Below are 72,089 nucleotides of genomic sequence, written 5' to 3'. Positions count from 1 at the left end.
AATCACAATCGCTTGGCGATCCCAGAGTGTTACCCAGGTGGTAGCATGTTCATGGAGCAGGCATGGTGGTGACAGTGATAGTTACTAAGAGACTCGCCCATAACAAAAAGAAATTTTGGAGAGAAGGGTTGGAACTACATGGTGTTGAATGATCCTTCCCTCACAGATGCTCTCTCCAGATGACCTTGAATTGTTATTAAAAAATGAAATTAAGGTTTTCCTACCTTTAAAGTGTTGGGATTTTGGTAACTGCATAGAAGGAAGGTAGATGGTTGTGACAAGATATGGTGATAAGGGGTGTAGTTCTCATATTCCCCACAGGAAAAAAATCAGAGTCAGTAGCAAAGTTCTAACATTGTTAGGAGGAACATAGAGAATGACAGAGGAGAAAATGTCCTTAAAAACTGTCTACCTTAATGATGGGAAAATCTATACAATTAAGAGTTATCCCTAATCAATTTCTCCTAAGTGCTTGACAGACTACCAATCTTCTTCTTGTGAAGAATATGGACTATACCATGGACTGCCAGAAGAATGAACAAATCTGTCTTGGAAGGAGTACAACCAGAGTGCTTCTTAGAAGCGAGGGTAGTGGGACTTTGTCTCAAGTATTTGGACATGTTATCAGAAGGGACCAGTCCTTGAAAAGGGCATCATGCTTTGTAAAGTAGATGGTCAGCGAAAAAGAGGAAGACACTCAACAAGATGGATTGGCACAGTGGCTACAACAATGGGCTCAAATGTAGTAACGATTGTCGGGATGGTGCAGGACCAGGCAGTGTTTTGTTCTTTTGTACATAGGGTTTCTATAAGTTGGAATGGACATGATGGCACCTAACAACAACAAATGATATTGCCTGGGTTTACATCCCAGATCTGCTGCTTACTAGCTGTCTAATTTTGGGGAATTTACCATATCTCTCAGTTTCAGTTTCATTATCTAAAATATGGGGATGATAATAGCTCCTACCTTATAGAAAGATTGATGGCTACTAGAATAACTATTTGTAAAGTGCTTACAACAATGCCTGACATGTGCAAAGTTCTATGCAAAAGCTTTTTGAATAAATAAAAATTTACTTCCTAGTAACATTTGAATTTTTAATTTTTTTTTCTTAGCTTGGCTAATCAAATACAAAGAATTCTCTGCAGCTTCTTGAAATACAGATCAAATTATAAATGAGTTTAAAACTTTTCAATGGGTTCCTTATCGTTCTTATAGTAGACCAAATTCTTTTATCTAGAAGAAGACTACACTCCGATTAGCCCTCTATATTCTCAGTTTATATCATTATTAATAGTGCTCTTTTTACTCTTAAATGTGTCCTGTGTGGGTGCCATATTACACCACCACCCTATTTCTATGGTCTACAAAGCTGGCCTGGCCTCAATATGACTGCCCAGCCTCAGTTTCAACTTTACTATTCTCTTTGATGCAGACACTCTGGCCTTCTTTTAGACCCTTTTATTTATTAGACTCCCTCCCAACATAAAGCTTGGGAATTTTTTGTGGGTGGGTGGTAATATCGTGTGTTGCTGTGGTGAGTGATGTTGAAGCTGAGCACAAAGAAATGCAGGACAGAATCCTTTTTATTCATTACCTTTGGTTGGCTTTGGAGACAAGATATACTGCTTGAGTTAAGGGCAAGTGGGGCAAGAGGGCAGAAGAGTCAGGCTACAATGGAAAGCAAAGGGCTACACACATTCCCTGAATAAAAAAACAGGCAAACAAAAAACCCTGTTGCCGTGGAGTAGATTCCCATTGATAGGAACCCTATAAGACAGAGTAGAACTGCCCCGTAGGGTTTCCAAAGAGCAACTAGTGGATTTGAACTGCCGACCTTCTGGTTAGCAGCCTGAACTCTTAACTCTTAACAATACAGGTATGAAAATTAGTACAGCATCACCAAGGGTTTTGTGTGTAGATATGTTAACAGGGACACATATGAATAAATTATGGTGAGGTCTTAGCAATTCAGGTAGTGGAAAGGAGTGGTAAGGAAGGAAAGAAGAAGCCAGAACTGTGGGAGGTAGAAAAACTGACCTTTTATCTAGGTAGGCTGGCTCTAATAAGCACAGCAGTGTGATCACTTGCACAGAGCACAATGCGTATGAGATTTCAGACATAGTTCAAGCTTCTGTGAATATACAAAATGATCAGTGGTGGTGCGGATAGTATACCATTTAGAAGGTAGAGTCATAGAGACAGTATGTTATGGTAATGGTGGAACTCTATCCATTCACAGAAACAGACACAGGATACAGAACCCAGCCTAGTGGGTAAGGACTAGAAACAATCTGGGCTCAAGGCAAGTCTTCAGCCCTTATGCGGAACAATCTTGCCAGGCAGGCATGTAAGGCAGGAGTTTGTGCCTGAGTCACAGATACCCAGAATCCTGAGAGCCAAGGATAGATTTGGTACCTAGAATTATGTGTCATGGTCAACAAGATCTAATTTCAAGAGCCATTAGAAATGAAGTGTGAGGCTCCTGATTCACTTAATTCCCCAGTTTGGAATAGATCTGGACTCGTAGAACTGGACCATAGATCCTACTGAGGGGATCTGGTTAAGAAAAATAAAGGAACAAAGGCAGGGACTGGCAACTAAGCAAAGTAAAAGGGGGCAGAGTCCCGGGAAGCTCTGAGTTAAGGGAAAGTATCTAACAGTGACTTCCTCTCACCTAAACTAGAAATTTATAACTTGTAGAAACTCAGCAACTGAAGGTGAACTACTTTTGATCCTATATTCCTTTGTTTTATTATTTAAATGAAAAATTATTTGCTATGAATGCAAAACAGAAAAGCTAAGTCTTTTTTTCCAGTATCATCACAATCGTTTTTAAGCACAATATTAAGAGATAGGATAAAATAAACAGTGCTTTTTGAACAGATGTTTTTGCTACTCTGCCTGGGAACAGCTGATATATGTGAAGGCCTAGTCTAAGACCCAGTTCAACAATAATATTTTAGTTGGACCAAATACTCATGTGATTTACACCTAACATTGCCCTTAACTCTGACTGAAAGCCAAATGTTAGCCAAAAGAAAAGAAAAGAAAAGAAACCTAACGTAATTTCCTGGTTCTGAGCAGCATAAAAAAACTTACAAAAACTAGAGACATAAAAAATCAAACCCATTGCAGTTGAGTCAATTCCAACCTGTAGCCAACCCTATAGAACAGACTAGAATTGCCCCATAGGGCTTCCAAGGCTGTAATCTTTATAGAAGTAGATGGCCACATCTTTCTCCCTCAGAGGTGTTGGTGAGTTTGAACTGCCAATCTTTCAATTAGCAGCTGAGTGCTTAACCCCTGTGCCACCAGGGCTCCTTTTGAAAAGCTTTCAAGAGACTAATTCAAGATCCACTAGAGCTTTCCCATGTTGTCATCAAATGTCTGTGAGTTGAGAAGCTCTGGGACTTAAATTTTATAAGCTTTGGTCAAGGCTTTCCAGGCCTATCACTAATCCATTTTATGATAAGTAACTGAGCTAAAAGAACTACTCATGTATCTCCCCTCATGAATCCCTTGTCTGTTTTCAACAATGTTCAAGATAAGTTGAGCAGGTTAGAATTTAAGAATATTAAACCATTCATAGGTGCCCTGGTGGTGCAGTGGTGAAATGCTCAGCGGTTGGCAGTTTGAACCCACCAGCCACTCCGAGGGAGAAAGATGTGGCAGCTTGCTTCTGTAAAGATTGTTGTTAGGTGCCGTCGAGTTGGTTCCAAATCATAGTGACCTTATGTACAAAAGAACGAAACACTGCCTGGTCCTGCACCATCCTCGCAATTGTCTCTACGTTTGAGCCCATTGTTGAACCCATTGTGTCAAACCACCTCACTGGGGGTCTTCCTCTTTTTTTGCTGACTCTCTACCAAGCATGATGTCTTTCTTCTTCCTGATAGCATGTCCAAAGTATGTGAGACGAGGTCTCACCATCCTTGCTTCTAAGAAACATTCTGGATGTACTTCTTCCAAGACGGATTTGTTTGTTCTTCTGGCAGTCCGTGGTATATTCAATACTCCTCACCAACACCCTAATTCAGAGGTATCAATTCTTCTTTGATCTTCCTTATTCATTGTCCAGCTTTCATGTACATACAAGGGGATTGAAAATACCACCGCTTAAGTCAGGCGCACCTTAGAACTCAAGGTGACATCTTTGCTTTTTAACACTTTAAACAGATCTTTTGCAGTAGATTTGCCCTATAATAGAAATTACAGCCTTGGAAACTCTATGGGGCCTTCTGCTGTGTCCTGTAGGGTCGTTATGAGTTGACATCAACTCAACAGGAATGGGTTTGGTTGTTTAGTTTTTAAACCATTTATAGCTTCTCTCCTGAGTCCCCTAATTTCTCATTCCTTGAGGTTTCATTTAGCCTCCTGAAATCCTGAACCCTGGTATCTATGCTTTCTAGGTTATAGCTTCTCTTTGGATTTTACTCTGAATACTTTTCCTGTTTCCAGGACTTGCTTTGTGACATTTTCTGCAACAACTACCCATTAAATTTTCACAGCCAACTCAGCTATGTGAAGTTACTCACTGGGTAGATCCTATTCAGGAAGCAACATTACTTTTACTTACTTGCACTAGCAAATAAGACATAAGAAGTTAACCCCTAAAAAAAAGGGGGAAAAAAAACCAATACCAAGCTCAACGTAAATTATTTTTGTACTACTCATTGATTGGATTAGCTATACTACACCTGACTTCTAATATGTGTATATTTCAAAATTAAACATATTCACCATAACTCTGCTTTGGCTTCAAATTAATGAAATACAAGATCCTCAATCTTCAAAAATGTGATATTCATCTTAAACATTTTACTAAATTTAATTTATTTGAAAACAATATTTCTTTGATTGAGAAGAATTCCTAATTTTATTTAGCTGGTGTTGAAATAGGAAGAAGTACTTCCTTCCCCCAATCACTTTCAAAATGCAGTTTCAGGAGACAGTATAAAGAAGTTAAGTCCATCAAAGAATAAAGAGATAGAAAAGAGAAAACCAAATCAAACCCATTGCCTTTGAGTCAATTTGGCTCATAACGACCCTACAGGGCAGAGTAGAACCACCCCATAGATTTCCAAGTAGTGGCTGGTGGATTAGAGCTGCTGGCTTTTTTGTTTAACAGCTGAGCATTTAACTACTGCACAACCAGGGCTCCATAGAAAAGCAAAATCATGAGGAAAATATTGAGAGCCAGTTGTAGTGTAAATTTTAATGTTCAAATAGTACATTGGTGATACCACCTATGTGTCTACATTAGTAGAAAATCAGTTTAAACCTAATGTAGTGCCCTTCTTCTCTCTTATAGTTCATTAAAGGTCTCTGGGTAGCACAAATGGAAACCCTGGTGGAGTAGTGGTTAAGTGCTATGGCTGCTAAACAGAGGGTTGACAGATCGGATCCACCAGGCTCTCTTTGGAAACTCTATGGGGCAGTTCTACCTTGTCCTATAGGGTCGCTATGAGTTGGAATCTACTCAACGGCACTGGGTTTGGTGTTTTGAGTTAGGTGGCACAAACGGTTTGCACTCAACTGCTAACCTAGAGGTTCGTGGTTCAAACCCACGCAGTGATACTGTGGAAGATTGATCTGGCAATCTGCTTCTGTTAAGATTGGAACCAAGAAAACCCTATGGAGCAGTTCTACTCTGTAACACATGGGGTCGCCATGAGTTGGAATCAACTGAATGGCAACTAACAACAATAACGGTATTTCATTAGGGTTTTCTGAAGAATTGTATTATCTACTTAATCAGGTACTTATTCAGGTATGAAAGTTTTTTTTTTTTTTAATATGGAAACATTTATTGGTCAATTATGTATTGTCCTATAGTCATGTGTTTGGTTTGGTTTTGGTTATAGTCATGTGGAAGCTCTGGTGGCATAGTGATTAAGAGCTGCAGCTGCTAACCAAAAGGTCAGCAGTTCAAATCCACCAGGCTTTCCTTGGAAACGCTATGGGGCAGTTCTACCCTGTCCTATAGGGTCACTATGAGTTGGAATCAACTCGATGGCAATGGGTTTGGTTTTTTTGCAGTCATGTACTGCATTACATTTCTATAAAACTCAATATGATTTTTTTAACTGAATTAACGGATTAAAAAAATGAGCAATAAATCAAACTCATTAATTTTTGACATGTCTAAACAACTGTGGTGAGCTTGACTACATCAATATCTTATTAGTGAACTTTTGAGGTAAGTTTAGTGGCCTGGTTCATAGCATTTGATTTTTGTACACTGACCTCATTACTCTTGTAGATTCTGTCAAATATGAAAATCTTCAATCCTTTAAAAAACTGAGAAAAAAACCTTGTTTCATTTAGACCATCTTGTAAAGTTATTGCATTTTTTCCTTGCAAATTATAAACATTTATCCTTAATATTTTATTTCTAAACCCCAGCAGAATTTATCTTCTGATGAGATTTTAGGTCTACGTTAATTACAAAATTTCCCAGAAATTCACAATTTATTTATATTTCTTGAAAGCTGGTAAAATTATTTTTCTAATAGATGACTGTCCTTTGACCAATACTTTTATCTGAGGGTAGCCAATATGCTAAGGCCCTGCCATTGTCTGGGCCTGTGATCACAAGCAAAGGGCTCAGTAGGGAAATGCAGTTTTCCGTAGCAAAGATTTAGGACTAGCAATGTGCAGAGTTCTAAAGATGGTTTGGAATGAATTAGCAGACAAGGTTCTGACACTTATCTAAAGTACATCAAAACAGTCTCTGTTTTTGGCTTTTAAAAAAGAGCTAGCCATCTCGAACATTTTCCACTTATTCCTTATCCAGCAAAGCATAGTCAGAAAAATTACTGGACTTAGAGTGAAAAGGGCTTGGCTGGAATTCCAGTTTCAAATTTATTAGCTTATTTAATCTTTTTAATTTACCTTTCAAAAACTAGTATACTAGAGTATAAATTTAGAGTAACAGTATGTACCTTAAAGGATGATTTTTAGAATGATCTTGGTAGAGGGCCAAGCACACATTGTTGTTGTTGAGTGCCATCAAGTCGATTCCAACTCATTGCAACCCCACATGACAGAGTAGAACTGCCCAATAGGGTTCTCGAGCTATAATCTTTACAGGAGCAGCTTACCAGGTCGTTCTCCCATGGAGTGGCTGGGTGGCTTCAAACCACCAACCTTTACAGTTAGTAGTTGTGCACTTAACCGTTGTAACACCAGAGTTCCTGAGCACATACTAAATACTCAATATATCGCAGTTCAATCTTAGTTCAACGCTAAATTGACATAATGGAAATATCCAATAAAATGGACAACTGGCAATCTTGTTTTTTTCTCTACTGTGATTCTTTACCTAGCCAGCCAGAATATTAAATTTACAAACATAAGCATATCCCAAATCATTTTTTATTCCAAAATTAACTTAACATTATTCATGCCTGGTTTGAAGAATTAGGAATAAAAAACAAAACAAAAAAACCCACTGCCATCGAGTCGATTCTGACTCATGGTGACTCTATAGGACAATTAGGAATAGTGAACACTTATTTTATCTTTGTCTAAATCCATGGCTTGTGGATAGATGAATAATTATCTCTATTGTTTTCAATCTTTCCATTAAACTTTCCAGAATTTTAGAAGCCATTAAGTAATTTTTGTTTCTTGCATCTATATTGTCAGTAGGAAAAATGGCCCAGTATTTTTAACAGGATAATCATATGATATCATAAAATAAAGAATCATGATTTGTCATATCACTAATACCAGATACCATCAGGACAATTTTATTTACTGAGAGACAAAAGAAGGAACACCCATTTTAAAGGGAAACCTTAGATCTGGGCCTGCAAAAGAAGGAAATGGGAAAATGTTACTGACTTAATGCCTATCCAAATTTTGAGTTTTCCTCTTCACACATTTTCCCCTCCCCTATTGCCTCTTCTCTTCCCTTCTGCTTTGCCTCCAAAATTTAATATCTCTCCTCTATACTAAAAGAAAGGAACACATTAAGGAAGGCAATGATTCATACCCAAACATTGCTCAATTTTATTCTTCTCTGCCCTACCCTCTTTTGCTAATTTCCTATTTCCTCTATTTTTTTTTTTTCATTAGCAAATACACAGAACTTTCCAGCTTGCATTGACTTTTACAGGATCTGCTTCTTCCATCTTTTCTTTATTTCCATTTACGTGGATATAGCCTTGCATCTGCCCAACATTCCAGTGAACATGACATTTGAAAAGTCATAAGCGACCTCTTTATTTCCTAATTAAATGTCTTTCTGAGATCTGCATACCTTGGAATCACTCAGCCCCATTGGTGGTATCCATCAGCTGAAACAAAATACATATACGTATACTTTTCCCTTTTTATTGAGTTGGTAATGAGAGTTTTCTGGGTTTGAATCTCAGCCTTGCCACTTACTGCTCTATAACTCCAGAAGAGTTACTTAACCTTCCGACTTCAGTTTTGTCACCATTAACTTGGAGATAGCAATAGTCCCTCCCCATAGGGTTGTTGTGAAGATCAGACAATAAACTGAATACAAAGCACACAGCACAGGGTCTGATACTCAGTAAAGTACCAGTAAAGTTGAAAGTACTCAGTAAAATTTAACTATTGATACTGCAAAAAAAAATTCTTTTGTACCACTATTTTATTCTTGATATTCTACACATTTTTCCTTGATCATTTTTATGACACATCTTTTTTCATTCTCTTCAGGTATTTTTTGAATTTCTATTTTTAGGCCTCCCACCTTGGTCCTAGACTCTCATTCTCTAGGCCTCACCCAGCTTTGGGTCTTCATCATTTTCACTCATTTTCCAAATCTGACTGGACCATTTTCTATTATTACTATACTAGGCAGTGTTAGGGGTAAAAAGACTAAGGATACGAAATCTTAGTCCTCAAAAAGTTTGCAGTCCATGGGGGAGATAAGACATATTATGCAAAGAACCATCATATAGAGTAGAATGAGTAGAGCTACCAGAGAGACAAGGGGTGCCATCCATGTTTTAGTTCTGGGTTAATGATGCTTGTCTTAGCTACCTAGTGCAGCTATAATACAAAAACCACAAGCGAGTAGTTTTAAAGAACAAAAAAATTATTTTTCTCACAATTCAGAAGGCTGAAATTCCAAATCTGCCTTGACTGTGTTGGCTCTTTCCTTGTTGGAAGCCCTGGATGTTCCTTGGCTTGCAGATGGTCCTCACATGGTGACTATCTTCCCCAGGGTGTGTGTCACTGTGTCTAATCTGCTCCGCTCTTTTTTATAACTCAGACATGATTAGACTGAAAACCCACCCTCCTTGAGTGTGATCTAATTAAGATAACAAAGAAAACCTGCTTCCAAAGACAATTACATTACAGATAACAGGGTGAGGATTTCAACACGTATCTTTGGAGAACACAATTTAATCCATAACATTGCTCAAATCAACCTCGGCTGCCTTGACCACTTACCTCTATTCCAATCTTATGTTCCACACTTCCTACAAAACATATCCATGTAGATAGCCCTTGTTCATTGAAAATTGGTTATGTTTAAAATTAAAACAAATATGCTGGAATTATATTTCAATCCCTATCCAGGTCTTGATTAATGACCTTATTAATATTTTCTTTTCCTGGCTTTACAAAATCTTCTGACATTTTTCACATTAATAATTTCATTATCCCAGCTGCTACCAAATGTTATTAAGTTTTACTTTTAAACATCTCTTAGATTTACTCACTTATTCCTACTCCCATGATACTAGGCTCCAGTTTTGTAATCTATGCCCGTGTTATTGCAACAGCATCCAGATTCAACTTCGTGTCACCAGTTCCTTTTTCTGTCAATCCATTTTGATTTCAGACCAGACTTCCTAAATCATAAAGTCTGTCTTGTGGTTTGTTAGCCCTAGAAAATACACGGGGCTCACTGCTGTCCAGAACATCATACTTAATCTGTTTGTTAACTTTTTTCTAAGTTTCTTAAGAATCAAGCCTTCGTCATTGTTCCATTCTTCCCTCTGTCCTCCCTAACTTAAGCCTTTTGATGTGGTCTGCAAAATTTTTCTCTTAGCTCCTTTTTTCTGCCCCAACTATGTAACTTTTCATTCATAGCTTTGCTCATGCTATTCCATGGCCATGTACTTTCTCTTTAATTGCAATCAAAATTGTATTCATCTTTTAAGGCCCACCTTTAAGGGCAGCCTCTCTCTGCCTCTATGAAACCTCTCTTTTGCCTATTTAAGTTCTCAGTCATCTCATTCCTCTTTGAATTTCTGTTGCATTTATAATCCATCCCACTTAGCATTTCCATGTATTACTGTATTCTTATTTCCTGTTTAATTCCTTTGATCCCCTGGACTACAGTATGGATGCATTATACTTAATAGTACATACAAACATGCAATAAAAGTCTTGAATAACTTGGATATGCTTTGTCTACATCTTCAATATAAAATATCATAGACTTTTCCAATAATAATTTCAGGCATTTAGACTGTGGCACTTGTGTTATCTTAAGCCTTTTAGTATTCTGCTCCCAAAATATAATACTTTAGCTGGAAATGACCTACAGTATCTGTGTATATAGCTCGTGAGCAAGAAAGACATGAGGTAATTTCCCAGTGGAGGGAGAGCAGGACTAAATATCCAAGTCTGGTATTTAGTTAGTAAATAAAAGAGAGAACTAGAAACAAAGACAAAAACCAGTGCCATCGAGTCTGTTCCGATTCATAGCCACCCTATAGGACAGAGTAGAACTGCCCCATAGGGTTTCCAAGGCTGTAGATCCTTACGGAAGCAGACTGCCACATCCTTCTTCCATGAAAAGAGAGAAGGAAGGTGGTAAAAACAACCATACTTTTTTTTCATACATTTACCTTCGTCTCCAGGTTGTCTGGATGAAACTGAACAGAACATCATATGCATATCCTTAACTAGAGGGACACATCCAAAGGGTGTATTCTATGTTTTATAATTTTTTCTAAATGAACAGTTTATGCAATGAATTAAAGAATAGGCAATGCAGAGAAAGATGATCATGAAACCCACTACTACCTCTGAAGACCTGTGGGATTTGACAGAGAATTTTCCGTTTACATTGAGGGAGATACTTAACAAGTGAGCTGTCAATTGCTCAGGTAATTATTGAACATCATGAAAACCACCTGGCTGACAGACTTGCTAAGAACTAAGAGTCTTAGCATTCCAGCAGTGACCTTTCTCCTACCCATGTGCACAAAATTCAAATATAACCTTTCTTTCTCTGCCGAACATGTGCTTGTGGTTTTCTTTTGTTTTTAGGATATTCATGTTTTGTGTTAATTAGAATTAGAGTTTTGGGCACCTCTTTTATTATTAATTTTCCAGTTAGATAATTAAATTACAGAAACATTGTTATTAGACACTCTTTAAGATTTATATGCATAAGGTTCCCTGATTCAATTAACAGATTATTCAGTGAGGTGGCACAAACAGCACTAGTAGTTCTCAGTTGCTAACCAAGATTTGGCCGTTCCAGTCCACTCAGAGGTACCTCCAAAGAAAGGCCTGCCATCTACTTAGCTCTTCTCTGACACACGTGGAGACACCATGGGTCAGGATCATCTAGACTGCAATTGTGTGTGTGTGTGTGTGTTTAATGAAGCAGAAATATACATTAGTTTAAAATATTAGTAGACTGTGCATTTCTATGAATATTTATTTTATAATCCGTCACTGTATTTATATAATGTGTATGTGTGAGTTGGTTAGACTACATCAGCACCTTTGCCAACAAGAAAATGAGGTAGACTTAGGCTTTAGTAGAGATCAGCTGTCAGAACTAAGTGGCCTGACCTATTCTATGTATCAAGAACTCTTCAAACTGCTTCCTTAATGGTCATTGTAAAATTCCTTGCACCTTTTGCACTTGTTTCAAAGTATGAATTGGTACAGTTGTCCTCCCACCAGGCCCAGCCTTTCCTGTAGAGCCTGGATAGTCACTTAGATTAATCTTTTTACCCCCAAATCACAAAAGGAAATCACTTAAAGTCTTTGACCTCTGCATGAAGTATGAATTCTTTCCTGTGGTTGCCTGAACCCTGGAAGCTTTGAGCATCATCTGCATTGAAATGAAGAGGGCAACAGTCAGGTCCACTGTAACACAGTGTCCTTGGGTTTCTGAATCGTTTTGACCAGCTTTGTCCCAACATGCCTGGAAACAAAACGCCCACTCATTTTTCAATCTTTATATTAAAATTTCAAACTTATTGTGTGGAATATTTGTATATCAAATTTATTAGTTACATATTTATTCTTAAGAGAATTCTTCCCAACTCCACTAACTCCAAGGAGAATTGTTTCAAAATGTGATGATTTGTCTACCGCTGTTTGTCACCAGATCTGCAACCTCAGAACCATATTGAATATTTCCTGTGTCCTTTATCCCTTCCTGTGAATCTGAGGTCCCATCTGGTATCACTTCCCTTTATCTTGAATAAATTCCTTTGGTATTTCTTATTGTGCAAGTCTGGTAGTGTTAGATTTTCTCAAATTTCTTTTTACCTGAAATAGTCTTTATTTTACCCATATTTTTAAAGGAAAATATTATTATATATTAATATATAATTTTAAATTAATTTATATATTATTATATAGAGAATTCTGTTTTGGTAAGTTTTTGCTTTTAGCATTTTAAAGATATCATCCCATTGTCTTTTGGTCTCCGTTATTTCCGATCATTTATTAGCCATCATTGTGGTCCTTTTCCCCTTTAAGTAACGCCATCTTTTTTTCTTTGGCTGCTTTTAAGATGTTTCTCTCTATCTGTTCTTTTTTCCCCCAAAATTTATAATTTGACTATGTGTGGTTCTCTTTGCATGTATCCTTCTTGGGGTTCTTTGAGTTTGGAGTTCTTTGGGCTTAAATTCTCAGCATTTCATTTATCTGGATAATCAGTAGGAAGCTGATAGTTAAAAAAAAAAAATGCTTCCTAGAATTGGTAACAAAACTCTAGCTTCACAACAACAATACCAATAAATTATAATAACAATGAAAATGATAGTAATAATTATAAGTGATTGAATAGACTGAAAGCAGAGAATACCAGAAAGATGTTTACTAGTGTTTTATTGACTATACGAAGGCATTTGACAGTGTAGGTCATAACAAATTATAGGTAACACTGGAAAGAACGCGAATTCCAAAACATTTAGTTGCGCTCATGAGGAACCTGTACATAAACGAAGAGGCAGTGGACAAACAGAACAAGGGAATACTGCATGGTTTAAAGTCAAGAAAGGTGTGTGTCAGGGTTACATCCTTTCACCATACTTGTACAATCTGTATGCTGAGCAAATAATCAGAAAAGCTAGAGTAAATGAAGAAGAACATGACATCAGGGTTGGAGGAAGACTCGTTAACAACCTGTGTTGTGCAGATGACACAACCTTGCTTGCTGAAAGTGAAGAGGACTTGAAGCACTTACTGATGAAGATCAAAGACCACAGCTTTCAGTATGGATTACACTTCAACATAAACCAAAGAAAAAAAAAACCAAATCCGTTGTTGTGCAGTCGATTCCAACTCATAGCAACCCTGTAGGACAGAATAGAGCTGCCCCATAGAGTTTCCAAGGAGCACCTGGTGGATTCGAACTGCTGACTTTTGGTTAGCAGCCATAGCTCTTAACCACTGTGCCACAGGAGTTTCCCTTCAACATAAAGAAACCAAAAATCCTCACAACTGGACCAATAAGCAACTTCATGATAAAGAGAGAAAAGATTGAACTTGTCAAGGATTTCATTTTACTTGGATCCCATGGAAGCAGCAATCAAGAGATCAAACAACGCATTGCTTTGGGAAAATCTGCTGCAAAAGACCTCTTTAAAGTGTTAAAAAGCAAAGATGTCACTTTGAGGACTAAGGTGTACCTGACCCAAGGTATGGTGTTTTCAATCACCTCATAATCATGTGAAAGCTGGACAATGAATAAGAAAGAATGGAGAAGAATTGACACCTTTGAATTATAGTGTTGGCAAAGAATATTGAATATACCATGGACCTTCAGAAGAATGAACAGATCTATTTTGGAAAAAGTACGGCCGGAATGTTCATTAGAGGATGGCGAGACTTCTTCTCACTTACTTTGGACATGTTATCAGGAGAGATCTGTACCTGAAGAAGGACATCATGCTTCATCAAGTAGAGGGTCAGCAAAAAAGAAGACCCTCAACAAGATGGACTGACAAAGTGGCTGAAACAATGGGCTCAAGCATAGCAATGACTGTGAGGAGTGTTCAGGACAAGGCGGTATTCATTCTGGTGTACATAAGGTCTCTACGAGTCAGAATTGACTCAGTGAGAGCTAACAACAACAGCAACATTGAGTAGGCAGAATTATGTATTTCTTAATCTGGACATAATGCTATTCCGAGTACAGTTCAAGATTATATTAGTTTTATTTTTCCAGCAACACTTTTGGGTCACATATTCTGAGGTTTTTATTACATGGACTATCATCACATAATGGGATATTGGAGTTTAAAATTTCTGAAGTTTAACAGTTCCTGGTGATGACAAGATCCAAAATGACTTCAGAGTGGGAGTTTGCAGATTATGTAATGAAGGTGTAAACTGATAATAATAAAGAGGTCAAGGAGTAAAGGTAGACTATTAGATGGATTTTCTATGAAGATGATAGATTATCCTATGCCAGAAATTTGAACAGAGAGAAAGACAATAAATCAAATATAATTTTCTCAGTGACTGAGGGTAAGTTACCAGCAGGTCATAACATGACACTGATGAGAAGGGAAAAAGCAAAGTATTCTGTGAGTAATCAAATAACTCATCACTAACCTTCAATAAAGGAGCCCTGGTGGCACAATGGTTAAGTTCTTGGCTGTTAAGTAAAAGTTTGGTGGTTCAAACCTACCACCTGTGCTCTGTGCTGTACAGAAGAAAGGCTTCTGTAAAGATTTACAGCCTTGGAAACCCTGTGGGGCTGTTATACTCTGTCCTATTGGGTCACTATGAGCTGGAATCAACTTGACAGCAATGGGAGCCTTTATTTATTTATTTATTTATTTATTTATTCCAAGTATTTATTGAATACCATCTAAGAGTGGTTTACTTTTCTGCTTTTACCTTCTTCTACAGACCATTTCCTTTTTTACTGTAATAATTTCCTTTGTAGTCTTCTATACTCAGCAGGTTTGCCTCTTCAACATGATTTTATATTAAGTAACATGGCTCTGCTGAAAATTTATGGATAACTTTCAAATCTAATTTTAATTTGATAATCTGCTAGTAACCATCAATATGTTGTTGTTTTGTGCCATGGCTTCCATTCTGAGTCATGCTGTTGTTGTTAGGTGCCCTGCAGTCAGTTCCTACTCACAGTGACCCTATTCACAACAGAATGAAACACTGTCCAGCCCTACGCCATCCTCACAATTGTTGCTATGCTTAAGCCCATTGTTGCAGCCACTATGTCAATCCATCTTGTTGAGAGTCTTCCTCTTTTTTGCTGACCCTCTATTTTAACAACCATTATGTCCTTCTCCAGGGAGCTTGTCCCTTCTAATAACATGTCCAAAGTATGTAAGACGTAGTCTTGCCATCCTTGCTTCTAAGAAGCTTTCTGGTTGTAGTTCTTCCAAGACAGATTTGTTTGTTCTTTTGACAGTCCATGGTATATTCAACATTCTTTGCCCACACTACAATTCAAAGGAGTCAATTCTTCTTCGGTCTTCCTTATTCATTGTTCAGGTTTCCCATGTATATGAGGTGATTAAAAACCCCAAGTCTTAGGTCAGGTGCACCTTAGTCCTCAAGGTGACATCTTTTGCTTTTTAACACTGAGTCATAGCGACCTTATGTGACAGGAGAGCTGCCCCATTGGATTTCCTAGGCTGTAATCTTTATGGGAGAGTGATGCTGTATTCCAGTTCTTTCTTTTCATCTGATAACAGCTCAGTACACTATCTAAGCTAAAACAAAGATTTACCTGTCAATCCTGACCTCACTTCACACTGTCTTGTCTGGAGCGGTCATTTCTTTGGAGTACATGGCTTAAGGATGTGTTTAAGGCTGTCTTCCACCTACTTATCATATAAAAATGTGTCTGAATGCCCTCATATCCCTCATATCCTATCTGTAGATAAATATGCAACAAACCTTCAGAAGCTTCTGTGTCATCAATTTTTTTTTCATTTATTCATACTTATTGATCCTGCATTGCATGCAGTTTTTTACATGATGAAGAAATTTTCATTGAGTTTGGTAGAGCTGTTTGCTTCAGTTTCCTTAAGTAAAATGAGATGGAGTTATTTCTAAGATTATTTCCAGCTCTTACATATAATCATTTAAGTTTAATGTAGATGAAAAGTGGATCTCCTTTCCTCTCTTCCTCTGAAAGTACAATAATATTTAGTTTTTAATTTCATGTAAACAAACTGAATAATATTGACTAACTAAATACTGCTCTGATGCCACTGACTTCCTAAAATCATAATTATCCAGACTAATTTTTCCTGTTATCTTTATTTTATCTAACCCCGTATCTTTTTTTTTTTTTGGACAGATGTATTTGCTAGCGACCTCACTCAAAATAATTCTCTTTAAGATAAAAGAATATCAGAAATATATTTGATAGGCAGGCCCAAGGATACATTACCAGCCCAGGTAGCTGTATATCTCTCCATACAGCTTCCAAAAGAAGCTTATATATGCTACTTTTATTTCCTTTTCTCTATACTGCTTGGATTTACTCTACCTGGGTTTTGGACCATCAATTCACTGATACTTTTTCCAGATGATTATCAAAGAAGTTATGATTTTTAAACACAGTTGTCTCTTCTCAGTCTTTATCCAACATGATTAAGACCAAATTCTGATCCCCTAGCTCTAATTGTTATGAGTCAGAATTGACTTGATGGCACTGGGGTTCTGGGAGCCCTAATTGGCTTCTCTTCCTGAATTTTCTTTAAGAAGTACAGTCTTTCCACTATACTGCTCCCTTATATATTCTTTGTCTTATTTTGTTCATTCATATACCTTTTTGTTCAATCAGCTTTATCTTCAACTAAGACTTTTTAGAGTTTGTCCCTTTTGACAGCCACACTTTTACTATCCTGGTTCAGTCATTTATGTCTGTCACCTGGACTATTTCAATGATCCTTTAAGCTGCCTACTTGCCTGTCTCGTCTCTATCCTTCTCAATTCACCCTTCAGGTTGACATAAAAGCTACCTTCCTTTAACACAATTGTCATTATGCCATTTCCTTGCTCAAAACCTTCAATGGTGTGCTCTTTTTTGGCAGCACATATACAAAAATTCAAACAATACAGAGAAGATTAGCATGGCCCCTGTGTAAGGATGACACAAAAATTGATGAAGTGTTCCATATTTTTCAACAACATATCAAAAAATAATTCACCATGACCAAGTGGGGTTTATACCAGGTAAGCAGAGATGGTTTAACATTAGAAAAACAAACAATGTAATCCATCATATAAATAAAACCAAAGACAAAAACCACATGATCTTATCAATTGATGCAGAAAGGTGTTTAACAAAGCCCAACACCCATTCGTGATAAAAACTCTAAGCAAAATAGGAATAGAAGGGAACTCCTCAACATAATAAAGGGCATTTATACAAAGCCAACAGCCAACATCATTCTAAATGGAGAGATTCTGAAAACATTCCCCTTAAGAACAGGAACCAGACAAGGTCGTCCTTTACACCACTCTTATTCAACATTGTGCTGGAGGTCCTAGCCAAAGAAATTAGGCTACTTAATGAAATAAGTCATCTAAATTGGCAAGGACAAAAAAATCCCAGTGCTCTTGAGTCGAAGAAGTAAAAATATCTCTATTTGCCGATGACATGATCTTATACACAGAAAAGCCTAAAGAATTCTCAAGAAAACTACTAAAACTAATAGAAGAGTTTAGCAGAGTATCAGGATACAAGACAAATGTACATAAATCAGTTGGATTTCCGCTACACCAACAAAGAGAACATCAAAGAGGAAATCACCAAATCAATACCGTTTACAATAGTCCCCAAGAAGATAAAATACTTACAAATAAATCCAACCAGAGATGTAACAGACCTATACAAAGAAAACTACAAGACACTACTGCAAGAAATCGAAAGAGACCTACATAAGTGGAAAAACATACCTAGCTCATGGATAGGAAAACTCAACATTGTGAAAATGTTTATTCTACCCAAAGCAATCTATAGATCCAATGCAATCCCAATCCAAATTCCAATGACATTTTTTGATGAGCTGGAGAAACAAATTATCAACTCCATATGGAAGGGGAAGAGGGCCTGGATAACTAAAGCATTACTGAAAAAGAAGAACAGAGTGGGAGGCCTCTCACTACCTGATTTTAGAAGCTATTATACTACCACAGTAGTCAAAACAGCCTGGTACTGGTGCAAGAAGAGATACATAGACCAATGGAACTGAATTGAGAATCCAGACATAAATCCATCCACATATGAGCAGCTGCTGTTTGACAAAGCCCCAAAGTCTGTTAAACTGGGAGAAGACAGTCTAACAAATGGTGCTGGCATAACTGGATATCCATTTGCAAAAAAATTAAACAAGACCCATACCTCACACCATACACAAAAACTAGCTCAAAATGGATCAAAGACCTAAACATAAAATCTAAAACAATACAGATCATGGAAGAAAACGTAGGGACAATGCTAGGAACCCTAATACATGGCATAAACAGTATATAAAACATTACTAATGGTGCACAAATACCAGAAAAGAAACTAGATAACTGGGAGCTCCTAAAAATCAAACACTTATGCTTATCAAAAGACTTCCCCAAAAGAGTAAAAAAACTACCTACAGACTGGGAGACAGTTTTTGCCTACGTCAAATCCAATCAGCATCTGATCTCTAAAATCTACACAACACTGCAAAAACTCAACAACAAAAAGACAAATACGCCAATCAAAAAATGGGCAAAGAATATGAACAGGCACTTCACCAAAGAAGACATTCAGGCCGCTAACAGATACATGAGGAAATGCTCACTATCATTAGAGAAATGCAAATCCAAACTATAACAAGATACCATCTCACCACAATAAGGCTGGCATTAATCCAAAAAACACAAAATACTAAGTTTTGGAGAGGCTGTGGAGACACTGGAACACTTATACACCACTGGTGGGAAGGTAAAATTGTACAACCACTTTGGAAATCCATTTGGTGCTTCCTTAAAAAGCTGAAAATATAACTACAATACGATCCAGCAATCTTACTCCTTGGAATATATCCTAGAGAAATAAGAGCCTTCACACAAATAGATACGTGCACACCGATGTTCATTGCAGCACTGTTTACAATAGCAAAAAGTTGGAAACAACCAAGGTTCCCCTCAATGGATAAAGGGATAAAAAAAATTGTGGTATATTCACACAATGGAATTCTATGCAAAGATAAAGAACAATGATGAATTCATGAAACATCTCATAACGTGGAGGAATCTGGAAGGCATTACGCTGAGTGTAATTACTCAGTTGCAGAAGGACAAATATTGTATGATACCACTATTATAAGAAAGCAAGAAAATGTTTAAACACATAAGAAAGTATTCTTTGATGGTTATGAGGGTGGGCAGGAAGGGAGGGGGTATTCACTAATTACGTAGTAGACAAGAACTATTTTAGGTGAAGGTAAAGACAACACACAATATAGGAGAAGTCAGCACATATGAAGTAAACCAAAAGCAAAGAAGTTTCCTGAATATAACCAAATGCTTCATAGGCCAGATTAGCAGGGATGGTGGTCTGGGGACCATAGTTTCAGGGGACATCTGGGTCAACTGGCATAACAAAATGTATTAAGAATACATTCTGAATCCCACTTTTGTGAGTGGCATCTGGGGTCTTAAATGCTAAGATGTGGCCACCTAAAATACATCAATTGGTCTCAAACCACCTGGAGCAAAGGAGAATGAAGAACACAAAAGACACAAGGTAGATATAAGCCCAGGAGACAGAAAGGGCCACATAACCCAGAGACTACATCGGCCTGAGACCAGAAGAACTAGATGGTGTCTGGCTACCACTGATGACTGCCCTGACAAGGAACACAACAGAGAATCCCTGATGGAGTGGGAGAACAGTAGGATCAGACCTCAAATTCTCTTAAGGCCAGATTTAATGGTCTGACTGAGACTGGAGGGACTCCAGAAGTCATGGCCCCCTGACCCTCTATTAGCCCAAGACTGGAACCATTCCTGAAACCAACTCTTCTAACAGGGATTGAACTGGCCTGTAAGACAGAAAATGATACTGATGAGGAGTGAACTTCTCGGCTCAAGTAGACACATGAGACTATGTGGGCAGCTCCTGTCTGGAAGCTAGATGAGAAGGCAGAAGGATTCAGGAGCTGGTTGAAAGGACACGGGAAATACAGGGTGGAGAGGAGGAGTGTGCTGTCTCATTAGGAGGAGAGCAGCTAGTGTTATGTGTTATGTTACATAGCAAGGTGTATATAAGTTTTTGTATGAGAGGCTGACTTGATTTGTAAACTTTCACTTAAAGCACAGTTGAAAAAACACCTTCAATGGGTCCTCATTTATTAAGATAATAAAGTTCAAATTTCTTAGCATAATATTTAAATTCTCTGTAATGTGGACCTGCTATAACTTTCCAGCCTCAATCCCCACCCTCTCCTTCACTATACACCTTAGTTTCTAATCAGGTCATTCTACCTTCTATTCTCTGAACACTCCAGCTCCTTTAAAGCTTCTTACCTTCATTTCTTCTGTTAATACACCCCACACCTGCTGAAATATTACTTTTCTCTCAAGATTCAGATAAAATTCCACTTTCCTTATTGTACTAGTGAGAAATTATCACTCATATCTTTGCTAATACTGTGTTGGCACTTTTATTATTTCATTCATTGAACTCTGCTTGTTCTGTGACTACTCTGTCCTTGTATCTTTTGTTTTACAAGACTCTGAATGGCTTTAAGGAAAGGACTGGGTCTTCCGTGTGTGAATCTTCAGTGGCCAGCACATAGTTCCAATTCATAGAATGTTCTCAATAAATATTTGCTGATGGTTTCCAATTGCTATTGAAATGAGACTTGGTAAATGCATTGCATACTCAATATATATTCAACATTTTGGCTATCAAATTATTAAAGAATAGCCTATCAGTTAAAAAAAAATCCACGTGAATGATTTTGATTTTTCCTATAAGGGCGTGTGAAATAGAGACTGATCTATAGCGCTCACTTGCTATAGGGTCTCCATGAGTCAGAATCGACTGAACGTCAATGGGTTTGGGTTTTTTACATTACTCAGTTTTTAACTACTTTTGCAGGCTCGTGTTCAGCCCTTGCATGAATAAATTTTGGGGGGAAAAATGTAAAATACAGAATAGAAGAATTTTATACCCTGAAAATTGGTACTTAACAATTGTTAACATAAATTTCGAGGTAGTGATTTAGGAATGCTTAGAGGCCGCTGGTTTCCTACATTGAAAAAAGACATGATTATAATTTTTAAAAACCCAAAGAAACCATTTGCTGTCAAGTTGATTCTGACTCATTGGACCCTATGTGTTATAGAGTAGAACTATTTCAGAGGGTTGTCTTGGTGGTACTCTTTTACGGAAGCAGATCACCAGGATTTTCTTCTACTGAGGCACTGGGTAGGTTCGACCCCAAACCACTTGCTCCATCCAGGGACCTCCATCTTAATTCAGCAAAAGAAAAACAAAAACAAAAACAAAAAAAACACAGTTCAGCTCCTCTGTGCCCCTTTGAATTTTCTCTATTTGTGATCTTAAAAATGAACACTGGTATTTTTCTCTCCCCAATCGCATTACAGATTAAAAAAAAAATTTTTTTTTTTTTACAGATAGAACAGCATATACAGGTAAAAAAATCAACTGCCCTTTGTAGTTTTTATTGTGGACAAATTTCCTTCAGTTGCATTTCCAGATGTGCATAACCATCCACAAAACCCCATTTGGCTAAAATCTTATTAGAGATCACTTCTGCCATGAGGTCCAGCCTCAGCCAGATGAGCTGATTTGGGACACTTCCAGGGATTATCTTGTTGTTTGAATACGGAGGAAGGAGAAAGGCTAGGTGACCCAAGACTCTGGAACTCTTTACCATCCTAGGGTTCAGAGTCTCAGGGCTTTTGGCTCTGAACCTCTCCCAGAGTGAAGCTGTGACTCTTCGAGGGATGGGGTCATTGTTATTATTCTTCCAGTCTCCAAGGCAAAATACATTGTGTGACCAGCCATGTAGTTAGTGCCAAAAACCACCTGGAAAAGACCCACAGTTGTCACAGGGCCATGTTGAAATGTGAATCGTTGAAACTGCTGACCACTACAAAACCATGACAATTTTGTTTTTTACCCTTAGGCAAAATGATGGTAAAATAAAAGGACCAAAGCAAAGACATTTAGAGAAAGAATTCAACTTGCTAAAAGTGACATTTATTTTCTTCTGACTTACTATGGCCCACATGATGTTATTCTAACTGACCTATTTAGAAACATTTAAGAGTAATATAACAAGCAGTTGGTGGAGGATTGGCAATTTTCTTAAGCTGGTTCATGCGTCACTCTACTTTTGTTTGTCCAGCTGCCAGTATAAATTATGATCTGTTGAAGTGGATCTTGCTTGGCACTCTCTGAAGTTGGCCCAGACATTTGGACAGTCACATGTATCTCTCTGAGAACAAGTGCATCATTCGATGGACTAATGTAGCTCAGATGATGCACAGATACTCTGTAAGCACAGATGCAATCTTACTCTTGGTGGGAAAATAGAACAAGAAGGAGAAAGACCAAAGGACGCTGAGTTTGTCTAGTTCTAAATATTACGCAATGTGCTAGGACAGTATGACACCAGGACCTCCCTGGAGTGTCCAGCCACGTGGGCTTTCCCAGAAGTTCTGACTGGATCTTTTACTGTCCATATAACTGGCAGTAAAGAGACCCTGGTCAGAACTTCTGGGAAAGCCCACATGGCTGGACACTCCAGGGAGGTCTTGGTGTCGTACTGTCCTAGCACAGTGGATAACATTTAGATCTAGACAAAAAAAAAAAGTCTGTCAGTTTGTTGTAATGTGGTGGCTTGCTTGTCACTGTGATGCTAAAAGCTATGTCACCCATATTTCAAATACCAGCAGGGTCATCTACGGTGGAAAGTTACTGCCAGTTACTGTCCATATGAGAAGTACAGCCAGAATGCTCCTTAGAAGTAAGGATGGTAAGACTTCATCTCACATACTTTGGATATGTTATTCGGAGGGACCAGTCCCTGGAGAAGGACATCATGCTTGGTAAAGTAGAGGGTCGGTGAAAAAGAGGAAGACCCTCAATGAGATGGATTGACGTAGTGGCTGCAACAATGGGCTCAAGCATAACAATGACTGTGAGGACGGCGCAAGGCCAGGAGTGTTTCTCTCTGTTGTACATAGGGTCACTATGAGTCGGAGCCGACTGAACAGCACCTAACAACAGCACATAGGGTCCCTATGAGTCAGAACCGATTTAATGGCACTAACGACAACAACTGTCCATATACTCCACAGATTCCTGTTTACTCTCTCCTTATTGGTTCCCTCGTTCATCTTTCCAAATCTGAATCTTCCTCAGTATTCGACATTCGCTACCTATGACAGCCCATCTGATCACTTCATGCTGAGGCTGAGAATGATATTTATAAACAGGCATGAGGGATTGTGTCTCTTCATTATAGTCAGTGGTTTCCTTTTGACCCTTCTTTCTTCTTGCATTACACTAAATCAAAGCTATGCTTTTCAAAATTCAATGCCATCGCTCTCTTTGTAGTAGTCCCTGGGTGGTGCAAATGTTTAAGTGCTAGACTGTTAGGGGAAATGTTGCCTATTCAAACCCAACCAGAGGCGCCTCGGAAGACAGGCCTGGTGATCTGCTCCCAAAAGGTCACAGCAACCAGCAGTAACAGCAACTCTCTTTATGAATAGCTTCTCAATCATGTATTTTTTTTTTTTTAATTGTGAGAACATTTTTTTCCTTTCACCAACAATTTGTACTTTCTCTTTTCCTTACTCCCTTGGCCTCTCACCCTCCCTGCCCCTAGCATTTTCTGCTTCTTCTCAGAGTTCTTGGACATAAGCATAAATGCCCTAAATATACTGTGGAATATAATATAAACATAATTATTACCATATTATGTATAATATACTATTAACATATGCAATATATTTTAGAGGTATATTTAATACTTATATAATTACTTTGTAAATGCTTTCTGTAGGTTACTTCTTTTAATTCTCATGACTACCTTGTGAGGTAGATTATTACACCTCCTTTATAGAGAAAAGATTTAGGCTGACAATAACAGAGCTGGAACCGTGTAAAGCCAGGGTATGAAGAGAGGCTGTATGTCTCCAGAGTGCATGCTATATTGCCTCTCATTTTTCTCCTCAAAATATATGAAAGCCTGTGGTAAATGTGAGGCTGGTCCTTGAACAAGTCTGAGGTAGTTCAGAGCTAGGGAGGGATAAGGAAGAAGAGTTGATGCGTGTTTTAAGGCTTAATTCAGACTATTTTCTGGAAAACAAAAGTATACTTTTCTATAGAAGGTTTTTCAGCTTTGAGTACCACTTGTTACTTTTCAGATCTTTAAAAAGTTGGCTGGAAGATATGGTTCCCTGCCAATACACAAACTTGGGGGAGTTAAGGGATTTTAATGCTGACGTTAGACTGCAGTGGGAGTACGTACACATCAAAACACTGTTTAATAAACAGCTGAAGATTACAAGAAAAAGGGGTAGTAAGGGATGATTTTCCCACCACAAAGTTGGGAAATTGTACTTTTTGCTTAAGTTGGTGTTAATCAGAGGTAGATATTGCACACAGTGGTTTGTATAGGAAAATTTCACTTTGAATGTCAAAGGGATAATCAATTTAAAAAAGGAAACTTTTATTTAAGCTCTTAAGGGCTTATGTTAATAACAATTCAAACTGTTTTATAGTTTCCTTCCACTCAGGTTATGATCTTTACTTTTTATTAGGCTGAGATATGAGCTCTTTAACTTTTACATATCTAAATAACTCAACAAAGTCTTTGAATTCACATTATATTATTACAAATTACTTCTCTAGGCACTTCAGGGCCCTTGTTCACAAGGGCTTTATGATTATGTGCTAGTTAGAAGATGAATCCACATACAACTACTTAGCGCATGAACATAAGACTAAAAAAAAAAAAAAATCAAACCCTTTGCTGTTGAGTCAATTCCAACTCATAGTGACCTATTTAGTTATAAATCTCTTCTATAATTAATTTTAAAGTTTACTATGTATATTTTACTTACACAGCTAATTTATAAGACCGTTAAGATTTATCTATATATTTTTATTATTGTTGTTGTTCCCTTTTGGGCTCAATAGGGGTTTAAGAATCCAGTATTCATGTTACAATTGTTTGATAATTGATTCATTGTGTAAATCTCAATTTGCCCCAAAATAATGGTATACTATAGCAACTAAGGGTTGAGGGTTTGTCCTCAGATGGCTGTAGGTTAGAATCCTGGCTCTGGTGTTTCCTACCTTTGTGAACTTGAGTAAATTACCTAATCTCACTAAGCCTCAATTTTCTTTGCAATAAAATAGGGTTGTAAAATGACATTGTTGCAAGGATTAAATTTTATCCTAGCAGAGTTTCTATCACAGAAAGACTCTATATGTCATGCTAATTACTATTTTTATTATTATTTGTTATCACTAAAGAACATTGTTGTTGGTTGACATCGGATATTGGGCGACATAATAATAAATAAACACAATATTAAAAGAAAGGCAGTAATTTAAAATCATGGCCAGCAAAAATGCAAATAGGCTAGGGACATAAAGCCAGAAAGATATGTAGATATGGAGTCTTAGACTTGATGCTGGGCGCTGAAATTGACTATCAGTTTCCCTTGATTAAAGTGGAAAAGAAACACAATCAGTTATAATATTTGCAGTGGTCATAAAAGAAAAAAATATACTAATTCTGCAGGAGAAATGAAGCTTTTCCTATTACTTGTAGGCCATAAACTTCTCTTGCTGTGACTTCTGGTGGAAACACTGAATGATGTGGCTGACAACACCCTTAACAACGTCTACGTCATCACTAAGATGAACTGTCCCTGTTTCAGTTATGACTTTTATAGCTGAGACCTAGTACCATAGCACAAGTCAGGGAAAGCAATATCCTAGCAGGCTAAGCAAATGAGGTTCAAAAGTGTGGCTCTTTGCTGGTTGGACTAAACCTAGAGATAAGAACTAGAAAATCTGAATGCATTCTCCCAACAATCCTACATAAACATCTGTAGTGTATTTCAAAGTTTATACAATGTAGTTCAATATTATGCCAGCAACATTTTAACATCTTTCCTTAATCTTCCTAAAAAGTCCTCATTCGGCTAGGTAGTTGGAGAGGAGTTTGGAGAGAAAATATATTTAAATTGCCTAAAGAGGGAATCTCAGACTCCCACAAGTTAATACAATCTCTTTTGGGTAAAGGCTTAGTCATTCAGTGTTTCTCCTCCATCCTCCTACCCAAGATGACATCAGGTGGTAGAAGAATCTGAGGTGACTTCATGAGGCTTTTTAAATCTTTGTCATTATGTCCTCTGCAAGCTGATTTGCTTATATGTCAATATCTTGTGTACTACCTGCTTGCTGGGAATTATGTTAATATCTGCTCTTGAAATATGTTGCTGATGATATTTCAGTCCAAACATATACAACAGTCAGAGCCTGGTGGACCTCTCTTCCTGATTTGCCCTCACCTCAGCTCTCACTGGCACTACCAAACCTCAAAACCAAAACCACTGCTGTTGAGCCGATTCTGACTCATAGCTACTCATAACTAACCTGTAGGACAGAGTGGGGCCCTGGTGGTGCAGTGGTTAAGAGCTTAGGCTGCTAACCAAAAGGTTGGCAATTCAAAATCACCAGCCACTCCTCGAAAACCCTATGGGACAGTTCTACTCTGTCCTATAGGGTCGCGTGACTTGGAATCCACTCCACGGTGATGGGTTTTTGTTATGTGTAGAACAGGGTAGAACTGCCACATAGAGTTTCCAAGGGTGTATGATTATCTCCTCATTCTTAAGAAGTCACTAACTTGTTTCCGTCTTTGGGCTCATAGTGGCATGCAGGCTTCATGGGAACATTATTTACAGGAAAAACAATAATTATTCCAATTTATTATTTTCAGAATATTAAGCTACTACATATACTTTCCTCTAACAGTATTTTTCAAACATGTTGATTACCAGATAGTCTGAATCCGTTACCAAATGTCTGAAATGGTGGATTTTCGATAAATTTTAATGCTCTTTTCATCAACTTTCACAAGGGCCACCTGACTGGACATCTGTAATCGTGGCTTTTCGTGACTGACAAACAGTAGACTTGGTGGCATGCAATCTTCATGGAAGCACATGGCACCCTAATACCACCATCTTATATGCTCATTTCTAAATTTCCACTGGTTAACTAATAGCTGTTTCCCACTACATTTATCCAGGCCTTTCTCTCAGTGAAAGGACTGGAGAGAATTGATGACTCTGGCCAGAGTGTACATGGCTGTTGGAGAGCCCAAGTTTATTCTGGCTGTTTCCCCAGGTCTTGAATGAGAAAAGGCCGTGCTGATGTAGGATTTGTTTACTTATTAAATTTAGCAAACATTTTTGAATGCCTGCTATAAGCAAAGGCAGAGTCTGAAATGATGCCATGAATACCTGTATTCAAGTCTCAATCTACTTAACCAATGCATGGCAACCTCTTGGTCTTTATTTTGATGTATTCTTGACACGTAGACAACAAATACCCTACTCTGTGTCATTGTGTTGTTCTTTTCTAGCATTAACTTTATCCCAGCATTAAAAACCAAACCTGTTGCCGTCGAGGCAATTCTGACTCATAGCAACAGAGCAGAACTGCCCCATAAAGTTTCCAAGGAGGGCCTGGTAAATTCAAACTGCTGACCTTTTGGTTAGCAGCCATAGCACTTAACCACTATGCCACCAGGGTTTCCATCCCAACACTAGGGGGAAAATATATACGTATACATACTTTTTGTTAGCTAGAGTAGAATTTTAAGACTTGTTGTCTCTACAGGGTAACCATTCAATTTCAGGATGGTCCTAACAATCAAGTCCTTTTTCCATCCACCAAATAACCAACACTCATCTCCCAGCTCCAATCATCTGCTTCAAATGTGTTTTGGTTTTTCATGTGTTTCACCAGATATAGCCAATGTTCCATGCTAGAATTTTCCTCTGTAACTCTATCTCTTATCTACCTACTATCAGTGTGATCTTGCATACCTTCTGGAGTGAGATGGCTGTAACCTATACAGTCTTTCAGAGGTCCCAGTAAAGTCCAATGGATTTATGATCCTCTTAGTGGAGAAGAGCATAGCTCCTCAATTGGCCATTCTGCTGACAGCAACAAAAACACATTAGCTGTTTGAAGAGTTCTTGCATGTTTATCTGCCTTCAGGAGTGGCAGAGCCCATAGGCTGATGAGGTCTGATTCAGCTAAGGAATTCTGCTCGATCCACCAGACACTTTGGTGAAGATGAGAGCCTTGAATTTATAACCCAAGATTTTTCAAGGATGTCTGGACAAAGTGTAGAAAATTATGTGCCCATTCCAAGGACTGACCAAAAAACCAAAGGGTACCTACATTTTTTACTGGCCATAAGTAAAGTATGGACCATGGTGCTCGAACATTTTGTTTTAAAGTAGCGACATATTCCCTGAGATGAGAGTTAAGGCTACCCCCTCTTTATCCAGGACCATAAAATATCCACAGTAACAACTGCTACATACACGTTCATTCAGGACTTCATTTCATCCACAGAGTCATAGGAAGATGAAAGTATAGCCACAGACTTAGTAAAACAAGGGAGGTAGACAAAGATCATTTAAAGCACACAAGAGTTCTTCTAGGAGTTAAACTATTGATTTATAAAGCTAAAAGACTCCAGTCAGTTAGAAGCTCCTGTAGCATAACAGAATCCAGTGAGACAGATCCCATGCACACTGAAACACAGTTTCAGTCTTACCTACCTCTCAGTTCTGCCATCTACTTATTTGTTCAATAGACATACTTGAATCTTCAGTGTTTATCAAATTAATCTCCTTAAAAATTAATTTGTTTATTTTAATTGAGATGTTAATGTACATAATTTTAAAAGTCAAGTAGTTCTACAAAGTAAAAATCTTAAAAATGCAATAATCCCATGTTCCTTACGCCTATCTACATTTTTACTCCCCAGGGGCAACAACTTTCCTATCTTTTAGAAGTTTCTTTTGGTCCTTAAGTCAATATTTCCAAGTAATATGCCTATTTTCTGATTTTTTTTTTAAAAAGTTAGTCATTTTACAAAATATCCCATGGTAGGTCCCTGGGTAATAAAAATGGTTTTTACCTGACTACTAACCTAAAGGTTGGTGGTTCAAGCCTACACAGTGGCACTATGAAAGAAAGGCCTAGCGATATGCTCTCATAAAGATTATATCCAAGAAAACCCTATGGAGAAGTTCTATTCTGTAGCACATGGGTTCACCATGAATTGGAATCAGTTCAATGCAATGCAATGAATTTGTTTTTGTTTTTGGTTTAGCCGGCTTTCAAGATGACTCCCAATCATTCTCATCTACTGATTCATGGCCTTGTGTGGTCACCTCCAGCATTGAATTGAGCTGACTGATAGGTGTAACCAATAGAATATTGTGGAAATTCTGGCCAGGTCATAAAAAACATTGTATTTTCCATCTTGGTCTCTAGAATCACTCACTCTGGGGGAAAACATATGCAAGGCTGTGAGGACACTTGAGCAGGTCTATGGAGCAGCCCACGTGGTGAGGAACTGAGGCCTCCTGCCAATAGCACTGATTTTCCAGCAAGGGAAGTGAGTCATCTCAGGAAGCTAACCCTCCAGTTCCATTTAAGCCTCGCTTAGCATCTTTCGATCACCTTATATGCATTCAGAAGCCAGACAATGAAAAAGGAAGATGGAAGAAGAATTGATGCATTCAAATTGTGGTGTTGGCGAAGAATATTGAATATACCATGGACTGCCAGAAGAAAGGACAAATCTGTCTTGGAGGAAGTAAAACCAGAATGTTCCTTAGAAGGGAGGATGGTGAGACTTCATCTTGCTTGCTTTGGACCTGTCATCAGGAGAGATCAATCGCTGGAGAAGGACATCGCTTATAGTAAAGTACAGGGCCAGTGGAAAAGAGGGAGACCCTCAATGAGATAGATTGACATAGTGGCTGCAACACTGGGGTCAAATACAGCAATAATTGTGAGGCTGGTGCAGCACCAGCCAAAGTTTTGTTCTATTATATATGAGGTTGCTCTGAGTGGGAACCAACTCGACAGCACCTAACAAAAACAACATCTTGACCACAACCTCACAAGAGACTGAGCCAGAACAATACAGCTAAGCTGCTCTCAAATTCTTGATCTACAGAAACTGTGTGAGATTATAAGTATTTATTTTTAGTCATTAAGTTTTGGAATAATTTTATTATGAAGTAATAGGTGACTAATGCACGTCCTATAATAAAAGGTGAATTTTAACTCTTTTTCAGGCTTCACCCCCTCCCCAATAAACATACAAATTCATACTTCTCTTTTTTGCATCCATCCTGTAATTCCATATTTGGTTATAGCACTATTATTTATGTTATAATATGTATATGAATATTTACCGCAGAATCATAATGTATTCTGTGATGACATCTCCTTTCTCTCACAATGTTTTATAAACACATTCTCAACATATTAAAAAATATTATAAAATCTATCAATGTTACTCCCCCACATTCCTTGGGAACACTCCATATTGGAGCGCTTTGTGCTTCTGCTCCAGACTGCTCTCCAGGCTACTACAAAGCCTTTGCGCACAGAATTCCCTTCACCATCATTGTGGGAATTTCCTATGTAGTTTTTCTTATGTTGAAGCCCTTACTTCCTGGATTCCATGTCTATCTCTTTCTTGGTTTATTTTTTTGTTTTGGGGTAGCAAATTCTTCAATAGCTTCCCCCCCAAAAAAAAATGCATGAACAGTCAATTTTTGAGGCCTTGTATAAATATAAAACAATTTTATTCTACTCTTATTATTAAATATTGCATTGAACAATTTTTCTTTTTTATTTCTTCTTATTAATTGTTTGTTTTATAATCAAGCTGTGTCAGGGACTTGTAGAGCGTGCTTTGGAACCGTGCCTTTTAAAGCTATTTCCAATGAGAATGCTCAAGTTTGGTCACAATTAAGGTTGTTGATTTGTTATGTTTTGATGGCTGAAAGCTTAAAAGTGTCTTTTTACTTGAGAAAACATAAACACACAGAAGTTGATATAATTAAACAGATACCATTGTCCATTCTCTCCATTTTTATTTCGTCCCTAATCACATTTAAAAAAAATATTGTAGTAAAGCCAAACCCATTGCCCTCAAGTCAATTCTGACTCATAGTGGCCCTATAGGATAGAGCAGAACTGTCCCATGGGGTTTCCAAGGAGCAACTGGTGTTCGAACTGCAACCTTTTGGTTAACGGCCATAGTACTTAACCACTGTGACATACGTATAAAGGAACATTTGGACCATTTGTAAGTGTACAATTTAGTGGCATTTGTTACGTTCACAATGTTTTGTAACCATGACCATTATTTTTAAGAAAGGCTTTTAAAAAAAAGGTGAAAGATAATGTGAGTTAAAATGTAGATACTTGAATCTGATCCTATAATACTAGATAATGTCATAAAATAAAGAATAATATATACATACTGCATATTATATATTTTATAGAACTTGAATATTTGAAAATTCAGTACTTTAGTATTTTTTACAGTAATTATATATATTGTATCATAAATTATCATATCACATATTATATAGTAATTAGACATAAGGCCTTAAAATTTGAAAATATTTCCTGTGTTTCTTTTGCACATTTTCTGAGTCCAAGAAATTTTTCATCTGTTTTACTATTACAGATGGGACTATCTGGCACATTAGTCACCGAAACTCTTCACCCTTCTTGCCAAGCCTCCATCTTTCATCAGATTAATCCCACCTATACTTTTTTTTATACTCTTGATTGCTTAGTGGTTATTAATGGCTAGACTAATTAAACAAAAATATTTGCAAATCTCATTTAGATCTCTGTAGATGTTGACGACTCTGTATGAGATTTATAATGAAGTAATTTATTAAAGGAAACAATGTACAACTAATGCAAAGCCATGTTACTGTTTATTAAGTTCTTTTAATAATAACACACATAATTATCTGTAATAATTGCAGTATCAGAAGCAAGAAGGTTGCCCCCCCTACCCAAAGAACAAACATACAGGGGCTTGTTAGTGTACTGAAAATAACAGAAAAGAGTTCAGTATTGTTGGGGTATAGAGTGTGGTAGGAGTAGAGAAATAGAAAAGGTTGGTTGCAGCAAATTAGGCTTAGAAGATAAATTGGGTTATATTCCTGAGGTCCATGTAAGCCAGGTCAAGGTACTTGAGCTTGACCTTATAGGCAATGGAGAGCCAGCAGAGAGTTACGCACAGGTGAGTGGCTGGATCCATTTGTGTTTTAGGATGGTAACCAAAGACAGTGGGGATAATGGATAGCAAGAGAGACTCTGGAGTCATAAAGATCAGCTAGAAGGCTATTATACTAGTCCTAGGAAAAGATATTGGGGCTAACTTCAAGCAGTCATAATAATGATAAAAGATAAAGGAGTAGATTGGAGAGACATTTCAGAGGTAAAAATCCACATTTTGCAGAGATAGCGGATGTTTGAAGCAAGGTGAGAAAGAGTGAGAAACAAAGGATGATCTAAGTCTCTTTCTGGATGACAAAATAAAATAATAATTTTCATTTATATGCCAATTAAGTTCAGAAAGAACTTTCTCATATCTCACATTCCACTGTTTCAACAACCTTTTGATGAGTTTATATAGTAATCTTACAAAGACTCTGACCACCACTGAATGTTTTTTTTGTTAAGTGCTATTTGTAGGTATTTTTCCCAGTCATCTTTTTCCCCTATAAAATAGAGGTTGACTTGCAAATCCCTCTTCAAAGATACTTGTGTATGCGTACATTGTCTTTGATTCTCCCTAAGTTACTAGCTTGTTCAGTGGGCACGCTCATAGTGGGTGGTACCTCTGTGTCTCTGAAAACAAAGTGATAGAGATTAGTACTTCTCAGCCTGTAATATGTGTATAAATCATATAAGGAGGCTGACAAAATGTAGATTTTGGTTTAGTGCCTCTGGGATGGGGCCTGACATTCCACATTTTCAAAAATCTTCCAAAAACCAAGCCAAACCCATTGCCCTCAAGTCAATTCTGACTCAGAGGGACACAATGCCACTAGTCCATGGCCCACGCTTTGATTAGAAAGGATTTAGATCAAAGGCACATGTATACACACACAAACACACACACACACACACACCCCAAAATATCGTTATTTAAGCAGGTGTGCCATTGCGGAACCCTTATAATGTATCTGATTTCAATTTTAAAATCACTACCATTTTTTCACAGAATTCAAGGTGGACAATGTTGTTGTTAGGTGCCGTCAAGTCAGTTCTACTCCTAGTAACCCCACATACGACAGAACTGGTCCTGCGCCATCCTCAAAATCATAGCTATGTTGGAGCCCATTGTTGCAGCCACGGCGTCAATTCATCCTGTTGAGGGTCTTTCTCTTTTATGCTGATCCTCTACTTTACCAAGTATTATGCCCTTTTCCAGGGCCTGGTTCTTCCTGATAATAAGTCCAAAGTACATGAGACTAAGTCTCGCAATCCTTGCTTTTAAAGAGCATTCTGGCTGTATTTTTTCCAAGACAGATTCGTTTGTTCTTCTGGCAGTCTATGTATATTCAATATTTTTTACCAACACTATAATTCAAAGGCATCAATTCTTCTTTGGTCTTCCTTATTCATTGTCCAGCTGTCACATGCATATGAGGCAATTGAAAATCCTGTGGCTTGGGTCAGGCCCACCTTAGTGCTCAAGGTGACATCTTTGCTTTTGAACCTTTGAAAGAGGTCTTTTGCAGCAGATCCGCTGAATGTAATACATTGTTTAATTTCTTTACTGCCGCTTCCATGGGCATCAATTATGGATTCAAGTAAAATGAAATCTTTGACAATTTCAATATGGAAAAAGTTGCTACTAGTTGCATATGTTTCTATTCAACAATGTAACTGTGTTTCACTTTTGTCTCTATTGACAAGAATTCTCCTACAGGTCTCAAAATATGTGAATGAACCCTTATAAGAAGAGATCTCATAAAGAACCACCCCATTATTTTGTTCATTAATAGTTCTGTTACTGACAACTTGGATTTATGCCTCTTAATTTTGAAAGTATTTTAAAATTAAAATTACTTCCAAAGAATTTCAAATACTTTTTATGGCAATAATGTCTGCTTGGAGGCTGAATTCCTAACTTTCCTCCCACAGGTCTATTCCTTTATGATTCCATAGCCTTGTGGGTTTCTGTAACAGCCTAAAATTCCACAATATAATCCATGTGTGCTGAAAGACATCTAGAATCATGAAGACATGCCTCAGGGTCTCAGGATTAAGCAAATATCAGCTCTGCCCTCATGTAATTGGACTCAAAGACACACTTTAATCCATTTTAGAAAATCCTTCTTTCTCTCATTCATCCTCTATCCCTCCACTCCGTCTCAGGAGAAACCCATTTATGGTTCTGACAAGTTTCTCAAGGAACACATTTTTATCCCCATGGAAGTCCCTGAAGTCAAATATCAGGGGATGGACAGTATCTCTTTGTGTACATGACATAAAGGGTAACCTTGAGTACAATGATTGATTTCTATGAGGTTCTAAGCAACAATTCAGGTTCTAAGTGGTGCAGATGGTTTGCTACTAACCAAAAGTTTGGAGGTTCAAAACCACGCAGCGATGCTGCAATCTACTTCTGTAAGAGTACCAAAAACAAAAAAACCAAACCCAGTGCCGTCGATTCCTACTCATAGAGACCCTATAGGACAGAGTAGAACTGCCCCATAGAGTTTCCAAGGAGTGCCTGGAGGATTTGAACTGCCGACCCTTTGGTTAGCAGCCGTAGCACTTAACCACTACACCACCAGGGTTTCCTGTAAGATTATAGCCATTGAAAACCCTATGGAGCGTAGTCCTACTCTAAAGCATGCAGGGTCACCATGAGTCAGAATTAACTTGATGACAAAGGGTTTTAAGCAAGAACTCAGCCACCTTGGAGAAAGAAAGGCTCATGTTTGCACTTCAGATATTATATGTTATTTACCCTATTCACTGGACAGATATATGAGATTTGTAGAAAGTACAGGCTAATCTGTTCTGGCATTAATTTCTCAAAAACTTCAGGAACCTTAGAGCTGGAAGATCCTCAAAAGTGTCCTATTTAACCTCCTATTCAACTCAGGAACCCCTCACACCTCATCCCTGAGAGTCATTCAAGGCACCATGTGTACTTACCAAAGGGGTGAGATCCTAGCTGGACAGCTCCAGTTGTTAAAAATTTCCAGCTGTAAGCAAGCATGTGTATTCTCTCAAGTTGCTCTGATGTTTCATACTATGCCCGCTCATCTTCTATACTTGTATGTTCTTGCCTTTTCAATTTTATGTTAGTTCCTTATTTGAAGATTTTAGAATGGCAATTTGAGCTTTCCTAAAATGATTTCACTTTAGCACAACCTGAACTTTAACACATATTGTGGATATCCAAGACTGCCTCATCACTGCACTTTTAGCCTCTATGACACTTCTGATTTCAAACACCTTACTGCACTCTTATAGAATCTGACCTATTCTGTTCCACCATAGAATAGGCACCTTTCCTCACTTGTTTTTAGGTACACCAATGAAGAGTTAAACAGTATGAGTTGGGTCACATACAGTGCTGATGGCCCAACTGGAAATATAGTCCAGGACACTTGGTGCCCAGTCCTGTGTGCTTCTAATCACATGACCGCCATTTCTGATGACTATAAATGTGCATAGTGCTTCTCCTGCTAAAAGATGTAGGAGACAATCGCTTTAGCAAACTGGACAAGCCAGTGTATGTTAAGTAAGTTTCTGATCTATTTTCCAGGATTCCTGTTGCCACTGACTACGAAAGAGTCATATTTTGTTAATGAGATGAAATCAGGGCACATTTTTGTGACTTTTGTCTTTTTTAAATTTGTGTGTTTTACTTATTTATTTATTTTTTAAATTTTATTGAGTTTTTGGTAAAAGTTTACACAGCAAGTTAGGTTCCTATTTGTCAATTCCACACAAATTGTTCACTGACATTAGTTACACTTATCACAATGTGTCAACATTATCTTCAATTGTGTTCTGTTTGTTCCATTTCCAGTACTCTAGTTTCTCTGCCCTCTTGGTCTCATACTGATGGTTTTTCACCGATCTCATGGGTAATAGTCTTTATATTATGTGTCACTCTGATATTTTGCTAAAGGATGATCTCAGATAGGCTCATTTCTGGGTTTAAAGAGTGTCTCAGAGCAACGGTCCTCTGTTCTCTACTGTTCCAGTTTGTCTGGCTTTTTTTTTTTTAATAAGAATTTGAGTTCAGCTCCACATTTTTCTCCCATTCTATCTGGGATCATCTATTGTGACCACTGTTAGGATGGTCAATGTTGGTAGCCGGGCACCACCTGGCGCTTCCAGTCTCAGAGTAAATGTAGAATTGTTTCTTCTCCGAGCTTTTGGATACCTTCTTACTGTTTCACTCCTGGTGAATAGAGATCCCGGTTTGTCTTAGATGGCCACTCGCAAGTTTTTAAGACTCCAGACGCTACTTGCTTCACTAGGACGCAGATCATGATTTTTGTGAACTATATTATGCCAACTGGCTGAGTTGTCCCATTTGACTATGGTCCTAAGCTTTCAAACCCAGAAAACCAACCTCAGAAGGTGTTCGGTTATGTCTGTGGAATGTCTGTATTTTTGTCTTCAACGAATATATGTGTCTGCCCCCACATATTTGTATTTACACGTACCTATTTAAAAAAAAATTTTTTTTTTTTTTTAATTTATAGATAATTCTGGGAAACCCTGGTGGTGTAGTGGTTAAGAGCTATGGCTGCTAACCAAAAGATCGGCAGTTTAAATCCACCAGGTGCTCCTTGGAAACCCCATGGAGCAGTTCTACTCTGTTCTCTAGGGTCGCTATGAGTTGGAATCGACTCGACAGCAGTGGGTTTGTTTTTTTTTTGGTTTGGCTTATAGATAATTCTATCTGTTCTCGCCTACATACACACCTGTACCTACCTGTATACCAATATGCCTATACCCATCCATATATGCTCAAACACTCGTTTTTACTTTGGTTGTGCTTTGCTTACTACATCCACATTCGGTGCCACTCTTCCCACCACAAAAAACAAAAACAAAAACAAAAAAAAACAGGTATCTACAAACTAAAATGTACTTTCCCCTTCCGTCTTCCTTTCCCTGGTAACCACCAATGAACGTTGGTCTGTCTTTATATACACTATTCTTATAAAAGGGATCACAAAATATTGTCCTTATATGTTTGACTTATTTCACTTAGCATTATGCCTTCCAGGTCCATCCATGTTATAATATGTTTTGTGGACTCATCATTGTTCTTTATGGTTGTATAGTTTCCATTGTAAATATGTACTACAATTTGCTTATCCATTCATCTGTTATTTCCATTTATTTGCTACTGTGAATAAAGCAGCAATGAGCATAGGTGTGCATATGTCTCTTCGTGTCATTATTTTTAGGCCTCTAGAGTACATACATAGAAGTGGGATTTCTAGATCATAGGATAGTTCTATTTCTAGTTTTTTGAGAAAATGCCACACTGATTTCCATAGTGGTTGTACCATTTTACAGTCCCACTAGCAAAGAATAAGGGTACCAATCTCCCTGTATCCTCAACAACATTTGTTGTAATCTGTTTCTTTTTATCAATGCCATTTTACCCAGAGGTGAGATGGTCTTTCATTGTAGTTTTAATTTGTATTACTCTAACGGCTACATCCTGAGCATCTTTTCATACGTTGATTCTTGGCAGCAGTAGCTGCTATTAAATTCTTCATGGCCTCTGTGCTGTGCCCTCCAAATGCTTCCTGAGAAGTTGTGCCATTCTCTGCTTAACATTTCAACTATGTGCTTCTAAACCTGAAACAGATGTTATCCTGGCTGCTGTGACTTGCCATGAGCTTCTCTATTCGCATTATATACAAGGCAGGTAAATGGGAGCTGATTTGCTGGCCTTGCTTTGTAGAGAAAGAGAAATTGCATGAAGGGTGAAACAAGAAAGAAAGAGGAAATAAATATATAAAGTAGAGATATAAAGCCACTTGGAGACAGAGAGGAACAACCACTTAAGCATCTATTACCCTAATATGCTATAGTTTGGCGACTACTGATTTGCCTGGCACCCTTTTTGAATCATATTCATGGCCACTCTGATTGACGATGTGAGCTGATCTCTTGATTTAACATCAGCTTGCTCTTTTCAGTGCCCATGCCGTTTACTGTCTTCAAAAAATGCACTGCTTATTACTCAGCCATCTGTGTTTTCAAGAACTCATGGTCTTTTTTTTTTTTTTTCCTTCTTCTTGTTCTTTTTTGTATGGGAGCCAGGAACTAGAAAGCATTCAATGAGGAAAATTAACCACTCAGAAAAGGTGGAAGCCCAGAGAAAAAAGGGTTTGTCTTTTATGGTTTGTACTTTGTAAGCTGTGGGTGTGACTCAATTTCCTCACCACCCACATAAAAAGGTTGCCACCCAATCACTGTACTTTCTATCCAAAACCCCTCCCCTTTGGTTTTGGCTAGGAAAGACCCTAAGAAAGACTGCCCTTTCTGGACGTTGCAGTCTGTGACATATAAAAGCTGTTAGCAGCTCCTGTAGCCAGCAGCATTCAACCCTTGCAGAGTTTTGCTCTCAGAGTTTGTAATAAGACACATTCCTCTTACAAGGGTTCATGCTACAACATAGCAAAGAACTTTAAATTTTTGGAAGAACAATATATTCATTTTGGCATTGTGCAGAGGTAAGCTATTTAGCTCAACGAGTTTATTTTGCATGCATTGATTTTAAAGTAGTTCACTTTTTTTTTCCTTAAGAAATAAGACTGGAATATTATATATAGCTTTTTTGTATGTGTTCTATCACTTGGTGTACATAATATGTCTGGGAGACATTCCCAGGACATTCTCTGTTACCTGTCATGCATTTTGCATCTCCACTGGCAAGATAACTTCCATTCTTAAACGATTTCCCATTACAAATAAATATTAAGTAATGCAGTCTGCGGTTAGGCATTTGGGGCAAGTGGTTCACATTCATTTTGGGTTTAGTAGTCATGCTGTTTGATTTTTTTCTCCAGGCACAGGAAGTTCCTTTTAGGGGTCTACCTCATAACATTAAGCAAAATGAGTAGTGACTCTACTATAGGTTGTCTTCTAGGTTTGGTTTCAAAAGTTGTTTGGATTTTGGGAGAAAGTTAAATCAAGCAATGCTTCCAAAGGATGCCTTTATAAATTCACATCTTTTGCCCCCGCCCCCGCCTTTTTTTTTTTTTTTCTTTTCCTAGACCATAATTCTACCTTTCTGCTTTAAAGCAAAATAAACTTGGTGGCCTCTCCTCCACCCCTCAAAATGACAGCCGTCTCTGCCGTCAGCGGAACCCTCCTGCTCTCCCTATTCTGTGAAGCGAGTGCCGTCATCTTACTCAATTCCACTGACTCATCCCCGCCAACCAATAATTTCACTGATATTGAAGCAGCTCTAGAAACCCAACTAGACTCTGCGGATATCCCCAAAGCCAGGCGGAAGCGCTACATTTCGCAGAATGACATGATCGCCATTCTTGATTATCACAATCAAGTTCGGGGCAAAGTGTTCCCACCTGCAGCTAACATGGAATATATGGTAAGAAGACTTCTTTTTCTTTGAGTTTGGAGGGAGGAAGCTTTGTTTCAGTTGTATGAAAGAACCTAGAGGCATATGTCAAGGGATATGGGGCTTTTTGTACATTTTAATTTAAGGAAAGTGCCTTTGTGACTAACAATCTCAAATAGTCTTCCATCATAGAACTAAAGGAGGGAGAATCCAGATAAATTTTTATTCTGTGAACTCCATACCAACTGATGAACCACATCTTATGTAAGGAACACAGATAAAGACTGTGTGTTGACTAATAACATTTAAATGGTCACTCTTATTTTTCTTTCACATGGAACTTCTGCTGTGTTTTCATTATCTAATAGTTATAATTGTCAGTTAAAGCATTTCTTGAAAATATTTCTTAAAACTGTAGGTTTTGTGTGCATGATTTATCTCTGGGTAGGTGTCTTTTCCCTTTCTTGGACAAAGCTCTTCTCCACACTAATCTATTTCTATTCTCAGAGAATAAGCTGACTTTTCCCTCGTTGTGATTTAATACTTTGTCGTTGAGATAACATTAAGCCAGAACACTTGCACAGTGTTCCAACTTACAGAGAACAAATACTTTGCTCTCTGTTAAAAATAGGCTTTCTGAGCTTGAACTATTTTACTTAGGAAGCAAGTAAAAAATTCAAGTGGAAATTGAAAGGAAAGATGTCTTTTAGAACTTGCTTTACTTCTGGTTTTGAATTTATGAAGATTTATGGTTAAAAGTCCAGCATCTTACAAAAGGACAGCTGGGAGCCTCTTTAAGGCAACGAAGAGCGCCAAGATGGTATTTCTAAATCGGGTGGAGGGAGGTGATACCACTAATAAATTTTTGTAAGTACTAACCTAAAATTTGGTATTTCTATCAAATTCTAAATCCATCGATTTTATTCAAATAAACTTTTTAAGTTTGGCTAATTGCAGGTGTCAGTGTTGCAGAAAAAAAAAAAAAGAAGGCTTTTCAAATGTACGAGAGCCACTGTTCACAGAATTGGAATGTAGACTCTATAAAGAAGCATTTTCCTAGGATTTCTTAAAAGAAAACATAATCGGTCTTGGTTTATATGGGACAATATAATTCTCTTGATTAAGGATATGCATTCTGGAATCTAACTGCTTGGGTTCAAATCCCAGCCCTGGAATATCAATTATATGAGTTCATAATCTCACTGTTTCCCTTTTCATCATCTTTAATATGAAGATGAAAGAAGTATCTGCCTCATAGGGTTGTTGTGAGGAATACATGAGTTGGATTGTCCTGCAGTGGCATGAACAGTTAAGCGCTTGGCTACTAAAGTTGACAGTTCAGATTTCACTCGGAGGCACCTTAGAAGAAAAAACCTGGCCATCTACTTTCAAAAGATCATAGCCATTGAAAACTCTCTGAAGCAGAGTTTCCCTCTGAAACACGTGGGGTCACCACGTGTTGGAATTGAATCGATAGCAACTCTTTTTTTTTTCATTTAGAGCAATTAGATGAGAATCTGCAATAGAAATTGGCTTATTTTGGTTTCCTTGAAATTCTTAAGAAAGGTGCCCAGTGAAAACTAGTTCAAATGCTAAAAATAGAAAGCTACCCACATAGAAGAGGTGTTTCTAGAAGTTGAGGTACAGATGTAGAAAGGAACAAATAAGCTTAAAATATTACTATAAATTATGAGAGCAATACGGAACAGATTCCACGGGAGCACAGAAAGGCGTATACCCAGACTGTGAGTTTACAGAATACTTCCTAGTGGTGAGAACAATGCTCTCCAGACGAAGAAGATGATGACCTAGACAACTGAGTCGCTAAGGTTCAAATTCTAGCTCTGTTGTCTACTCTGTGGCCTTGTACAAATTTCTTAATTGCCGAAGACCCAATTTCTTTATTGGTAAGACAGGAACAATAATACAGATAATACACAGTAACCGATCATTAAATAATGCACTTCATGATTTTAATGGTATTAGAAGCAGAAAGATTGTTATGAGAAAAGCATAGGTGGATTACAGACAGGAGAAATAGACTGAGAAAAGCCATGTTTTTTTTCTAGTTATATTCTTTCCCCCCTGGTCAAGAATTAATCCATTCCATATGCACTTATTTAATTGTTTCCATGTGCCAAGTACTTGGCTAATTGTTTCCAATGGTGATCTCATTTGATAGTTCACATTCTCATTATGGAGTAAGAATTGTTATCTTCATTTTAGAAATGAAATCACTTACACCCAGGGAAGTTAATAATAAGGCCAAGGTCGTATAAATAGTGAATTGTATCACTGGAATTAGAATTTAACCAAACCAAAGTTACTGCCAGGTTGATTCTGATTCATGGCCACCCCATAGGTGTAAGAATAGAACTGTGCTCCACAGGGTTTCCAGTGGCTGATTTTTTGAAAATAAATCATCAGACCCTTCTTCTGAGGCACCTCTGGGGGGACTCAAACTACTGTTTCAGTTAGCAGCTAAGCACTTAACATTTGAGACACCCGGGGACCCCAGAATTTAAAAAACCAAAGCCATGGCCATTGAGTCGATTCTGATTCATAGTGACCCTATAGGACAGAGTAGAAATGCCCCATAGAATTTTCAAGGAGTGCCTGGTGGGTTTGAACTGCAGACCTTTTGGTTAGCAGCCGTAGCTCTTAACCACTATGCCACCAAGTTTTCCCTCCAGAGTTTAGGGCTCTGTAATTCTAAACCTAGGAACGCTGGTAGTGTAATGGTTAAGCTGCTAACTAAAAGGTTTGAGCCCACTAGTTACTCCACGAGAGAAAATACCTGGCGATTTGCTCCCATAGAGATTATAGGGAAACCCTGGTGGCATAGTGGTTAAGTGCTACAGCTTCTAACCAAAGGATCGGCAGTTTGAATCTGCCAGGCACTCCTTGGAAACGCTATAGGGCAGTTCTACTCTGTCCTGTAGGGTCGCTATGAGTTGGAATCGACTTGACGGCCCTGGGCTGGGAGAGATTAGAGCCAAGAAACCTTATGGGGCAGTTCTGCTCTGTCCTGCAGGGTCACTATGCGTTGGAATCAACTCTGTGGCATACAACAACAATTCTAAACCTCATACTCTTAGTGGGAACACCTTTTAATTTGCCAGATTTAGCAAATGCTGTATTGGGAGAAGCCCCTGAAGTTGTCAGGTTACCTTTGTTTCCTCCCTTAAAATGGCAGCTGAAACCCTCGTGTTCTATTTGACATTTCAGCCTTATTATTTACTTTTCAAGTAAAGGAACTGTTACATACGATTTATTTTGTAAGTACAACAAGAAGCAGTAGCTAGAGCAGTAATTTCTATAAAATTATGTAAGGCCTATTTCAGATTATCCTGTGAATGCTATGCATATAATTCATTCGCACATACCGTCTTTTTATGCAAATAATGTGCACATTCTGCATTTGTTTGCCACCCGTGCCCTCCCTCCATGAGGTACCCTCTCAAGCACCACCATGCCAACCTTCTTCCACATTTTGCTGTAAAAAAAAAACAAAAAAAAAGTGCATAGCATGCTTACAAAAATACCTCCAAAGGGGAAGTCATGGCCAACAAACAAACGCAGAAGGTGAGTGTTATTTGCATAAAAAATATGGTATACTTATTCATTTAATATTATATGACATGCATTATTGTAAGCACTGGAGATACATTCGTGAATAAAACAGACAAAAATCCCCGCCCCCTGGAGCTTGTATCTGGTGGAAGGAGGGAGGCAGAGAGAAAACAAACAAATAAGTTACAAAATATGTTAGAGAGGTCCCTGAGTGATGCAAGCGATATAAGATCAACTAACCAAAAGGTTGGAGGTTGGAACACATCCAGGGGTACCGCAGCCAAAAGGCCTGGTGATCTGCTTCCCTAAAGATTGCAGCCAAGAACACCCTATGGAGCAGTTCTACTCTGCAACACATGGGGCCAGCATGAGTCAGAATCCACTGAATAGCGACAGAATTGGTTTTGATTTGGTAGGATGTTAGAAGATGGTATGATTATGAACAAAAATAAAGCAGATCGTGGCGGGGGTGTGATTTTTTAAAAAGTTGATCAGGGAAGAGTTCACTGAGAAGGCAAAGAGGGGGCGAGGGAGTGAGCCACACTACTAGAGGAGGAAAGAGCTTTCAAGAAGAAGAAAGTGCCAGGGTGAAGGCCTCGAGGAGGCAGAAAATTGGTTAGTTCACTTAGGAAAAAATGTGCCTAATTTAGTAAACTCATAAGTTAAAAGGATTCATTGATTAAATTGACCGATAAAAATAGCTCATCCAGAGCCCTCATGAAGGCCCAGAGAAACTTTGAGGGAAGTACCATGTAATAGTTAGCTTGGAGTAGGAACCCAGACCATAAAAACCCACTGCCGTCCCATAAGCGACTTTAAATCTCCAGGCTAGGTGAAAAATACAGAATTTAACATAACACTGTTGCTTTTGTTTTAACTTGTGGAACATTGAATTGGATTGTGAGCAATTCTGAGGTTAGGTCAGTTTCTAATCTGTACTATGTACGCCAAAAATTTAGGACACTCACCTCACTATGGCCACCTTGCAAATACTTATGCTTTGTGTTCAAATTACCCATATCAGTGAGTGGTTATCACCCATGGGAGCCTGAAAAGAGATGATCATTGGTCCAGGGCTCTTCCTAATTGCACCAGCCTGATTTATCATCCCATTCATCCACAACATTTCTCTCTGAGCCTTATACTCTTATACTCACAACCGTATGTAATTTCTCCTTCTTTTGAATTGCTGCAGCTCTTTATATCTACTATATGGCCTTCTTTGCGATCAGCCTTGATTTTATAGTTATAGGTGTATTTTTGGAAACTTCTTATTTTTAAACATTCAGGGTGCTAAATCTGAATTTATTCGTTGGTGTATCTCTATTTTCTTAAGTGATTTCTCACATATAGACAGTGGCCAACCATTGTTTGTTAAACTTAGTTGAAATTCCTACAAATTACCATATGCTTGCACACACAGCATCAATTTTTATATTATCCCAGGTTCTATTCCCAACCAAGGAGCCCTGGTGGTGCAGTGGTTAAGAGTTCGGCTGCTAACCGTAAGGTCAGCAGTACAAATCCACCAGCTGCTCCTTGGAAACTCTGTGGGGCAGTTCTACCCTGTCCTATAAGGTCACTATGATTTGGAGTTGACACGATGGCAACGGGTTTGTTTTGGGTTTATTCCCACCCAATGAGCCTCATGCACAGCCACCAACCAATCTGTCAGTGATAGTTTGTGTGTTGCTGTGATACTGAACAGATTTCATGGAGCTTCCAGATTAAGACAGAATAGGGACCTACTGGTGATCTACTTCTGAAAATCAACCAGTGACATCCCTACAGATCACAGTGGTCTGAGCCACAGTTGATCGTGGGGATGGTGCAAGACTGGGCAGTATTTCATTCCATTGTGCATGGGATCACTATGAGTTGGGGGCTGATTTGATGACAGCTCACAATAGCAAGGTAAATATTTTAATAGAATTTTTCTCGTACTTTTTAATAATATTTTATCCTACTAACCTAAAATTACACAAAGAAGCTTTACATAAATTCTAAAAAATAAATAATTTTATCTCCTCTAAGTCTTTGGAGTGCTGGTGGTGCAGTGGTTAAGAGCTCGGCTGCTAACCAAAAGGTCTGCAGTACAAATCCACCAGCTGCTCCTTGGAAACCTTATGGGGCATGTCTACTCTGTCCTATAGGGCCGCTATGAGTCAGAATTGATCGGACAGCAACAGGTTTGGTTTGAAGTCTTTGGTTATATTATATAGTGCACCCAAAACCCAGTGCCGTCGAGTCGATATAGTATACCGGTTGTGCAAAAGGTTAGGCGCTTGGCAGCTAACCAAAAGGTTCTTCTTTGTCGCATGGGATCACTATGAGTTGGAATCTACCTGACAGCACCTAACAACAATTTGTACATTGAAGTGCTAACATTCGTATTATGGTTGTATAATATTTTCCTTGGATATTTTTTTACTGATTTTAGTAAAAACATAATATTTGAAATGTTTAATTTTCTAGAACAGTTTCTTTTCACAGAAGTAATAATATAGATAGAGCTTAAAATATGTAAGCCAAATGTCTTTTCTCTTGACTTCTGTTCTACAATTAGTATGAGGGCTAATTTCCAGAGGTCCTGGGACAACAGCTGTTTTTCATTCATCTTAAGGGCAATTTAAACCACAAGCCACACTAGCTTCTTAAAGTAAGAATTATCCCCAAATAATGAAATTGCAAGGTTCACACATAGAATGAGATTTGTAGAATATTCCCTAAACTGATGTCAATTGAATCAATTAACTTCCACAATTTTGAGATCCCTCCATAAGAGCAGGAGTCCCTGCTGGTGCAAACATTAACACACTCAGCTGCTAACCAAAAGTTGGGAGGTTTGAGTCACCCCAGAAGCATGTTGGATGAAAGTCCTGGCCATCTACTTCTGAAAAACCAGCCCCTGAAAACCGTATGGAGCACAGGCCTACCCTGACACACGTGGGGTCTCCATGAGTTGGAATTAACTCCATGGCAATCGGTTTTAAATCATGAAAGCCTCCTCGGGGGAGGAACATTTGAGACAAACGCTCGGAAAGGCAATGGTTGGTGTTACACTCAGAAATGCAATGATGAGCAACATCACAGGAGAGAAAAAGTTTGACACTTTAGCCAAATTTCTGAAGAGTCTGATAAAAGATTGAAGATCACTGAATTCAAAAGCAAGTAGGGAGACTCTGGAGATTTAACAGTAGTGTGAGATCTGCATTTTCGAAAGATGACCCTGGCATTTGGTGGAGTTGAGGTGGGCAGTAAAAGTGACCAGAGAGGTGGTGACACTGAGTAAGTGTGCCATCCCTTTAGGCAAAGATAAGGAGGACCCACACACCTACAGGAAAAAAGACAGTGACAGACATGGATGACTGATGGAATTGTAGTGGGTAAGATGACAGGCTTCATGAATGGTGTGGAATGCAGAAAGGCAGGTAAGGTTCCAGAGTGAAGATGATGATGGAAATGAATTGTGCAACTTAAAACTGAAAAAAAAAAAATTGTACAATGTGATTTCAAGAAGAAAAAAAGGCTGTATTGATAATGTTGGTGTTGTGCTTCATCAAGTTAATTGCAACTCATAGTGACCCTATATGAGAGTAGACCTGTCCCATAGGCTTTCCTAGGCTGTCATCTTTACAGAGGCAGATCGACAGGCTTGTACCTCCAGAGCTGCTGGTAGATTCAAACCTCTGACCTTTCGGTTGGCAGCTGAGCACTTAATTATTGTGCCACCAGGGCTCCTTATATTGATAATCTACCTGTTTGTTTAGTACCTACAAATATTACTTGCAGATCTAAAGGAATAAGTGTTCCTATACTTTTCTGGAAAAGGAAAATGCCAGCTAATAGGTAGGAAAGTAATAGAAACATGACCCAAATGAATGAATGAAGAATAGATTAATCCATCCTTGGAAATAGCCAATAAACTTATTGCCTAAAATGAGTAATAATTTATGTCTGGGAAGGAATGAAAAATGCTGATTTTGTTCTTTTGGACTTCATGTGGAAGAGAAGGTAGATACCAAAAACTACTTAAAAAAAAAAAAACTTTATTCAGTCACTGACTAAACACTGTGTCTATCAATTTTTTTAAACCAGGTCACATATTGTCCCAAATGGCACATTTCCTCTCATTTGGGAAGAATAACTCAATTTTCTTGTTATGAACATGAGAAATTTGATGTGTTTAACCTAAATCTTTTCAATGAATGCTTTTATGGCCACTAGAAAGCCTCCTGAGAACTGTTGCCAGAAAGCAGTGAACTGAGAAAGCTTGCTGACAGGAAGGCATTTCTCCAGGACATTCAGAACACTTGCATTCCTGTTCTTCTAGATGTAGAACCTTTGAAGTGTCTTGGCTTCAAATGGATACAGCACATATTTTATAGGAATTTTCTTCCAAGGTGCACGTTGCTTAGTAGTGTTGTTGTTCGGTGCTGTCCAGTTGATTTCGACTCGTATGTGACAGAGTAGCAATCCCATGTGACTGAGTAGAACTGCCCCATAGGGTTTTCTAGGCTCTGATGTTCATTGGAACAGATTGCCTGGTCTTTTTCCCATGGAGCAGCTGGATGGGTCTGAACTGCTAACCTTTCAGTTAGCAGCCAAGTGCTTAATTGTTGTGCCACCAGGGATCCTTTGCTTAGCCCTACTTGTATACCTTGAAGGTTGCTTTACTTCTGTTCAGTTCTGCGTGTATGGAGCCAGCTGGAGCGAAGAACATTCTGTTTGTCACCATTTTGAAAATAGACTTTAGGAAATGCAAATGTAAAGACATTCACAGAATGTGGATCAAAACCTCACCATCAGTTGGTAGACAGAAAAACTGTGAATCACAGGTAGAGCACATATAGACTGACTATCATACCTAGTAGGAGCCCTGGTAGCGTAGTGCTTAAAAGCTTGGCTGCTAACCAAAAGGCTGGCGGTTTGAATCTATCAGCAGCTCCTTGGAAACCCTATGGGGCAGTACTACTCTGTCGTATAGGGTCACTATGAGTCAGAATCGACTTGACGGCATTGAGTTTGGTTTGGTTTTATACTACCTAGTATTTAAAGCTGGTTTTGGGGTTTTTTTTTGTGTGTGTGTGGGAAATATTACTGACCACATGCAAAACTATAGCAAAATAATTTTATTGGAATCCTCCCATGTATTTATAAAACCTAGCATCGTGTCTGTCCCACAGGTGGTAAACACTCAGTAAATATTTTTGGGATAACTGAATGAAGTCTTTTAACTTTCTCGAGGCATCACAGGTAAAGGAGTTGTGGCTCTGGTGCTCTGGTGGGTAAGAGTCATTCAATATTCAATCACTCGTTTCACACTATTTATTAAGTCCTTTATGTGCCCGGTACTATGCTGGGTGATTCAGTCATAAGCCAAGAAACACTCTTCGGCAGCAAGTACTGTGAGTGGACAAGTCAGTGGGCAAAGGAGTGTACTAAGTGCTGAAGTGAAATAAACACAGGATGTGTTGAGATGATGGGGGTGGGGGAGCGTCTAGTCCAGACTTTGGCTGGGAGGCACAGGGAAAGCTTCTACAAGAAAATAATTTCAAATACTAAATATGAAAAATAAGAAGAGTTATATTTACGTGAGCCCTGGTGGAGCAGTGGTGAAGAGCTTGGCTGCTAACAAAAAGGTCGGCAGTTTGAATCCACCAGTGGCTCCTTGGAAGTCCTATGGGGCAGTTCCACTCTGTCCAATAGGGTTGCTCTGAGGCAGAGTTGATGCGACAGCAACAGATTATACTTACTTGGGAGTCCCTGGGTAGTACAAACAATTAACACACTCACCTGCAAACCGAAAAAGGCTGACAATTTCAATCCACCCAGGGTGCCTCGGAAGAAAAGCCTGGTAATTTACTTCTGAAAAATCAGCCACTGAAAACTCTATGGACCATAGTTCTGTTCTAACGCACATAAAGTTGTCATGAGTTGGATTATACTCCAAGGCAACTCGTTGATGCGTGAAGAAGTTCAGGAAAGAAGAGAGAACTGTATAGGAGCAGAAAGGTATTATAAGAAGAAGAGTGTAATATGCATACAAGGACCCAGAACTAAGAAGGAGCATGCTACATTCAAAGAACAGATAAAAGTTCCACGTGGCTTTGGTTTAGTGCACAAAATGGAGAGCATTGTTTGAGGAGGTTGGGGGAGGCAAGCAGAGACATTTACTCTTTATTCTAAGATCAAGAGAAGTTATTGAGGGTTTTAAGCAGTGAGGTGGCATATTGACATTTGCATTTCATTCAAAGTCCTTCTGGCTACGTGTACTAATGGATTGGAAAAAGACAGGGGTGAAAGCAGGGCATTGAGTCGAGAGGCTGTTTTAATAATCTGGGTGAGAGAAAACTGAAGCCTAAACTAAGTTTGAGACTATAAGGATATGCAAAAGTGAATCAACACTTTGAAATCACTAAGTGATTTATATGATGAAGTAGAATGAGAAAGTTGCCCCCTTTTAACAAAACAACTGGGTTTCTCTGAGTTAGAGAACACAAGATAAAGAACAGGTTTCATGAGTCATGAAGTTACTGTGGGTTTTAAGTTCCAGGGAACACATCTATGGAGGTTAAAAAAGTAGCTAATGTGGTGGGAGGGAACATGGTTCTACTACAAAGAATTTTGGATGGGAATATCCTCTGGTAGTCAAAATGGGCCCCTTTGCATGGTAAGGGGTAGGAGTATGGAGGAGTTGTATATTGTACGGAGGAGACAGCAAGGATGGATGAATTTATGTCTGGGAATGCACTCAATTTTTGTAAGAAAGTTTCATGTGTTAATTTTTTTTATAATAAGTGCTGAGACTTAAGTTATCATGAATCCAAATCTGTTTTAGGGTCCTACATAGCACCAGGCACTACCAAGTGTTCCTGACACACTTGGGATAAACTGTTCATAGAAACTAATCAAAGAACTTCAGGAAAATAGAAGCTGAAAAGCCTGACTAGCTCATGCCATGAATTTAGGATGTCTCCTACAGGTTCGAAAACCTTGGTGGTGTAGTGGTTAAGTGCTACGGCTGCTAACCAAAGGGTGGGCAGTTTGAATCTGCCAGGCGCTCCTTGGAAACTCTTTGGGGCAGTTCTACTCTGACTTATAGGGTTGCTACGAGTTGGAATCGACGGCACTGGATTTGGTTTTGGTTTGGTTTGCTATAGGTTCACTAAGACTCGGAATCCACTTGACGGCAGTGGGTTTTTGGTTTGGATAACCAGTCAATGGCTATTAAATGGTTATAAACTCAAAGTAGTTGTCTATGAGAATTTCTGAAGAATGATGTGGGAGGTGGGCAGGGAAGATGAAAACTAACAGTTTAAAGTGGTCAAAAAAATTTTTGGCATAAAATGTATCCTAGATTGAGGTTTGGAGGGATGAGATTCGAAATGTTTCCAGTCTTTGTTACCCATAGCACCTAAAATCAGGTATCAAGCATTTTTTTGACACAGATATGGAAGAATGCTCTACAAGTTGTACGTTTAGACTGAACTTTTCATGAGATCTCTTAAAACTTCACCCTGCGTACTTCAAACTGAAACAGTCCAGAAATGCTACTTAAGGCCACAGTATTTTTTCTACTGAAAAGTGCATAAAATTCATATTTCATAATTTAGTTCAAGATGAGCATTTCACCAAATCATTCTCTCTGCATTCCAGCGAGATCATGTTTTCAGCAGCAGTAGGTAGGCGGAAAGGCATTTGAATTCTTTTGCTTAAGTAGGCAATAGCAAGATATGGAGTTTGCATGTGTATCACAGGAAACTTGAAAACAATCAAGAAATTAGTTTTTAGATTATTGTAATACAGAGTCAGTGAAAAAAGAATTAATCACACATGAAAATGTTTTCCTGGCTCATGTATTAAGTGATAGCTATAGGGTCGCTATGATTCGAAATCATCTCCACAGCAACCGATTTGGGTTTTTTTTTTTTTTGTCTGTTTGTTTTTTTGAGTGGTAAGTATTTTATGGAAACCTTGGTGGTGTAGTGGTTAAGAGCTATGGCTGCTAACCAAAAGGTATTTTATTTCTCTAAAAAGGAGGACTATTGTTAGATCATCCATGAATGATCTTAAAATTTAAAGACAAAAATATGTTAAAGGGGGAATTAATTAGTTTCACAACTTCTAAAATGTTCTCTAATTGTTATATTCCACTGCCTGATGTTATTCCTCCCGCAGGTAAACTCATTATCTATGCACGATTTTGTTTCTGATTATTTACTTGTTTCAGGATTAATCCGTCTTCGTTTTATCCAGCTGCCTTCTTGGTTGAGATTAAAGCTGAATGTCTCTTAAGCATCAGGCTGCCAGATATTGTGACCAAAATGCACCTCACACTGCTTCCCATTTTAGACGGTTTTCTAAAATGTTCGCTGATGCCACCACAGGATTCCAGCACTCAGATCCCCAATAATACTAATTTTTGTGATGTTGTTTGCTTTTCTGACTCGTGATGACCCTACGTATGACAGCACAAAATGCCGCCTGGCCCTGTGCCATCCCCATGGTGGGTTGTGGAGCAGGACATTGTGTTTTAGAGGATTCTCACTGGCTGATTTTCAGAACTAGATCACAAGGCCTTGCTTCCTAGCCTGTCTTAGTCTAGAAACTTTGCTGAAACGTATTCAGTGTCATAACAACACACAAGCCTGTACTGACAGATGGGTGGTAACTGCACTTGAGGTGCATTGGCCAAAAATGGAACCTGGGTCCCCCGCATGGAAGGTGAGAAGTCTACCACTGAACTACAACTGCCCCCCAATAATGATAATAAACCCACTGCTGTTGAGTCGGTTCTGACCCACAGCAACCCTATAGGACAGAGTAGAGCTGCCCCATAAGGTTTCCAAGGAGCAGCTGGTTGATTTGAACTGCCAACCTTTTGATTACCAGCTGTATCACTTAGCTACTGCACCACCAGGGCTCCATAATAATAACAGCTACCATTAAGCACACCATTGCACTGCTAGAATTGTCACCTAGTCCTCATAAGAGTCTTAAGAGATGGGATTATTTTCCTCATTTAGAGACAGGGAACCTGAAGCTTAGAGAGGATAAGTAATTTTCCCAAGGTCATAGAACAAGTAAACCAAAATGATGAGAACCCAGTTCTACTTGACAACAGAGCCTATGCTTTGAACGACAGTACAGTACATGCTCGCCTTCATGTATTCATCTCTCCTGTTCTTGAGCCCACTGGATAGGGAATTTCCCTACATGCATTTTACCTGAGGACATCAGCAAGTATTGAAAGGTATTAATATGAAATCAAATCTTTCTCCCTGTGCTATTTCTACCTTTAGAAATCACATAGGTCTCCGCAATAGTCTTTGAAGGCTGTGAGCATCTATGTCCTAGACCCTTGGCTCCCAGTCACACAAGCTCTTTCTCAGTCTCTTGCCCTTTTCTGTTAAAAATCTATATACTCCACCTTTCTCATCTGGAGTGTTGCCAAGGCCATTGGGCTATCAGAGGATAGTAGCTTTCTGACAATACTGGAAATGGTAGGAAATTGTGTAATGAAGGAAATGGAAAATCAAGTCCCCCTTCTTCCCCATTAGGCCACACATACACACATAACCAGTAACCATTGAGTCGACCCTGACTCACTGTGACCTCATGAGTGTCAGAGCAGAACTGTGCTCCATTGAGTTTCCAATGGCTGATACACATAGCATACACATGTGAGCTGTGTCTATTAGAATGGCATGGGAACAAGAAGCAGTGTGGCAGGAATGGCAAGGAATACCCTTGACCTTGGTTGTCCTCCCTGATTGGGCCTAACCACGTGTGTGTCCTGAAAGTGAGGTCCTTGGAATTGAGGTGACCTGATCAATGTAGAAGAGAGAGGACACATTCTCCTCCAATTGTTATACTTCTGTGGGTGCATGCTAAAGTTAGGTTAGTGGCTTTGGTGAGCACAGTCTTCTGTTGACTCATATTCTCATGAGTTAAATTGTTCATTGTTCAATAATGGAAAGGGGTTGCCTTACTTATTTAGAACTGTTAACCTTTTTTTTTTTGTTGTCAAGAGTTTGGAATTTCAGAAAGTTATGTACGTATTTCTCCTACATCTTCCATCTGCTAGCTCAGTTAATTAAGCCATTTAGAGCTCTCATGATTTCTAAATAAGCACCACAAGTGCCATTGGCTATCTCTGTACTGATATCCATGTAGCCACAGACCACATGCTTACTCGTATTGGAATTGTCACTATTGGAAGGAATGACACCAGCTTATTTGTACCGTAACATGCAGGATGCTTTTTCTACATCTCTTACCCATAATCCTGTGTTCTACCAATACACAAATAAAGATCCTCACAGACTTTGACACCCATTGCCTGACACTCAGTTATTTTACTGATAAAATGCTATTTTTACTTTTCCTCCTGTCTCGGTTCACCTATAGGCCAGAGCTGAGAGGAAAGATGCTGATCAAAGAGCTTATAAGTGAAAATTAACCAAGGTTAATTTTCCAGAAATTCCCCCAATTTTTTAAGCCTTCCATGTGGCATGGGAGTTTGTGGGGGATGGCAGGAGGGAGAGAAGAGAAGAAGCCCAAAGTTCTCTGCAATCAGGATGACACTCCACTAAATAAGACTTTAGACAATTATTTCCAGCCAGAAGAGCATTGAACTGCTTCTGTGCAAGTACAGGTTCATGATATTTTGATTCGATAGATCCAGGATTGGGATAGGCACCTGCCTTCTCAATAGTTTCCAGGAGATTCTGAAATAATTTCCCCAGGACTCAAATATCTACACATTTACACATCAAGAAACTATATACTGAAAGAATTACTAGCTAAGCAAAAAGAAGAGGTGTTCTAGGGATAATTTCTATTTACTCACATAATGTCACTTGGATATTCATTCAGCAGGAGTCCCTAGGTGGTGTATACCATTAAGCACTTGGCTGCTAACCAAAAGTTCTTCCAGAGGCACCTTGAAAGGAAGTCCTGGTGATCTATTTCCAAAAAACCAGCCACCGGAAACCCTGTGGAGCCTAGCTCTACCTACTCTGACACACATTGAGAAGCCTAGCTAGGAGGGAGAGGAAGCAGGTAGGGAGCGTGCCCAGGGCGGCTGCTTGAGGTGGGGCGCCAATTAGCAGTTTCTGTTAGCCATCAGTTTCCATCACCAGCTATGGGAGATCATGCGGCAATTTAACACTAATTGCCCTGGGCACTGTTTTCTGTTATTAGGCCCCTGCATGGCAACTCGATGGCAAGTGTTTTGGTTTTGTCTGGTATTCGTTCAGCGCCTGCATTCAGAAATCATCATGCAGGTACCATGAGTGAGCAACAGATGTCTACAAATTGGAATGGTCTATGTGTGTGGAGGTGTTTGAATAGCTAAGAAAACTTCAAAAGAAGTAAAAGTTCACATAGCACATGATTCTTTTGGAGTGTCTATATAATGTGTATTATAATTAGAAATTATTCACTTATTTGGTAGTATTTTTATTGTCTGGCTCCCCCATCAAAATGTAACTTCCATGAAGACAGAGCCCTTGTCAGTCCTGCTTACTGTTGAATTCACAGTACCCAATGTCTCTCAATAGACATTCATTTACTGGCAGCCTACATGAATGAATTTCCTAGGGATCTATTGGTTAACACGGAAATTTACACCTCTTGCATTTCCACTGCTAAAGACAGAGTCCCATACGCATCTGTCAGTTTGTTGTACTGTGCCACTTGCATGTTGCTGTGACCTGGTATTCAAATACCAGCAGGGTCTCTCATGGAGGACAGGTTTCAGCTAAGCTTCCAGACTAAAACAGACTAGGAAGAAGGATCTGGAGGCCTACTTCTTAAAAAATTAGCCAGTGAAAACCTTATGAATAGCAGTGGAACGTTGTGTGATACAGTGCCGGAAGATGAGTCCCTCAGCTTAGAAAGTACTCAAAATGCAACTGAGGAAGAGCTGCTGCCTCAAAGTAGAATTGACCTTAATGATATGGATGGAGTCAAGCTTTCAGGACCTTCATTTGCTGAGGTGGCATGACTCAAAATGAGAAGAAACAGCTGCAAACATCCATTAATAATCGGAAGGTGGAATGTAGGAAGTATGAATCTAGGAAAATTGGAAATGGTCAAAAATGAAATGGAACACATAAACATTGATATCCTAGGCATTCGTTAGCTGAAATGGACTAGTACTGGCCATTTTGAATTGGACAATCATATCGACTGCTATGCTGAGAATGACAAATTGAAGAGGAATGACATTACATTCATCTATATATTAAGGTCTTATTGAGCACTCCTCCACTTCAGAGATTCTTTCAATAACCCAGGTAACCAGTGACGGTGGGTTTGACCAAGGCGATGGCAACAATAGTGGTGACCAATGGTTATATTCTGGATACACAGTATTTTGAAGGTAAAATCAATGAGATTTGCTCATGAAGCTGGTGTAGGCTACGAGTAAAGAAAGAGTAAAGGATGACCACTAGATTTTTGGCCTGAGCAACTAGCACAGCCGTCAGTAAACTTTTTCTGTAAAGGGCCAGATAGTAAATATGTCCAGCTTTTCAGACCTAACAGTCTCTGTCGCAACTGCCTAACTGTGCCTTTGTAGCACAGAAATAGGCATAGACAGGTAATGTAAATAGGCATAAACAATATGAGGAACAGGTTTGACCTGTGGACCATAGTTTGCTGACCCACGAACTAGAAGAATGATGTCATTCACTGATAGAGGGAAGACTGTGGAAGTAGCTGGTTTGGGGGTAGGGATAGGGGTGGAAGTATAAATACCTAGAGCTCAGTTTTGGACATGTTAAGTAGAGCTCTAAAGTAGGTAGGTGTATAATTAGTCTGGAATCCAAGGGAGAGGTCTAAAGATCTGATGTGAAATAATACTGTTTGCATGTAAGAGTTATTTCAATCCATGAGACTGAATGAGTTTACCAAGGCAGTGAATGTAAAAGTTAAAAAAAAGAAAAAAAAGACAAGTGGACAAAGACTGAGCCTTATGAGCCCTACAGCACTTAGAGGCTGGGGAAATGAGGAATCAGCACAGAGGGAGAGAATCAGCAGCCAGAGGAAAGCAAGGCAAGTGTGGTGTCATGGAACCAAGGGATGAAAGCGTGTCTTGGAGGAACGAGGGATTAGGCATGTCAAATGTTGTTGATAGGTCAAGTAAGACAATGACCAAGAAATGACCACTGATGACCTTGGTGTGAGCAGTTTGGGTAGAGTGGTGGGAGAAAACCTGACTATACACAAGACAGAATGAGCAAAGAAAAATTGAAAATTTCAAGTTAAAACAACTCTCTAAAGAACTCTTGTTGTGTAAAGAAAGAAAAATGATGCAGTAGTTGGAAGAGGAAAAGGAGTCAAGAGAGGGCTCTGTTGTTTTATGTTTTAAGATATTTATGCTGCTGGCAATGATTCAGTTCAGAGGTCCTCTAAAAAAGTGCTCTTTGCATCATCTAATTACACAAATTTACCTTTCCCACCTACGTGAGAAGTAGTACTTGTCTTACCTGAGGGGAGGATTCGTTATCTTAATTAAAAATGCTTAGGATTCCACCTTGATATTTCATGATGTAAAGTGGTCCCATATTTTGTAGTTATTTTGGAGACTGGAGGGACTGACTTTTTTTTTAATTGTACTTTAGATGAAGGTTTACAGAACTAGCTTCTCATTCAGCAATTAGTACACATATTGTTTTATGACATTGGTTGCCAACCCCATGATGTGTCAACACCCTCCCCTTCTTGACCTTGGGTTCCCTATTAAATATGTAAATCATATTTATATGTGTTTCTTTTTAAGTGACTCCAATTAGTAAAGAATCTTTGTTATTGTTAGGTGCCGTGGAGTCGGTTCCTATTCATAGCAACCCTACGTACAACAGAACGAAACACTGCCCAGTCCTGCACCATCCTTATAGTGTGAACCTTTACTGAATGTTATTTGTTATTTATTGATGTGACCTCATCTGATACTGCTAAGTCTAAAATTCCTTTGTGGATTAATTGTGCTGTTTTTGTTTTATTTTTTTCACTAGCTGCAATCTATATTTCATCAGTGCTCCAAAAAGTATCAACATAAGAACAATAAGTACCAGATAAACACAATAGCAGCAGGGGGAAAAAAAAAGTGCTTTTTAAAGTTAATTTCAGTCCTCAAATACCAGGATTTTCATTATAAATTTCTTTTGTATCAGTGATACATTTTGCCCAGATTTTTACAGGAAAAACAAAGATGTCTTAAGTAATAATTTATAAAATTTATCGACACTTATTTTAGTGAGCTAAGTAATTAACTATGAAAAACATTGTACAAAACTTTTTTTTTGTTCATTATAAAAAAGTCATAATGTCAACTCTAGGAAAAAGACAAATACATAAAGAACTAGACACTAAAAAAAAAAAAACACTAGCTCTTAAAATTTTGTAGAATGAATGTTTTCCATTTTTGATAGTGTATTGAACATTATTTATTTGTTACAATGGAATCACATACTGTTTTACCATATTGAATTTAATCTGCAAGACAAGCAGATTATGTTCTGGGTAGCTCAGGACAGCTCCTTGGGTAATCTTTTCTTTAACATGGACAGTGGCAATGTGGACATTGCCACCACAGAATTTCTTTAAAAATCAGTTGCCCTCAAGTCGATTCTGACTCATGACGACCACATGTGTGTCACATTAGAACTATGCTCCATAGGGTTTTCAGTGGCTGATTTTTCAGAAGTAGATCACCTGGGCTTTCTTCTAAGGTACCTCTGGGTGGACTCAAACCTCCAACCATCTGGTTAGCAGCCAAATGCCTTAACTGTTTATACTACCCAGAGACTCCAGAATTCCTCTAGAGCCATTCTAAACCATTCTGATTTCATATAAACTTTGTGAGTGAGTTTATTTTAACAAAAAACTGCATCAATTTATGTAAGTTTATTTTATTTTCTAATTGCAATAAAAATTCTGAGTAACTAAATAACAAATGTCTTTTGAGGCTAGCTGCCATGGCCTGCTGAGGTGAAAGTGTCTCTTGACTTCATTTATTCTGTGTGTGTTTGTTTTCTATTTTGTTTCAAAGTCACTGAATTAATTTTCTTTGACTTAAATCCATGTTTATACTAAATAAAGTTACATATTTTATCCCGTTATCCTTGGGGATAAATTAAGCTCTTTTCAGTGTTACGTTCAAGCAGTCCTACACGTTTGGTCAAAGGTTAAAACTTAACAGTGAGCTCATGGCTATTAACCTTAATTTAAGCAAGCCTAAAAAAAATTATTATTATTATTATTTTTTTGCTTAGCTCCACACAGCTTGCTGGTGGAGAAAGTCACCAAAAGAATGAAAAAATGACGGGGAATGTGAAATTAGGAAAACCAAGATCAAAGAAAGACATCTATATGTTTTCTCATATGAAGCTCTCTGTGAATTTGAATAATTAGAAAACTGTCACTTCTTTCTGCATATAAATTCTTACCTTTTAAAATATATGGTCAACTACTGACTGACCAGTCAAAATTTAAAGATTTTTATAAGATATAATAACATAAAAATATTACAAGTAACTTGGGAAAAAAATGTTATGCCCTTGAACTATAAAACTTAATTAAAAAGCATTCTCTTCAACAAATATATATAACGTGTTCAACGGCTAACTGAGAGGTTGCAGGTTCAAAGTTCACTCAGAGTTCGTTTGGCATAAAGGCTGGGCAATCTACTTCTGAACAGTCATTGAATTGAATATCCTACGGCACACAGTTCTATTCTGACACGTGGGGGGTCTCCAGGAGCTATAATCAACTCAAAGGCAGCTGATAAAATCCTTTACTAAAACTGATGGATCTACGATAGATGGCACTGCTAAGATAATTAGGTTTTTGTGTGGCATAACCGTATCACATTATGTTGTTGTCATTGTTGTTAGTTGCCATTGAGTCAATTCCAACTTATGGTGACTCCATGTGTGCAGAGTAGAACTGCTCCATAGGGTTTTCAAGTCTGTGACCTTTTGGAAGCAGATCGCTTGGCCTTTCTTCCAAGGTGGCTCCTGAATGGGTTCGAACTGTCAATATTTGGACTAGTAGTTGAGCACTTAACCATTTGCGCCACTCTGGGACTCCTATTGCTTTATAGAACTCTTAGTAACAATTGTGTGAATTTGCTCTCCTTGGATTAAAATAGTCTTAGAAACCAGAATTAATTAATTCTAGAAAATAGTCGCAATGGATTTTTCCTTACTTTTTGTTTGTTGCTAGCAAAGCCGGTAAAACTAAGGTTTTTCCCTCCATAGGTTTGGGATGAAAATCTTGCAAAATCTGCAGAGGCTTGGGCGGCTACTTGCATTTGGGACCACGGACCTTCTTACTTACTGAGATTTTTGGGCCAAAATCTGTCTGTACGAACTGGAAGGTAGGAAGCAGTTTCATTGGGTTCAACTCATCCGCATGACTTTATTATTCATGAAGCCCAAGGTGGGGTGAACACCAATTTCAAGTAATATCAGCAAACATTTATCGAAGGGTCACTATGCTTCAAGCATTGATGCTTCCCGTGTGAATGTTTTAGATGTCATTAAACATTATTTAATTCATTAAAAGGGCCTGATAAGACCAGTTTCACTCTTGAAACGACCTCTCGACCTGTATTCTCCACTACCTTCACTCTTCCATCTCAGAAAACACGTGTAGGCTATGGAAGAAGCCATTCTTGTGTTCAATGCACTAAAATATGGATTTCGGAAAAGAGGCAGGATGAGAAATTATAACATGATGGGTTCCAACTAAAACTACAATAGCTCTGAACTTGCTAGACTCCCCATTTCTGTTATGGCTCACTAGTGAGAGGGCTCCAGTGCTAGGCATATGCAACTGCTGGAAAATCTGTTCTCATCGATAGGGTAATTTTTCTACTCCTATGGAATGTCACTATCCAACATTCCAAAGACCCATTCTGTTCCATATAGGAAAGGAAATTCAGGTGCGCTATTATTACATTTTTATTATTATTATTAAAGTTAAAATGTTTCAGGTCTAATGGGGGAAAAACAACAACCACCACAAAGTTCCGCTAGTATCTCTATACTACTATATCTGTATATCTAATTCTTGGTGGCGTATAAAGTTCAGAGGGATGAAAAATTTGGCATGGATTAAACTAGATATATATAAGAATTCCTGAAATATTTGCATTTTTGTTTTCAAATCAGCCTGAGGCATACTTAGACAAATACAGGGTCACATGCTCCAGCCCTGGACACCGTCATGCTTGCCCCTACTTGGAGACTTCGGGACTCTACAAGGTGGCGACGGTAATGACCAGGGATGAGTTTGCACTTGCATCGCCATGACTAATCTGCAAAAAAAAAAAAGCGATTAATTTGCAATTTAACATGAATCCACTGTATATAACCACTGCTGTACTCAATGTTCTCTCTCTCTTTTTTTCTTTGTATCTAGATATCGCTCTATCCTTCAGCTGGTCAAGCCATGGTATGATGAAGTGAAGGATTATGCATTTCCATATCCCCAGGATTGCAACCCCAGATGTCCTATGAGGTGCTATGGCCCCATGTGCACACATTACACACAGGTCATTTTGATTGCTTTGTTAATTTTTTATTTATAACTTTAAAATAAATCTTTTTGCTATTTTGGTGGGGGTGCGTTTTCTTGGAGTCCTGGTGGCATGGTAGTTAAGAGCTTGGCTGTTAATCAAGAGACTGACAGTTCGAATTCACCAGCTGCTCCTTGGAAATCCTAGAGGGACGTTCTATTCTGTCCTTTAGGGTCACTTTGAGTTGGAATCAACTCTCTGACTTCAATGACAGCATATTGGTTTATTTCACAGATGGTTTGGGCTACCTCCAATCGGATTGGATGTGCAATTCATACTTGCCAAAACATGAATGTTTGGGGATCTGTTTGGCGAAGTGCAGTGTACTTAGTTTGCAACTACGCTCCAAAGTAAGTACCGGTTTGGACTCAGCTTCCTGGATCTGATGATGATGTTAAATACCTCCAGTCGGATAGGTATTTTTGACAGGTAAATAATATGAGTAAATTTAGCTACAATGTTGTCTAGTCCTCATATCCATCGCCACTCCTATATTCCTGAAAAGTGATGAGCTGAAAGGTTCCTTTTCACAAGGACAGAGATCTATGCTTTACACTGTAGCCAAAACAATTGAAGATACTGATACTCACTATGAGTCGGAATTGACTCGATGGCAATGGGTTTGATTTTTTGGTTTTGGATACTTACTAAACACCCCCCATCACCTTTCTTTAGTCATGGTAAACCCCAAATAAACACTCTAACTCACATGCTGACATGGATAGCTATATAAAAGGCATCAGAAACAAATCTAGGGTATTTACAAACACCACAACTTTTTTTTTTTTATAGTGCTTTAAGGAAAGCTTACAGTTCAAGTCGGTTTCTCATACAAAAACTTACACACACATTGTTATGTGACCCTAGTTGCTCTCCCTATAATGTGACAGCACACTCCCCCTCTCCACCCTGTATTCCCTATGTCTATTCAACCAGCTCCTGTCCCCCTCTGCCTTCTCATCTCGCCTCCGGACAGGAGCTGCCTACGTAGTCTCATGTGTCTGCTTGAGCTAAGAAGCACACTCTTCACCAGTATCATTTTATGTCTTATAGTCCAGTCTAATCTTTTTCTGAAGAGTTGGCTTTGGGGATGGTTTTAGTTCTGGGCTAACAGAGAGTCCAGGGGCCACGTCCTCTGGGATTCCTCCAGTCTCAGTCAGACCACTAAGTCTGGTCTTTTTAGTAGACTTTAAGATCTGCAACTCACTTTTCTCCTGCTCCATCAGGAATTCTCTGTTGTGAACACCACAATATTTTTATCTATCAGTATTAGAATGTGGGCTAACCCTTTTCACGAGAAAAGCAAAATATTCATAATAAAGTCTTTTTTTTTAGACTAAGATTAAAAATCATATTTACTAATTTCACAGATGGTTAAGGTGGCATTATCAGACGGGAAAATTTAAATGCTATGAAATTTTTTAATTACAGCTTTGGCATGATTTAAACATCATCACAATAAAAATTGCACAGAAATTTCATCACATGGCATGTATAAAAAGGTAGTAAGAAATTGTATCAAGAATTATCAAATATGCTCACATTTATGAAGATTATAAGCTGGAGATAAAAACTTGTCAATGTTTGAAAATGCCTTCCTGATAACAATAACTCTTCAGATGATAAAAGGCTCTAATATTTATACATGATTCTGTTCCCATTTGGAATTAATACCAAAAATGTGCAAAGGATTTATGATGCTTTTGGTGTTTTCCAAAGCAAGTCCCAGAGAGTTTCTCCAGTTATTCTAGCATGGGGAGGGGATGAGAAAATGTTTCACAAATAATTTCATTACTCATTTGTATGGTAGGAGGCCAGTGGCAGTATTTTACAAAGTTAGAAAAGATACACAATTTGCCCGATGGTCCCCTATTCATAATTTTTAAAATGCGAATGTTTTGGAAAGTAGAATGTGTCTACGCAATAAGAAAAGTATCGAAGTGATGCATTTTTTCCATATTTTTTTGTTGCCCACCTTGTCTTTTCCTGTTCAGCTTTTGCTCTTACTCCCTGACATATAGCTGCCAAGTAGTACCGAATGGTCAAAGAGATTTTTGTTTCAATCATTCAATTATTTTGTTTTTGTCCAGTGACTAGAATTTTCTAATATTCTTGGATTATCTGATTGACTTTACATACTTTTTTTTGTAAGGTAAATCCTTATAATGATTTCTCTAATCAAAGTAACATATGTGACTGAACACAATAAAGTAATATTTGATTTCTAGCAAAATGGAAGATTCAAGCTATCTTATATAACTGCTTTACAATCACACTTGTTCATTTTTTTCTATGTAGTTTTAATAGCTGCAAATTATCAAGGTTTTTCTATGCATATTCAACATAAGCTGTTTTTTTCTATTATTTTTAGAAATTATTGTTTTATCAGTTTGAGGAAAAAGAAGAGCAACCTTGTGCTCTACCTCTTAGTCAGACAGTATCATAATTTGAATGACGGCTGAATAAAGCAAACAGATATGTCAGTGGATATATTGTAAAAGACATTTATCTCTAGATACAATCAGCATTGATACTGCAGTGATAATGGCAAAAATGCCTTCTATAGTCATCCAAGCATATGGCATTTAATATTACATATGAATGGAATGTTTGCCTTGATTTCTTCACACTAGAAACATGTTTAAGAACTGGGTCTTATTCGATGTAAAATAAGAAAATTTAGCAAGTCTAAAAAAATGACAAATTAACTATTTGAATGTGGCAAAGTGCTACCTAGCATCCAAGTGTATACATTTTAAATGTATTCAGTTTTTTAAGGTAAATAAAATATGTAAGTGTATTCAACATTAAACAATATATTCAACATGGGTGTGATTGAATAGGAAAAAAAAAAAGGGTTTTAAATTCCCTGATAAAATACTACTTGAGGTGAACAAGAGAATTTATGACATTCACTACAGTAAGGTTGACAATAGCCAGACCTTGCTTCTGTTTTTATATATTTTGAACTAAAATATAGAAGTAATGTTTGATGATGTACAGGTCCAAGGATTTAAGACAGTGCATTAACCTGCTATATTATAGTTATAATAAACTTGTTGCTGTCAGGTCAATTCTGACTCATTGCAACCCTATACGACAGAGTGGAACTGCCGCATAGGGTTTCCAAGGCTGTAAGTCTTTACAGCATCAGACTGTCACATCTTTCTCCTGTGGAACAGCTGGTGAGTTCCAATTGCCAACCTTTAGGTTAACAGCCGAGCAGTTAACCACTGTGCCACCAGGGCTCCTACAGTTCTAATAAAGAACTATTATTCCAGAACCTAGATGATGGAGAAAGTTTTAAAGCCGTGACAGACATCTGAATGTGATTCTTTAATCAGATGTCAATATGAAGCTACCTCAAGCCCAACTCAGGGAGTAAAAAGTAGAGAGAGAGCATTTAATTAGATGGGGGAGGGGAAGACAAAAAGAATGAACAGTAGAATTTAATAGCTTGACTGATTTACTGCTGAATGTAATTATCCTCTATTCTACAAAAGTTATGATTTATGTAAAAGTATGTAATATAAACATATGTAATAATTTCACATATAATAGGAGTGTATTTCTAAGCTTAGGTTCCCAAAAGTAAATTCTCTAAAATTTCAAAAATTATGTAACAAATAGAAAAATTATAAAATTAAGATAGCATAGGCTGGACCTATATATTTCTAAAGTTTTGGGTAAAGTTACTGAAGGAAATAAGATTAAGAATATAGAATGGGGGAAGATTAGGATAAAAGAGGGAGCAACACTCATAAGAAGATGGGTGCTGTCAAAGTTCCTGGGCAAGGGTGTGACATCATCAAAATAAAGCTCAAAGAAGTTTATGCTAATGGTATAGAGTAAATTAAATATAGATACGAAGACTTGAAATCTCATTTTGTGATATGAACGGTTAATGAGCATGTTTTTCATGTTATAGATACAAATCAGTATTTTTAACTGACTTTAACCAGACATTTTCGTGTCCTGTAGATATACTTTTACAAGCCATTGCTTGGCCTTATTTCAGTCATAAAGAAGACCAGGGACATTTTTTCCATACTTTAACTTCTTAATCTCCTGTTGTGTTATCTTCAGTTCTGCCTTTTTGCCTCTGATACCCAAATTTTTCTTTCACCATATTTTAGTCATCTAGTGTTGCTATAACAGAAATACCACAAGAGAAGGCTTTAACAAAAAGAAATTTATTTCTTCACAGTAAAGTAGGCTAAAAGTCCAAATTCAGGGCGTCAGCTCCAGGAGAAGCCTTTCTGTCTCTGTCAGACTTCTCCTTAACCTTCCTCTGGATTAGGAGCTTCTCTGCAGAGGGACCCCAGGTCCAAAGGACACTCTCTGCTCCCAGCATGGCCTATTTTGGTATGAGGTTCCAACTCTCTGCTTGCTTCCCTTTCCTTTTATCTCTTATAAAATAAAAGGTGGCGCAGGCCACAACCCAGAGAAACTCCCTTTACGTTGAATCAGGGATGTGACCTTAGTAAGGGTGTTACAATCCCACCCTAATCCTCTTTAGCATAAAATTACAATCACAAAATGGAGGACAACCACACAATACTGGGAATCATGGCCCAGCCAAATTGATACACATATTTGTGGGGGAACATAATTCAATCCATGATGGTTCAATTTCTTTTACATCACTATTTCTTTGTAATCTAGTTAGTAATCATCACACTACTGAAAATACATGTGTTGCCTTCTCCTTTGTATTTAAAAGAGCTAGATAGCAGTAAGGTTATTGTGGCTGCTTTTAACTATTCTGAGTGGCAGATTTGGTTTATTAGTATAATCGTGCCCATGGACACAAATGAAAAAAATATTGACAATGCAAAGTCAATTAAGTGTGTTCAGTCTATCAAAAACTAATGCCATTAACTAAAATAATTTAATAACTATAGTAATAAACCAAACCAAACCCAGTGCCGTCGAGCCGATTCTGACTCATAGCGACCCTATAGGACAGAGTAGAACTGCCCCATAGAGTTTCCAAGGAGCGCCTGGTGGATTTGAACTGCCAGCCCTTATGGTTAGCAGGCGTAGCACTTAACCACTATGCCACCAGGATTTCCAAGCCATAGTAATAGCTAAAGCCAATGGAAAAATGTTTTTGCATAACCTTTAATGGTTTCTGTAAGCCATTATTCTCTTATTATGAGAACGGCGGTTTTCTTTTCTATTTAATGGGAGATCGGAAATGTAAAATAGCTTACGACTTTAGAAGTAAATATTGTGGGTATCCTTACTCATGTCATGTTTTCTAAGCCTGCCAGAAAATATTGTGCATTTTTAAGCATCTTTAGAAGAAGATCAGCATGATTTTAGAAGACGTAAATTTAATTGATGATGTTCTGACTATGTGCTGTAGATAGGAGCCTTGGTGGCACAGTGGGTAAAGCATGTGGCTGCTAACTGAAAGGTTGGCAGTTCAAACCCACCAGCTGCTCTGCAGGAGGAAGATGTGACAGTCCACTCTGTAAAGGTTTATAGCTTTGAAAATCTTATGGGGCGGTTGTATTCCATCCTATAGGGCCGCTATGAGTTGGAATCAACTCGATGACAATGCGTTTGGTTTTTTTGGGGGGGGGGAGGGGGGTAAGGGGGCTTGGATCCTATGAAGCATAGTTCTACTCTGACACATATGGCGTTGCCCTGAATTGAAATCATCTAGACGATAATGGGTTTGGTGGGGTTTTTTGTTTGTTTGTTTTAAAATGTGTGTGTTTTTTTTTTTAGAAGGCTGCTGTAGAAAGGGACACATATGGTGAGGAGAATGAACATTGAGTCTGGCGCCTGATGACTTATAATGTCATCAGCACTGTACGGACTTATTATCTGTAAAGTAAGATAATATTAACTTCCTCAGAGGGGAAGTATCAAAGAAGTAAGATGTATAGAACAAGTTGTTGTTAAAATAAGAAATGGATACAATTTTTAATTTTTTTTTTTCTAAAGCTACGAACTTCTCAAACAATGATCACATGTGATCATGTGTTTAAGGATGACCTATTTTATTTTAATGAGTGACACTGACATCTTTTGTTTTCCTTCTAGGGGCAATTGGATTGGAGAAGCACCATATAAAGTAGGGGTACCATGTTCAGCTTGTCCTCCAAGTTATGGAGGATCTTGTACCGACAATCTTTGTTTTCCAGGAGTAACATCAAACTACTTATACTGGTTTAAATAAACTTACCTTTTCCTCCAGGAAATATAATGGTTTCTGGGGATCATAGGCATATATGTATATTGAATTTTGCACATATTATACATACTTTATGATAATCTTGTTTTACTTTTAGTATTAATTTGTATAAATTAATGTTTATTTAGTATGTTTGTTTAACTCTTTGAGGTAATCAAAATATTGTATCTATTTTCTGACTTCTAAGCCTAACTTAAAATATTGTATTGTAGTGATGACATAGTAGATGCATCCTATTCCAAACTTACTTTCCAAAGGGATTGGGTTATTATGTTCCTAAGGAATAACCTGCAATGTGTATACACACACACACACACACACGCACAATATATGATGTAACACACAGATAATAACATGATTTAATAGCCAAATTGGTGGGAAATTTTAAAAATATATAAACTATGTATGAGGTGCTGGACATTTTCAGCACCCATTTTTATAATACCTACAGTATGATAGTGTACAAAATAGCACTCAGAGCTATCTGGAAATAAGAATTCAATTAAGTAACCAAGGATTTCATTCTGGAAATAATTTATTTAAGCCCAGCAAAGGGTAGGCTCAACTCACGTAAGTTCTTATGTAAGTTTCCAAATTGTGGCTTTTGTTTAGTCTTTTTTTTTTTTTTTAATCAGTGGTCATATGTTGAGTACTTACATTGTACAAAACACTCTGATAGCTGTGTTAAGATAATGCAAAGATAATGAGATATAGTTCCTGTCTACAAAATGCTCAGAAAAATGCTCAGAAAATAATGCAACCCAGTAATTTGCTGTAAAATTATTATTTTTTAGCAAATAGATTTTCATGCAGGTTTGAGGAAGTAAATATAACGTCTGTGTACCCCTGTTGGTGGGATAGGTGATATACCATACTGTGTAATATGGGAGCTTCTGGATAATATTAAAATTGAGCTACAGTATTTGGAACTAGAAGGGCCGCCCACTTAATACTGGATCAGAATGGAGCGCTGTGACTTTGGAAAGTGGAAAGCAGGAAGCAAGACGCTAAGAAAGCCAGTGAGGGCCAAGACAGGTGAAATTTGAGGAATAGGTATGAAATATCACAGAAATGGGGTTATTGCACAAAAACACCAGGTCGAGAGCTTCAGTGGGACTTACATGAGGGTCTAGGAAATCTTGAGGCCTGTTAGGAGAAGGTGAAAGATGTCAGAAAAAAACGTATGGGATGCCGAGGGATTTTGTTTGTCTTTATTTGGTGAGAGCCAAACTATTTATCATCTTAGGTCTTTGAGTGTCATATTAAATATGCTATGTTCAGAGCACATGCAATTATGATCTTAAAGTAACCCTCTTCGGATACTTTCCTGAGGACTAATTACCACAACTGGTTTCTACTGACATTGCTGTAGACAACAACAACAACAGTTGACTCTCAAGTTCTAGGCACAGGCTTTACATGAGTAATGATTCCCAGTGACTACTAGCTAGAACAATATAGTGAGTTAAATCAAAAAGGGGATCAAAGGACTCTGTTGGATATATACATTTTTTTCCTAGGATAAACTAAAATTGATTAACCGCAAGATTTCATAAATTAAAGTTAAATTTAGTAGCATTGCTCTTCAGAGTTGGCTGAGAGATACAGTTTTTCTGCTTTTCCCTTTTTTTGAGTCATATATGTACTGCTCTCGAGTCGATTCCGACTCATAACGACCCTATACAACACAGTAGAACTACCCCACAGGGTTTCCAAGGAGCAGCTGGTGGATTTGAACTGCCGACTTTTTGGTTAGCAGCTGAGCTCTTAACCACTGAACCACCAGGGCTCCTTAACTAGAACCACTGAATCCTCGGACTTAAGCAGCTATTCAGACAATCTTTCCCATGTTGAATTCAGCCTAGACTGGTATAGGTCTGTATTTCTAAACCAAATAGAAGAAGAATTTTTCTGTTCTTCATTAGATTTGACTGTGGAAATCTGTGAAGTGACAGTCACTGTGAAAATTTCACTCATGTGATTTTGGAAATGCAGAATTTCCTTATTCAGGAAATCTCAGGAGAGCACATCTGGGTCAAAACACTTAACACATTACGTTTCAAATGCATGTGTGTGTGTATGTGTGCGTGTACTTGTTAATGCAGGTTATGTAATGCTTCCATAGAACTAGAGAACAAGTAAACATGATTAGTTTCAGAGTGTAAGTAATAGGAAGAAGCTATTGTTTAAAATTGCCTATACATTTGCAGTTTCTTAGGGAAAACACTTTCAAAGTTGACTGCTACCTAATTAAATCTATTCATTGGAGAAGAATCAACCATGTGGAGATTAGGTCTACATAATGATAAACAAATGGCCTGATAACTTTCACAAATTGAATATGGTGACCAAATGCTTGTTATCATACTACTCTGCCTTTGTGGGAACATGCATAGATGCCATTCCAAGTAGATATTTGGGGAATAAAATGGAGAACTGAAATAATTATAAAATTCAGGCCCCAGTCCAACTTTTCTCTATATCTAGGCAATTAGAGGAGAATCCCATTAGTGGGATGTTTGCTCGATTTATCTAGAAAAGTGTTTCCATCCTCCACTTTGTTACACTCGCTCTATAGAAGCAGTGACACTAAACAGAGGATGGATTTTTGTTTGTTTGTTTCAGTTCTGTTGCTGGTCTGCTTTTTTCTTTTTTCAGTTCTAGAGAGGAATAATGACTTTTATTACACATTTCAAAGAAGTTCCTATGAAGGTAAAATGACCATCTTAATAGAAATTTATGAGTATTGAAATTATCGTTAATATTGTGCAACTTTTATTTGAGATAAAATTAAAGTTTTCACGAGCTCCTCTTTGGCAGGAACTCTGTCTAATTCTACTTTGTGTTTATCCCAGCATCCCACATAGTTGGCCGTGAAGTAATAAATATTTAAAAAATGTTTATAAGAACGGATTTTTAGAATTAGCTTTAAAAAAAAGTCTACTATTGCACCAGTTTAGAGAAATTCCATCTTTCCATGCTTTCTTAAGACAAAAATGTCTTAAATGTAAAGCTTTGAATGTATCAAAAATCCAAATAAATCATCAAACATAGATTAAGAGTAGGATATAAGTTTATTTATAATTTAACAAGTCAGATGAAAATATAACGGGTATATTTGTTATTCTATCTGTACTTTTAAAGTTGGTAATACAAAATGGCCATGTGAAATGTTTAATTTTTCCAGGCTAAAGCAGACAAAAGTGTGCTAATATCGACCCAGTATGTGATATTTTTCACAGCATGCAACAATGGTGCTAGAATAGCTATTTCTCACTGTAATTTCCAGAGGCAGAAGGGTCTGGGTATAAGCTATTTCCTAAGAGCAGCTTTAACTAATCAGCGTTGAGGTTTTCATTTGAAACGGCTTCATTCAAAAGAAATAGTAGTTGGCAGACATTCGTACAGCATTGATCCTCTTTTTTATGGTATAGATTTTTTCATATTACTTCTTGGTGTTGAGTACCATCCAATCGATTTCAACTCACAGTGACCCCATGTGACAAAGTTTTATTAAAATATCTGTGGTATGACTTTTTTTTTTTTTTTAACATTTCTACTGACTACCATATCATACCCGTTGCCTTGGCGTCGATTCTGACTCATGACAACCCTATAGGACAGAGTAGAACTGCCCCATTGGGTTTCCAAAGAGCGGCTGGTGGATTCGAACTGCAGACGTTTTGGTTAGCAGCTGAGCTCTTACTAAGAGGTAGTAAAGGAGTCCTGGTGGAGCAAGGGCTAAGCTTTTGGCTGCTAACCAAAAGGTTGGCAGTTTGAAGCCACCCAACAGCCCCTTAGGAGAAAGACCAGACGATCTGCTCCTATAAAGATTTTTAAAATAGAAAAAAAAAGCCAAACCCACTACCATCCAGTCAAGTCCAATTCACAGTAATTCTGTAGTACAGAGTAGAACTGTCCTATAGAGTTTCCAAGGCTGTAAATCGGTATAGAAGCAGACTGCCACATCTTCCTCGCCCAGAGCTGCTACTGGGTTCGAACTGCCAACATTTCAGTTAGCCACCGAGCACTTTAACTACTGCATCATTAGATTACAGCCTAGAAAGCCCTATAAAAAAAAAAAAAGGGGGCAGTTTTACTCTCTCACATGGGGTCACTATGGGTTGATTTCGATTCGAGGATGCACAACAAAAATATATGTATTTGTGTTAAATCAACTTAGAGAATTGACATAAATAACTCTAATACACATTTTAAGCCAGTGTGTTTTGTGCTCATATCCTATTTATTAAATCAGTGCACAAGCTCAACAGATAATTTGACTGAGTCTATGAACGAAAGCCATGCTTAGACTTTGGTCTATGTTTGGTTCCTGTGTATCATTATTCTGAGGTTCCACAGTTCCATAGCATGCAAACCTTGATGTGTATGGAAACCTTTACCTACCAGAGTGTAAAGTTAGATTTCTATCAATGCCTAAAAGTATCTTTGCTTTTATATGCTGTCCCCCCTCCCCCATATTGTCATTATATGTTTTGGGTAAGGTATTCAAACTTAGGCTTTATCTACCAAAACATACTTAAATACATGCAAAATGATTTTCTAAAAATTATGTCATGGTTTAACTTTGACTTATGAGAGGTCAATCAAAAGCTTAGAAAGTTTTATAATTCACTGGTTAGTGGTGCTGGAAACACAGTGTAACCACCATACCCTTGCTGCAAAGTTTTTATTACATGTGAACAATCAACATCTGTTTTGGTGCTAAATATATGGTGCTAAATGAATTGGTAGCATTAATAG

General features: G+C 38.1%; 1 protein-coding gene and 1 non-coding gene across 3 annotated transcripts; both read left to right on the top strand.

Annotated features, from left to right (window-relative positions):
* The first annotated feature begins 17,260 nt into the window (after positions 1 to 17,260).
* On the top strand, positions 17,261 to 17,368 carry LOC126059126 (U6 spliceosomal RNA). Its single transcript, XR_007513383.1, has one exon. It is a non-coding gene; the product is annotated as a U6 spliceosomal RNA (small nuclear RNA).
* Positions 17,369 to 38,930: 21,562 nt separating this feature from the next.
* PI15 (peptidase inhibitor 15) lies at positions 38,931 to 67,376 on the top strand. Of its 2 annotated transcripts, none has more exons than XM_049854259.1 (6): positions 38,931 to 39,097; positions 39,669 to 39,978; positions 59,796 to 59,914; positions 60,961 to 61,093; positions 61,352 to 61,467; positions 67,175 to 67,376. In XM_049854259.1, exons 2-6 carry the CDS (start codon positions 39,706 to 39,708, stop codon positions 67,308 to 67,310), a joined length of 777 nt encoding a protein of 258 aa, XP_049710216.1. In that variant the 5' UTR covers positions 38,931 to 39,097; positions 39,669 to 39,705; the 3' UTR covers positions 67,311 to 67,376. The 2 variants fall into 2 exon arrangements, with proteins under 2 accessions (XP_049710216.1, XP_049710215.1); XM_049854258.1 differs by having other exon boundaries at positions 39,641 to 39,978.
* Positions 67,377 to 72,089: the final 4,713 nt, after the last annotated feature.

Source organism: Elephas maximus, chromosome 15, assembly GCF_024166365.1.
Source record: "Elephas maximus indicus isolate mEleMax1 chromosome 15, mEleMax1 primary haplotype, whole genome shotgun sequence".
NCBI lineage: Eukaryota > Metazoa > Chordata > Mammalia > Proboscidea > Elephantidae > Elephas > Elephas maximus.
This window is presented reverse-complemented; position numbering and strand designations above follow the sequence as displayed.

What these genes read in the sequence shown, in the direction of transcription:
- PI15 (XM_049854259.1), top strand. Translation starts at nt 39,706, where the DNA reads ATGACAGCCGTCTCTGCCGTCAGCGGAACCCTCCTGCTCTCCCTATTC. An exon ending in CTGTCTGTACGAACTGGAAG is followed by an intron (nt 59,915 to 60,960) that starts GTAGGAAGCAGT and finishes CTTTGTATCTAG; the next exon opens with ATATCGCTCTATCCTTCAGC. An exon ending in TGTGCACACATTACACACAG is followed by an intron (nt 61,094 to 61,351) that starts GTCATTTTGATT and finishes TTTATTTCACAG; the next exon opens with ATGGTTTGGGCTACCTCCAA.